Below are 71,321 nucleotides of genomic sequence, written 5' to 3' on the forward strand. Positions count from 1 at the left end.
AAAAAAACTGATCCATGTCAAACTTGGTATACCATAATATGAACAGCAAGAAGTAAAATTCCTATCAATATTGAAACTCAAGGGGAAGGAAATAGATTTATGGATGGAACTAAACATAGAGTATTTATGCACAAAAAAAAATCCAATTATTGGGGATCAATCAATATACTTCTAATTCCCTCTTTTCCTTATAAGTATGTTTTCCTTCGTTACGAGATATCGAAAGCGCTGATCAGAATCAGTGGCTTCCAGCAAACAGCTTAGTAAGAGTTAGACTCTCAAAGAAGAAGAATATAGTCTCTAATATCTTTCTAATCAACAAAGCTGCTACTGCTCCCCCTCCACAGCAAGTTGACCATCGCCTGCCACCGTGCGTTAAGGCTGTTCGCCCACAAGGAGGCTCTTAAGTGGGTGGTTAATTATTTACCTGTTCCCAAGTTTATACATAAAACTTAAATCCATTTTTAGCACCGTGCCAACTCTATTTTAGTTCATGTTGTGCATCTATAATTCAATGCCTCACCTTGTTTATTTTCTTAGTTTAATGCTTGTAACATGATCCAATGAATCCCTTTTTTTTTTGGCTTTACCTGATTCCATCTCTCCTTTCATTACTCAAGTTTCACTAGATCAAGCTGTCGCTAGAACTAATAATGTTGAACCCATGACTTGGAATCATATTACGACATGTTGATACATTCCAGCCCAAGAGTATCAGAGATCTCAGAGACAAAAATGTAGATTCGGATAATACTAACATTTATCATCACCCTGCTTTTGGGTAAAAATTGTTAATTACTGTCTACTTTCCAAGAGTTGTAGGCTGCATAAATATTATCAATAAATATCATCACTGATAACCAATTGGACGCATAACTGCTATTTCAAACATGTAATGCAAGCTCTGTGTCTCAAAAGAACAGTTGTTTTGGTCTCTGAGAATCAAAATAAAACAAAACAGGCTAAATACTTGTTGAATGACATGTAAGCCCTAAACTCGGATATTGTCCCTCAACTAGGTTTTGGAAGAAATCCAAGATCTTCAAGATTACTGAAAATGCTACATCTTGAACTTCAATTCTGTATTGGTTGGTAATATTTTGCCGCGGTGATTGAATATCATGAAGTCCAGGTTGGCTGGTAAGTAAACAATCCTGCATTTCGATATAGAATGACATCAGGATGAAAACCATGATGCGTGTTTGCTATATCTGTCTTATGTCAGCATAAGCGTGATCTGTATATGTGTGTGATGTGAGAAAAATAAATAAATTCACCTGCAATTGGCTATTTAGCCCTCATGAGAGAGGGAGAGGGGGGATAACTAAATAAATTCACCTACGATTGGCTATTTAGCCCTAACATAGAACTTATCGCAGGTTCACTGTATTACCTTTCTATAAAGGCTAACAGAAAAGTCTAATTTTTATCAAAACTGACTTCACTAAGCCCCATCAATTATCAAATTCTTAATAACAGTGTTATTGTAACAAAACAAAAAATCTCTTACAAAGAAGTTACTTCAAATGATGTATAGCTCTGTTATTTGAACGTGTCACTGACAGCCAGAACCTGACAAGTGACAGGTGCAGGTAGCTGTTATTGACGAGAAATAAAAAAGTGCCGCATCAGCAGCGTAACTTTATTTTTACAAGGTTTCTGTGGTACACATCAGCTATGTAACTTTTCTGTGTGAGACTTCTGCGTCACTGCAGCACTCCTCATTTAATAATTGCACAACCCGTTGATCAAGAGTAAAGAAAAGAAAGATGGATGTTAACGCTGAATTCATGGATGCAGTGTCGAAGTTGACTAAGATACTCCAGAGATAATGAATGTGGGTCATCGTCATTTAGGCATTTTTACATTTAACTGGAGGTTCCTACCAACAGTTATGCATTCACCCTTTCTCATGCATTTTTCTAGCTAGTGCATCTGAATAGGCTTCTTAATGCAGGTGCTAAAAAGGGAGAACTTTTAGGAAGCAATCAATTAAAAATATTTGAATCACTTGAGATCACAAGTTTGTAGTGGAAACATCATTTTTTTCTCAAACATTTGTGTAAATAAAAGCCCATGAAGGAAAAGGAATAAAAAATTATTGAGCCTAAGCATATTTAAAGCCCATCTTTTGTTTTGTGATTAGACCAACTCAAAATACTTTAGCATTAGTAATTTTCAATATGAACTTAACAATTTAGAGCCCTTTAATGATCAGCTTTATTAGTTACACAGCATAATCAAGAACAGAAATCCTCAATTTTGTAAATGACTTCCATAAAAATATTAGAGAGTGGATTTTTAACTTCAATGAAAATATTAGAGAGTGGATTTTGCGATAAGGCTCTGGCTCATACTGTACCCTGTTTTCTTTTCTAAACCAAAGTATTTTGTTTCTGTGTTGCTTAATTCCAAGCTATTGCATAACTTAAGAATCTATTACATTACATGTAAGTATACATAAGCATGTCAGGAAAGGAGAGATGTGGACTTTTCCCTACAAGCACAATATCGTAGCCCCTAATCTCACCCTAAGCAACCCTCTTCAGTAACCCATCAAGAAAGCTAGACCTCCCTGCTCCTCCAACTGCTCATTGAATGTTGTTCAACAGCTTACTTCCACTTTGTTTTTCTGTTTGCTCACCTTTTCTAATGGAACTACTTTTTCTTTTTCCCATCAAGCCACATATGAATGACAATGCCACAAGGTCTAAGTAATCTATCATACTATAAGGCCATGTTTTGTGAGGAAAAGCCCAATACAATAATGTGCACTGGTCACCTCTTTCCTACATTGAAGATGAATAGAAGTTATAAATTATTATTTAAGTTTCCATTGGAACTTCCTTCCATCAACTTTTTTTCATGGCCTGTTTTCATCAAAATGTCTCTTTGCAATCTGCAACTTGCAGAATTTTCCAGAGCCTTTCACAGTAGTTTCTGTTATATACACTATTATTGTGGACATGCACATGCATATGACTTTAAAAGAGTCAGAAATATTGAGAGAAAGCCGCTGTCAGTAATGTGAAACAAAATACAAGTTTTGCTGAGAAAGGAATCCTGGTACTCAAGAGAGTGTGTAGTGGGACGGTGGGCCCTCTATCCGGAAAAATATTAAAAAAGTGGAGTCCAAAATTGAGGTGGAGTCCAAAGTGAAGAGTTCCCAATATAATAGATGCTGGCATCTCCATCCAGTGCCTTATGACAATTGAGTGCCTAGGCATGCATGTCATTAGCTATTTAGAATATTTAGCGAAAATGAGATGGATGTTCAGGCTGGAATTTAAGACACCAAGCAACATGCCAAAAACACACCAGATCCAACCCATCCCACTTCAAACATAAATCAACTTGAGGCTTTTGTGTTTCACAGGGCTAAGAGGTGCAACTACAGATACAGAAATTCTTGGTCATCCGCTCACTTAAAACTTATTATTGCTTAGGATTTATATAAATCTAACTGCTATCCATTATCCATTAGCCACAGATTATAGGAAACAATATTCCCACTCCAACATCCAGAGTTGATAAGAATTGAGAAACAACATGGACTCAAGCACAAGACCATCAAAGCATACTGGGATTCTGCCCCTTGATGAATCTTATAATTATTTTATCAGAGAAACAATATCAAATCTGTAACAATTATGCATTAGTGGTTGCTGAAAACAAGTAATTGCTGGGCAACATCATAAATCAAAAGCAAAAATCCAGTTTTGAACAAATAGCAAACGCAAAATCAGCGCAATAATCTATAAGTAAAGATATAAGGGAATATACCTATTCTCATCCGAATCAGGGAGTATGGAGAGGAACTTCGCGGGCACGGCTAGCCCTGCCCACGTGCACAAAGCTAACCCCAGAAGCAGCTCCACCACAACCTTCGAAAACCAAACCAAGAATCCATAAACGCCAAAAATTTCATCATATGTAACAAAACCACGCATAAATGCCAAGAATTTGAAAGACGGAAAAAGGATTTTTAGCAAGAAAGTTGAAGAAAAACGGGGAGCGAGAGCGGTGGCCACACATTCATCGGAGGACCGGAGAACTCCTCCTCCACAATCTTCAGCATGCCTCTGTCTGCAGCAGAAATTGATAGAAAAGAGGAGATTAAGAACAAAAATCAATGGAGTGAAACCCTAATTGTATCGATCCACTCTCAGAAGAAGAATCGGAAGAGAAACGAGGAGTTGGACTTACATTGGATGGTGGAATAGGCAGCGTGGGCGAGAATAAGGCCGCCAAAAACCCCGACCACGAATCCAACTCCCATCTCTGCAGGCTCTTCGAATCTAGTAGCTCGCACAGAGAGAGAGAGAGAGAGAGAGAGAGATTTGGGGGAGAGACGGCGTTACGGATGGGCTTTGTTTGGCCTCAGGCCGGTCCGGTCGGTCGGAGCATCGGTTTTTTTTTCCTTCCGTGGTTTGGACCGAGACTGAGCCGTTGGGCGCAATGGGTTCGGATTGGACTCTGTCCAACCTGGGCTGCACCCTGAACTTTACGCAAATACTGAACATGATAACCTGACTTCTAAATCATGAGCTAATTGCAGATTGGTTACAAAATAGAACCAATTCGCAATATAAGTCTTCTAATTTGGGAAGATGAATGAGCCAAGATGTAAGTTCCATCATATACATATTTCATACTTCCTTATTTTTTTTAATATACAATGCTCCTACTCCTTTGCATCAATAAATAAACCTCTTTATACAAGACAGAATAACAAAATATAAAAGCACTTTTAATTTATCTTTCTATCTTTCTCCTCTCTATCTTGGTTACAAATTATAAATATTAAAATTAATAAGTCGGCATAATGCAACTTTTCATTATATTTTGATCGAGCTCCACTCGTTAAGAAAAGGGCGAATTATGGACTATGAACTACGAGAACTAAACCAAAGAAACCATGCCATACTTTTAGGCAAAGTACTACCGGTCGACTTTTGGACTTATTAACCATGCTCAAATTATATCAAAACTGCTGTTAGCTTATTTATTAAACTTATAGAAGATTATCCACTAAGACAGAGGCATCGCTTGGTTTTCTTTTCCATTGTTGTAATTCTGGAACTTAAATGCCTAGGGCACTCGTAGAAGAACTAGAACTGCAGGAACCGCAGGTTAGCATGCAAAGAAGCCTTTGAACCCTACTTTTGGGGCTGTCTTTGAGCAGGGAACCATGAAGCTTTGTTATCGGACTTGAAATTGGTTAATAGGGTCTAGAACTCTAGATGTGAGAATACATCCATATAAAGGTGGCCCTGTAATCTCGGATATCTGTAACCAAAGCAAAAGAGACGTTTTCCTTCCAATGAAGATCCATTCATCAATACAGGGCAGTGTTCTCATTTCTCAATGAGTTACCACAGCTCTGTAAGAAGAGCTCTTTGAGCTTATATTACCCAGAAGCTCCTAAATATCTTCTTAACCACCATTACATCACCCACCATCCTAAAACAGGATATCCTTGGTCGGCATGATAGATAGCAGTCACAGACATAAATCTACAAAATGGCAAACACCGACCGGCACCTAGCATTAATAATAAAAGATTAGGAAGCACAAATGAGAACATTTATGCAGCCAAACTTGGGCGAATATTTCCTTGCAACCTCAATAAATCTCAGCAGGGATAACCACAAGATGTTCTCATATCAAAATTTGCGGAAAAAAACCATTGAAGCCTGATTTGCTCATTTGTCAATACTTGATAAACTCAAACCCCCTTTGCAACTGCTTACTGTATCATTGCAGAGCAAACTAGAAATATTAGCTTGTAGACAGCACTAAACCAATAGTAATATAACATTGCATGTCATAAACATTAAAATGCACATTGAACTCTGTACATGTATACAATTTATAACAGAGATTATAGTTACTGAGATTATTAAGATATTATCATTATATACAACATATATAGCTTCAGAGGTAATTGAGCATCGCCTTGTCATGGCTCATCCAAATGTCTTTTCACTACTATAGCAAATGTAAAGGAATCCATCTTCATCTTTATAAGACTCGTACATCGTGTCCATGAGGCTTGCTGTAAAACAGATGTTGAAAAGCACATGTAAGCAATTCCGACCTCACAAAATGCATTAACAATATGTAACCAAGATAATAAGACAATCAAACTATACCAGTTTGAGGTAAGGTATTCTTAACAAACACAAAGAGTGCTTTCCCAGGACTAAGATGCAGTCTGCCACTTAGTATGTGAATAAATTGCCCAACTGACATGTCTCGGGGAACCAGATACCTGCAACGGGACAGTACAGGCAACATTCAGGCTAAGTTATCTGAAGAACAGCTTTCCTGCATGGAGTTGGTTAAGCAGAAGGTGAATGTCTAAATTCTATTATAAGTTGCTGGCATTGTCTATTATTTTCCTGGTTAGCCATAGCATTTGTTCTCTATATTAATGCAATAAATTCACTGATCCAATAAAAAATTACATGACGTAGAATCTTTCCACAAAGTCTCAAACAATTAGTAAACACATAGCTACATCTCCATATTACAGGTCCTAGGCATTTCATCATCATCCAAGAGTTTGTCTATAGAGTGTTTCATCCAAGAAAGTTTTCTCCCAAAGATATCTTGCTCAGTTGGTTCAATGAGCAAAATGGTTTGGATTTTGGGACAAGATATAATAAAAAAATGTAAACTGCTATTAACTTTTTATAAAGAAAACTGTCCCTCAAGTTAAAATTTAGGCTTTGTTCGGAAAGGAAACAAATTGACTTCACTGGGAGAAAACCAAAGCACATAAAGCGAAAAAAAGAATGTCATATTGCTTGGTAGAACCAGGTTTTCTAATATGGTGGATAACCATGCAATTGTGAACCGATACAATAAGATTCACCTTCAAACAGTATAAAATAAAAATTTTCCAATTCAACATATATCTTAAGAAATCAACAAACCAACAAAGAGCTTTCTAGTAAGGATTGCTGTGTTGGAATCTGGGCCCGAACCGGTTTCCGGCGGCACGGTTCGGTACGCCCCCGTGCCATTCCATGCCGGGCCCATGCTAACATAGTAGAGAGGGTGGGGGAGAGGGAGAATGAGAGAAAGGAAAAGAGAGAGAGAACAGGAAGAGAGGGAGGGAGAGAGAAGACCGGCGGAGTGCATCTCGACACAATAGAGAGAGTGGAAGAGAGGAAGAAAGGGAGAGAGGAAAAGAGAGAGGAGGGAGGGATGAAGAGGGAGAGGGAGGAAGGGAGAGAGAGAAAAGGAGGGCGGTGGGGGGCCATGGAGCTACACGGAGGGGCGGAGGAGGAGCTCCACCTCTGGTTTCCTTATTTCGTTTGAAATAGGGACGAAGAGGGAGAGGGAGGAAGGGGGAGAGAGAGAAGAGGGCGACGGAGGGCCAGGGAGCCACGTGGAGGGGCGAAGGAAGGGCTCCGCCTCTGATTTTTCTATTCATTTGAAATTGGGATCCCAAATAGGGCCTCTTTTTATTTTCAAAGTTTTGAAGGAAAGTCGGCAAACCCCTTGCCAAAAATTAAGTGAAGTCGGCAAGAAGTTTGCCAATTTCACTTAAAAAGTTCGAAAATAAAAAAAGGTCCCCTCTAGGACCCCTATCCGAAATAGAGGAATCGAAGGCGGAGCCCCTCCTTTGCCCCTCCGCGCAGCTCTCCAGTCCTCTGTGGCCCCCCGTCGGCCGGCAGCCACCCTCCCTCTCTTTCTTCCTCTCTCTCTCTCTCTCTCTCTCTCTCTTCCTTTCTTTCCTTCTCCCTCTCCCCCTCTGTCGCCGGTTTCTCGTTTTGGTAGCCGGAACTATTCTAGTCCGCCACCGGTACAACTCCGTATGCCCCGAACCAGGCAGTTCGCCATGCTTCCAAGCTAAATCCAGTCCGATAGGCAAGAACATATAGTGGAGGCCATTTGGAAAAAATCCCAAAAATCAATGGAGAATGTTAAGAGGAGTTTGAGCAAATTGTCAAAGAAGAAATATGGCCTTCAAGGTGTGAGATAATAATCAGATTTAACAAAATCTAAGAAGCTGGGACAGCATGCACACCAGCAAATTTAGATAAGCAAATAAATAGAATGGAGGTCTTGAATCTTTCATTGAGTGCAGTTGGCAAGGGCATAGCCCCCCAAGAGTGGAAGCTCTGAGACAGGTGATAACAAAGGACACTACTTGACTGCTACTGCAGGTACATGTCAAGAAATGATCAAAAAGGCTGTATTTGCTGAGATTTGGGAGATCTTCTCGTAATGCATTGCTACTTAAGTGGGGGATGCGCTGCAAATACTAGTTTGGCTCATTATTGTTGTGATAACGGCCTATACAGAAAGGAAATGCTTAAATAGTAATATGAAGCAGTAACGTGAACACAAGCCTTATATAAAGCAGCGACATGTACAATTCCCAAATTCACAGGACATACATCTTTCTAATTCTATCCCAAATAAACTGGGTTTACTGGTTAACTGGTCGATAACAAATTTCAATTTACAGATCTGAACGAAAACCAACTAACTAACATATAAAACAGAGACAATGCACAATTCCCAAAATCACAAAACGTACCCACTCCTTCTGACTCTATTCCAACCAAACTAGGTTTACTGGTTACTGGTAGTTCAAATTACAGATCTGAACCCAAACCAAGTAAAATAGCATATCAAATACCATGATAGAACTAAGAAAATTATAAAATTATACAACAGGTTAGCTAGGGCATGGTTAAATTATGCTGATCCACTTTCTTACTTTTTGGCATTAAAGTTTGATCCACTTGCCTTTTGTTGTTCTCTCAAAATCACTTATAAAAGGAAGGAAATAGTTGGGCCTCTCATATGAAACTTTTGCCATTTATTTTTCTCTTGCTTTCTCAGCAACCAAACCGAGCCTTAAAACCACCCTTGTGAGTACAAGCGGGCATTTGGTCTAGTGGTATGATTCTCGCTTAGGGTGCAAGAGGTCCCGAGTTCAATTCTCGGAATGCCCCAACTTTTTATCTTTTTAAGCTTGTCTTCCCCTCCACTGAAAGAGAGAGAAAAAAAAAGAGGATTCTTGGGACACAAAAACATTAAGCACCATAATAAGGACTAGTAAGGACTAAGATTCCATGGAAAAGACGAATTTATGCTTTGCAGGCCTGGCAGGGGCTAGCTGAAGTTTTGCATGATTTAAGAAATGCCTAGCCCTCATTCACCTGAGTGCCGAGAATGTGGTGAAACTAGATATTACAGTATTCTCACCACTGACCTGGACTTCAATTTAATTTTGTCATTTTTTTTTTTTTTTGCTAATAAAAAGGGATAGGGGGAGGAAGGGACAAGCCCATCCCCGCGTAGCAGCCCCCACTGGGCCCCCGCCCCGCCAGGAGAATGTTCGATGCGGGCAGAAATGGCCGTGTATTGGGCACCCCGACCGGTTTTACTCATACCCTCCCCACCCGTGGGCCCGGCTCAGCTACTCCTCTGAGCTCTGGCTCGAGTCCAACGTGTGAGTACGTCACACCCGGCACCACCCCGGCTACTAGTGGTTCAAGAGCGGTCCTACACCACAAGTCCAAGCAGTGGCCAAAGTAGTGAGCTCCGGTCCACAATTTAATCGTCGCCGCAGCGATTCGAACTTGGGACCTTGTGGTTAGAATTGCTGCCCAGTACCACTAGGCTACCACCTTGGTGGCAATTTTGTCATCTTTTGACTACTCAAAAACTCCTAATCTTGATATGCACCATAAAAATATTATAAATCACGCAGAAGCTTAAAATTACAGTTTTCCAGTAAAGTTCATGCCCTAGAAGGAAAAGCATAAACACATTTCCAGAACCAACTTATCTCCATATACATTGTTAAGAATCATGCAGTTCCCAATGGTTTACAGTCAGGGAGATTGATGCAGGAAAATATGAAAGCGAGAAACAGAAAAGATTGTTAATAAAAAAAATCCGAATGTGGAAACAGGAGGGAAACATGAATATGAGGTAGGAAAAATATATTAAAGAAAATGCACATGAAAATGTATAGAAACCATAGGGAACCTGGTGCGGACACCAGTGCCAGATTAGCCGGTCGCCACAGGATCCAACCAGCTCAGTAAATCCCAGCCAATTTAGCCAGCCTGATTTTATTTTAAATTGATTTATTTTAGTTGGGTTTATTTTATGTTGATTGGGTTTATTTGCATATTGTCATTTTAGGGCCTTTTTGGAATTTTTTTTATTTATAGGAGTTTATTTGTTATTTTGTGACCCTATATATATGGATCCATGCTCATGTTTAGGATTTGATGGATGAATGATGAATGAAAATTAGCCTCTTTGTCTTCTTCTTCCTCCTTTCTCTTCTTCTTCCTCCTCCCTTCTCTTCTTCCTCTCCTCTCCTTCTTCTCTCTTTCTCCCTCTTTTCTCCTACTATCCTGCATCAACTTTGGTATCAGAGCACCCAATTTTACCTTTGTTGCCAAAACCCTCTTCTTTTCTGGGCTGTTGTGGGTTAGGCTACGGAAAAACCCTTCTGCTGCCTCCTCCCTCTCTCTCGGATCTCACACCAGAAAAAGGGGAACAGCTCCTTCGTTGGTTGGCCCTTCCACGTCGCCGCGCCCGCACCCACCGCCGCCACCGTCCCTCAACCCCGCCACACCGCCGGCATCTGCCGACTCTTCGCCATGCCGCCGCTCTCCCTTCCAGCTGGGAGGTGCCCCCCCCCCCCCCCCCGAGTCTTCCTGTCTAAGTGGAAAAAAAAAAGGAAAACCCCGTTGCTGCCTCCCGTCGTCCAGATTTGAGGAGAGGAGGCCACTTCCCTCCGTCGCCACTGGCATTTTCCTCACCCGGGCGTCGCCGTGCTCCACGTGACACGTCGCCGCGAAAGCCGGAGCAACCGCCTCCAACCACCCACGAAGGAGACGATGAACATTAACGGGTATGATCCAAACCCACTAGAAAAAGAAAAGAAAAGAAAAGAAAAAGGAAAAAAAACCTGTTTCGTCTTCCTCCCTTGGTGGTCTCCCCTCCGCGACCACCCGCAGCGTCGTCCGCCCTCACCGTCGCCGTCCCCGCTGCTCCCGCCTCCGCCTTTGCCCACGCCGATCTGCCTTGCCGCGACCGCCCTCGCCACCGTCGCCACAGGACCACTGCCGCCGCCTCGCCTCATCGTTCCCCGGCCACTGCCAAGTCCGCCACTCCTCGCCGATCCGCCCCCTTCCGCTGCACCCGCCACCACCGCCTTCTTTTTCCTCCCACTCCTTCGGGCCCAACAGCTGCCGCCTCCCCCATTGCTTCCCCCCCCCCCAAACCCCCTTCCGCTTCCTTCCTCCCTCGGAAACTCCACGTCGCCGCCCGCCCTCCTTCCTCTTCCTCGATCGCTCCTCCCTTCCTCTCCATGTTCACTCAAGGGTTTCATCAGTAAAACCCTCTCCACACCACATCTGGCTCATTCCCCCCTCTTCCCTCTCTTTCTTCCTTCACAGGCTGACTCAATGCACCATCCCACCTGTCCTTCCTTTCGGGCCCAACAAGCCCGAAGACCCACAGGCCCATTTGGCCCCACCTTCTTTATTTCATAGGCCCGAGCCCAAACAGTTTAACCCATCCGGGCCCACCCACACCACAGGCCGTTCCTCTTTATTTTTCGGGCTCGACAGGCCCATTTTCACAGCAGGCCCGATGAGTTGCTACGCACATATCTAATTGGAGCCCTTTGACAAGTGTACTTGCTACGCCGTGCTTTTGGTCGTCGCCCTAACCCAGGTCAGGTTTCTTTCCTTACTGAAAATTCTATTTGCTTATCTAAATTTAGTATCAATTAACTCTTAAGTGCTCTATTGATACTGTTTTCTGAAAAAAAAATTAACACACTCACTCCAGACAACACCAAAACCCTAGTAGTGGCCTATTTTTGTTATTAATTGTAGGGCTACCTAATCTTTGGGAGTCTTTGAGGCTCTGTGCAGCCCTATAACACACTGAAACTAGTAGTATCTGACTGCAACTACTTGTCTGGATTTATTACGTAATTTTACGCTGATTTCAATTGCTAGAGTTAGCTTCCAATTATATTAAGCATATACGTTGCATTTTAAATATCATTTTCTTGCATTAGGTCTGCCTAGGAATCACCACTGTCTTAGCATTAGGGGGCCAAGCATTATTTAGCACCCTCGGTATATGCACCTTCATTGTGGTCGTGTTGTCTCCCAGTTCGAGTCCCAGCTGACCATGGATGACTGCATCAACACCCTAATAAAGGCAGTCGAAAACTTAACCACAGTGTCCACTCAGGCCCATGCCAGACTAACCTCAGCTGGGGCTAACCTTCAGAGGATTATGGGATCCAAAGAAGGTCGTGTCTCTCATTTGGAGGCCCAGAGATCGAAGATGAAACCCTAGACTATCTAGGGTCAGTCCGACAAGGTCAATTTGACACTAGTTCTTTCCCAGGCTATCCTCAAACCTTCCCTCGTCATAGAGGACAAGGTCCTTTTCCTAATGTCAATAGAGGTTATCGATACAACATAGAACCCAGAGGGCCCCGTGATCATAATGAGAATGTGCTTAAGAGCATTAGGGTTGAGGCACCCACCTTTGATGGTCGCCTTGACCCAAAGATTTTTTCAGACTGGCTACACGAAATGGACCACATCTTTGAGTGGTACAATTTGTCTGACAACAAAAAAGTCCGGTTTGCCAGAATGAAGCTCATTAGTCAAGCTAAGCTTTTTTGGCAAAACACTGAACAGCTTTTGGCTAGAAGACGTCAACCTGCCATAATTGATTGGACAGAAATGAAGGAAAGGCTTACAGAAAAATACCTACCCCTTAACTATCAAGACGATCTCCTTAACCAATGGAACACTAAGTCCACATTTATAAGGCGCTCGGACACACGGAGCACTTCCATGGGCCCTAATTCCTCAGGGTCCAAACCTTCTGTAGGGTACTCTACCCCTAGACTCCCTCCTGCCCCTATCCCAAGCCGAGACACTAAAGGCAAGAAAATCCTTGGTGAGCCTTCTAAAGCACATTCCAAATTTCAGTGCTATAAATGCCAAGGTTTTGGTCACGTTGCCTCCCAATGTGCTAACAAATCTCTCGTTATTGCTCAGCAAGAGCAGAAACGTGACATAGATGATTTGGAGGAGCAAGTCTATGAACCAAACCTCAATCACATTCAGTTGCACCCGCATTATACCTATATCAGTTGCACAGTCAGAGAGAGAGTTTGACCAGTCCACTATGACTGTAGTGCATGGTTACAAGGCTAAGAAATTTTCAGATTTCTTGTCCATGTCACCCCATATTAGGATTTCCGAGTCTGCACATGCACTAACACAGCACATCCATGAGTTGCGTCAAGAAATCCATAAGGGCATTCATGCACGTACTGCTCAATCTAAGGTGCAAACTAATTTCCACAGGCATACCAAAAATTTTCAAACTTGGGGTTACGTAATGATCCATCTTAAGGAATTGCAGTCTCTTAGTATTGGACCATTCAGGGTGTTGCACAAGGATGGCACTGACGCCTATGCCATTGACTTTCCATTTGATTTTGGTCATAGCCTTACTCTTAATATTAAAGATTTGGTTGCAATCCCTGATGACTCTTTTGCTACACTCTCCTGCGCCTGATGTTTATCCTATTAGTGATTTCATGCCATCTTCGTTTACTTTTCTCCTCCATCGAGCACAAAAAGAGTATATTGATTCTATTTTAGCCAAACAAATAGTTTTTACCAGTGATGGAGACATCCAGCATTTTCTGGTTCGTCGGCGAGGACGACCAAAGTCCGGTTACACTTGGATCCAGCGCAAGGAGATACCGCCAATTGATCCGGACTTGTTGGAGTACTACGGGGGCTTTACCGAGCCGCTTTCGTCAAGGACGACTTCTTTCCATCCGGGGAGAGTTGGTGCGGACACCAGTGCCAGGTCAGCCAGTCGCCATAGGATCCAACCAGCTCAATGGGTCCCAGCCAATTTAGCCAGCCTAATTTTATTTTGAATTGATTTATTTTAGTTGGGTTTATTTTATGTTGATTGGGTTTATTTGCATATTGTCATTTGGGTTTATTTGCATATTGTCATTTTAGGGCCTTTTTGGGATTGTTTTATTTGTAGGGGTTTATTTGTTATTTTGTGACCCTATATATATGGGTCCATGCTCATGTTTAGGATTTGATGGATGAATGATGAATGAAAATTAGCCTCCTCGTCGTCTTCTTCCTCCTCCTCCCTTCTCTTCTTCCTCCTTCCTCCTCCCTTCTCTTCTTCTTCCTCCTCCTTCCTCTTCTTCTGGTTCTCTTCTTCCTCTCCTCTTCTCTCTTTCTCCTCTTTTCTCCTACTGTCCTGCATCAGAACCACTTGGAAACTAATTTATGTGTACCGATAAAGAAACTTCTGTTTTGCTAGTATCTACCGTCTCTCTACAAGAAAAAAAATAAAAAGGATGTAATGTATGACACCATTTTGTCAAGCCCATTAACAATTTTTAATTCATGTTTTCTCCTTCTCCATATCCTTTGTTTCTGACCCGGCCTCCCCTGGCTCTTCCACCGTCCGGGCTCCCTCTCCTCCCTATGCTCCCCGGCGCAGGCCTACCACGCTTCGCGCCTGCGGCGTTTTCGCCATACGGACTTTGCCAGTAGTGCCATCCTCCCCGCAGGCTGTCTGTATGGGTGGGTTGTCCCTTGCTGCTACGTTCTGTTAGGCGCTATGAATTACAGAAAATTAAGTGGAGTTCATATGAGACTATCGGCTCGGCTAAGCGAAGACGAAGGAGAGCATCCGTGTAGCTAAGCAGATTGCTGGTATTAAATATAAAAGGGCGGGGGCGGGGGCAGGGGCAGGGGCAGGGGCGGCGGGCGGGGGCAATTAGGACTGACCTTATCATCGAATCTCACCGCCAAAAGAGGAAGAAAGAAGAGGTGCATGGTGGATGATATTGAAAGAAAGGCCTTTTAGATGTTTTAATGGGGTCGTGTGTGGCAGCTGGTATAGATGATGAAAGGCGGGCCGCTTGAACCGGGACCTATTCTCTTAATAGGCGGCAAGCAAAGCTGAATAGGAAAGGGGGCGATTGAAGAGTGCCTTTTTTAGTCATAAATCATATTTTTTCCTATCTAAGCTATTGAGGCCTCAAACTCAACCGCTTATAAATTCTTTGTGTAATACTCACTTGTAAAACCTTTCTCTGATCTCTCTCGAGAAAGTTGGAACCATCTCAATGGAAGATTTTTGAGCTGCCAACGGATCCACGAGATGATGAATGGGGTCCAAATCACTTGACTCCTGCCCCGCCTTCTTAACTCCATGGAGCCCTATGGAGTCAGGGGTACATAGGAGAAAGAGAGAAAGAGAGAAAAATCCTAAATGCAGCCGTTCCATTATTATACAATACCACTCGCTTAAGCCGAATCGCTTTCAATGTCAGCTGGATTGCCTAGTTGATTCTGAGTCTGATTTGCACTCGTAAGGCTTTCTTCCCCCTTGGGCTGGGCTCAACTCACTACTAGGAAGATAGAACATCTCAATTTCACGAGATTGACTTTTCTTAATTAATGAATAACTCTTTCTTCTTCGAGGTCGATTGGACTCTTTCGACGGAAGCAGTAGCTACGCACCAGGAGATCTCGGATGCCCCACCGAACGACTCGCATGAGTTGCCTATGTCAAACTCAGCATCGGCCTTAACCCAATTACGAGAACTTGAAATCCTGGAGGTCCCCACCGAAGGGAGCCTCTTCTTTTCTTCACCGGTGTCTTCATTCGGCAGAGCGTACGAGAGCTCTACTCGAGGCAAAACCCTCTCCCGAATAGGTGTGAATTGGTTGGTGCAGCATAGCATGAGCGGCTTAGTCTTTCGCTTATCATCTAGGGCTTAGGCCTCAAAACATTGGGTTGGAGTAGATGATTGGCAGGAGCAAGGGGCCAAAATGGTCTCCCCCCCCCCTCCTTGTCAGTTGTCACATCCCTTTCTTCAGCACTTACCGGTTGGGAATCTAGCTCCCAACTATTTCCTTCCTTTCCAATTTACGTTTTGGAGCTAGTTTGACAGTAGAATCACATAATTTCCCAATTCAGTTTCCCTGAAAACTCCAACCTAAGTGGAAATTGGTTCCTCAGTAACTAAGGCAGCACTGCTTATTCATAGATCTATCGTTATTACTGTTGAATAGTCTGATATCGGATATATTAGGGACTCTAGATGGTCTACAAAACTCGTGGGTTCATCCACCTAATACCAACATTTTGGGTAGGATATTAACATGGTCTTAAAGCCAGCTATCCCTCTTTCCTACCATGCCTCCACACTCCCACCTACTAATTCATGTGTCACCCCTCTAGTTCTGACCATCGGGCTCAACATGTGAAAGAAGGGCATTGAAGAATAGCCTTGCATCGGATATATTAGGAACTCTAGTTGGTCTCAAATACTCATGGGCCCATCCACTTAATAGCTTAAACTTCTAGGTTGGACTTTAACAATTATAACACAAAAGAGGAGCAGGAATAGAAGGGGATCTTACACTCTCATAAACAAACTTGAAATCAAAATTTGATGAATTTGTCTTATGTTGCTTCTCTACATATCAAATGAGAAGTCAACAGCAATACATGTACAGATCAGCTTTTCAGAAATTGAAAGGTACAAAGGCAAGAATCACAAAGAAGATACGAGTTGTATGAAAAAGATATGGTATATTATATAAACAATGAATAGGCACATATACCCCGAACATCAACTAATCTTAGATATTGATGAGCAAGATTCTACGTCCGCTTCTCTTTCCCAAAATGGTTATGTTCTAATAGTCCTACCTACAAAAGCAGTAATTCTTGCCAATATTCCACAATCAATAACAAAGTGACAGAGGAGCTAAACTATTTATTCATATCAATAATAGCAATTGACTGTAAACGGAAAAGCAGAATCAAAGTTGTTTTAAGGGGTACAATAGAGAAGATAAAAGGTCATACTTTCACCCAAATAAAAACAAAAAAGACAAAGTGACATGTCATCACCTGTCTCTCTCCATAAATTATCTACCCTCTTTCAGAAAAACTGTCACAAAACAAGTACCTAACCACCAGCCACACATACTTTGATATTTCATGTCACTCAACTGTTAATTCAGATCTTAATGTTAACAACCCTTCTGCCTCCCCTTTTTTTTCAAGAATAAAAAAGGAATATTGCCTATGAAACCAATTAAACTGCAATCAAAAGGTTCACCTTCAAAACCAGAATCAAGACAATCACATCCCTACATGCATCACTCCAATTTCACTTATCAAGGGGTATTCAAGCTCCCACACATGCACACAGAGGCACTCACATGAGAATGCAAACAAATTGAGAAGAATGAAGGAATACACAGACATCATCCAAAACACATGTATGCCATGAGATTTCCATTTATAATATGCATTTCCACTTTTCTTTTGTGGGGGTTACATCCTTGTGCAATGGGTGCAAACACGACAGAATAGGACTTAAGAATGCAAATTATCACTATGAAACAACAAAGGTTAGAATGGTATTGTCCTTTCTTGATCATCACCTATAATCAATGCCGAAGGCCTCCTTCAAGCTATAGTAATGGACTAGATATGCTACTTTCATTTCCCTCCTGCACTAATAGAAAAGTTTTCTTCTGTCGTTTTTACGATTCAAAGCCAGAGACGACGCCTTATCATCAAAAAGAAAACTACGCATATTGTCGTTGGCAAAATAAGAAAATGATTGAGGAGAGGTGTGGTAATTACACTTTCTTGCAACATTTAAGATTTGAGCGGACTCAAGTCCATCAAAAGGTAACACTGGAAGAATATCTGAGAAATGCATAAGACAAAAATTCTAAATAGAAAGTATAAACTGGTATGAAGCAAACTCAGAGTTCTACTTACTTTTTCTTTTCCATCTCTGGAAGATCACATCTTGTGAATCTTTCAACAATAACCTTAAAAAAAATAAATTACCAAAAGTAAAAATTAGTTCCAATAGCATAAAATAATTTTCATCTCAAAAAAATTCTAACTACTACAATCAAGAGATATGTATAAAGAATTCAGCCATATATCAGGTGGTAATTGCATATGATGCAGTTTGCATGCTGACAAGTTCCATTTCCAGCCAACATTCCTTATATTACTTAATTATATGTCTTTATCTTGGATGTTCTGCTCATAGTTGTTATAACTGAAAACAAGCAAGGGAAGTGCAAGCAGGAGAAGGCCAGGTAAGATGATTCATTAAAAAAAATATTTAGCCGTTTAGGAACACAAACAAAATTCAAGCAAACTTATAAAGTGCAAAAATCATGCAAGGACTAAAATTAGTGTGGTATGGTAAATTAAAATTGTGTGCAATGAATTAGATGAAATTTTTAAAAGCAATTCATGCTAGCAAAATCATGAGCTTCTTATAAATTTTAGTGAACTCTTCATGCAGTAGCTTCCCATGTCAAATCATATGTAAAACCATAATCCTTTCCGATCTTTGCCAGTCAAACTGAATATTTTCAGCCCTAACTCATTTCCCTTCCACAATTTTTTTTTTTTTGGCATGGTTCTTGAAAATAGTGTGTGTCCTTCTTCCATAACTTGCATCGTCATGTCTCAACCTGAGTTTCGCATAAACTGCTTAAAAAGTGCTGTCCCTCATACACCACGCCTCACATCCCTTGAAGTTTCTTTTGATTCTTTTTTCCAAAGGAGGGATTGGTCATCTCGATGCATAAGTTTTAATGAGATGAACCAAGATATCAGTTACTTCAGACGTATCCAAGGTGGGAAAGTTTGAAAACAACAGATATTTTCTGAGATCTCAGCCGATATGCTAGGACCAAGATATGAAAATCTCGGATGATATGTTAAATCCGAGATTAGAAACTATAGTTAGGCATTGATTTTGAAATTTATTGAAAGTCAATTTAAGACTTTGAGGGAGTAAAAAAGGTATTTGAAAAATCGGTTATCGTATCAGCTGGCATCCTAATATTTAAGTTTATACTTGCTACGGTAACAGGGGCCAAGCTTTTCTACATGTCATACTGGAGGATGCTGGACACTGATATAAACCGAGATCCTAGCCAAGATGCAAACCTTGCATCAACCCCCAAACTCCAAGCGATATTGAATTACTTGCACAAGTTGGCAACTTCAAGAATTAAAATGCCATTATAATTCTTTCAACAATTAGCACTACATATGACTGGAACTACTTACTGACACAAAAATATTCAAAACAAATTGAGTATAGACAGCCTAATGATATATAAAAGATAAGGAAAGTGTTTTGCACTGATCAGGTAATACAACAAAATACTAAATGAGTCACTAACTTATTCATGTAAGACTTGGACATGCTCACATAGTAACTATTGGACCAACAAAGAAATATTAAAGAAGAACTGAGCCTATCTCGACAAAAGTGAACTATGTGTCCTAGGGAATTTATGTCACATTCATTTCTTAGTCTCTTGGACAGGTGTACCAGCTGTTGTTGAGCATTGTAGCATCTTAATGGGCAAGTCATGCATGAATATGTGCATCCAGCATGCACTATATGCAACCATTTGGCACATCATGCACAAAACCGTGAGCTCCCAATGAATAGATAATTCAACAAAATCCTTGTTTATCTATGTTTCCAACGATGTCAATGTCTTCAAAAGAAAGAAGGCTTGGGCATCATAATAAATCTGCTACCGCAATTATTCTATATGAGAATCAACGAAAAGCTTCAACTTGGAATCTACCATGTTCAGATCCCTATATCACGTAACAAAAAGGAACACGTTAACCATATTTGATTACAACTCGACAAACAGATCAAAGATGCAGAGAACCATAGCTAGCAGAACCTCAGCACCAAATTCATCCAATTTCCTTCACGCATCAACAGTGCACGAAAGAATCTGTACTCCTATAAACATCAATTTCTGGAAACACGACCTCCCCTTTCTAGCCTCAGTCAACTTCTTCACTCATAAAAAAACGCAAGAAACGCTTTTCTTTTTAAAAGAAAACAACATATATATCATCCGTAGCATATCGACCCCATTCTATCATCAATTCGGCAAGGTCTAAGACCAATAAGAAAAAGGGGAAATCTAGATGTCACACACCGGTACTCGATCGGGGTACTTGGCAACAATGTCTCTCGATTCCTCCAGCCGCTCCTCTGCAACAGATAAGTCATCAGAAAAATAGGTGCATACCAAGAAAACTAAGGGAAGAAAGGCAAAAGAGGCGAAGAATAAGAAGATGATTCAAAGGATAATTGGGAGGAGATGACGAACCGAAGGAGAATTCTTCCTTGAAGGGCCTCATCTGCTTCTTGGGAAGATCGGAGACGAGAGGTCGGAATTAGGGGTGGGGTTAGGGTTTGCAATTGAAGGAACGGTTTATCGCCTGGAATTGGGGAAATTCGTAACTCCCTCTCTCACATCATCTATTATTCTCCGCGTTACTCAGTCGGAGGGCATTAAAATAATTAAAAAAACATTAACCGTCCAAATAAGCATCAACGGTCACCTAGAGTTACCAGTTTACCAGGGAGCCGGTCACCCAGAATGGCATTTGTTGTAATTTACGAGCAATGTAGGACTAACTCAGAAAAGGGGAAAGAGACCATTTTCCCGCCGTCCGATCCAGCGTCGACCCTCCACCTTGGATCTCTCTCAAGATTGTCAATTCTGTCGAGTTTTACTTGATAAAGCACTACTCAGCTGTGGGAATCCATGAGCTCGTGTGGGTTTCATCCTTAAAACTCCTTTCTCTGCCCATCCATGCGGCTTTATTAAGCTATTAGAAGTTGCAGTTGTTGCTTCGTGCATAGTTTGCACATCCACTAATACAAGCATCCAGCTTTCAACAACTTCACCATTAGTATGTCTTCAGCCGATGTTGCATACGGACTACAATTCTCTATTCAACAAATATGTGATATGCTTTCTAGGCCAAGCATGTATGTAGTGTAAGGGCCCACATTTTTCTGTTGGGCCTGGGCCGGCCCGCGAGCTACGGCACCGGCCCAACCCATGTGAAAAGAGAGGGAGACTTCCGAACATAGTCTTCTTCCTCCTCTGTTCCTACCCCGCCCCGCCCCGCTCCGCCTCGCCCCAAATCCATTGGGGAAGGAGGAAAATGGGAGATCAAATCCTATCTAATTTAAGACTAGTTTCGCTTATTAAATGATCCCTTTCCCTTTTCTTTGGGCATCAACCAAGAGTTCTTCCAATATAGACTTGAATTTCTAAGCTTGCACCCCACTGGCAACGCCGAGGCCAATGATCATGGGGCGGCGCCAACCATGGAGTGCCGTCGTCAAGCTTCTTCTTCTCTCTCCTCCTTCTTTCTCTTTCCTCTCTTGGTTTCTCTATACTGAACTCTCTCTCTACTGGATTTTCTCTCTCTATAGGCTTTCTTTCTCTACTAGAATTGTTTCTCGCTCTAGATTTTCTCTCTAGTTGGGATTTCTCTCTCCAGCTTGATTCGGAGAGATCATTGTTTTTGGAGGATTGCTAGATAGTCCTAGGATGCTAGGTGCTGGTGGATCCTTTAGATGATCAATAGAGGATTCTAGGTTGTCAGATACCCCGGATAGTTTTAATGTTGACTTGGTTCTGTAGGAGAACAATCTCTTGGACGAGAGGACGTTGAGCAGGGTTCTGTGCATCTTGCTTCATAGATCGTCGTATGAGCGGGTGATTAGTCTCCTTAAGTTTTTAGCAAAGAGGTAAGAATTCTTGTACACCGACCTGCATGATATAAATACTTTTATACCTATAAATGTATGATATGCTATGATCCAGATAAGTAAGAAGCAAAATCTTATATTAAATTATATTTTTCGTATGTGCTTGTGATTGGTATCATGATGGATGCATGTATGCACATAACCTACACTTGTATAATCAGATTTATGGATGTGGTGCTATATACTAACCTTGTTATTACTGGTTCGCCCTGTCACAGGCTGGAAACGTGACCATGGTTAGTCTAAAGCTAAAAATAAAAAGGGATTGATGTGTGGATGTAATTTTAATTAAATGAACATGGACTTTAGGTCGTCTCGTTATTATTGGTTTGCCCCATCACAGGCTCTAAATATAACACCATTGGTTTGCCCGTCATAAACTCTAAGTGTGACACTATTAGTTTGCCCGTTACAGGCTCTAAGTGTGACAGTATTGGTTTGTCCGTCACAGGCTCTAAATATGATACTATTGGTTTGTCCGTCATGGGCTGGAGATGTGACCGAGATGTTGGGGTATGTGGAGACCTTTGGTGATGAAGAGAATTGAAGGAGAATCAATTCTGCATAGTTCTGTCTGGCGGACTGTCAGAGTCGACTCGAGCTACAGTCGAGTCGACTCGGGAATAGTCGAGTCGACTCGAGGCCTGTCGAGTCGACCCGAGAGGAGAAAAGCCGCAAAAACTATGTTTCTGTCTGGACTGTCAGAGTCGGCTCGAGCTACAGTCGAGTCGACTCGAAGCATCGTCGAGTCGACTCGAGCCACAGTCGAGTCGACTCGAGATCGTGCCAGTTAAACTGGAAATTGTCCAGACGTGCCAGAGTCGACTCGAACTTCAGCCGAGTCGACTCGGGCTCGCGGGAAATCATACGGATGAGTTCTCTTTTGGTGTTTTGTTGGCGTTTCGACGGCTATGATCATCTGAAGGTCTTGAGACTATATATAGGACTCATGAGAGCCCTAGGGTAATAGAATTGGCCGTATATTTGAGAGAGACTCTTGTTTGTGAGGCTAGGATTCTAGAGAAGAAGAGGATTGGGATCCTACTTCTTGTGCAAAGGAAATTCTGTGTGAATCTCTTGTAGATCGATCGCTTGTGATCGTTCGGGTGTGTGCTATCTCTGTAATCAGTTCATCCTAATTGAGATTTGGAGCGGTGGAGGACGTAGGCTATTTGTAGCCGAACCTCGTTACATCTTTGTGTTTGCTTTGCTATTTTCTTCCTTCTCCTTTATTTGATCTTTGATAATCCGTTGCGGTGCTCAAGTGTTTTACCCTACTGATACCACGGGGTAATCTTTTGTCCTTCGTAGGCGGAGCGAAGAGGTGATCTTTGAGTCCGGAGTCGAGGGAGCGAGAGAGTGCTTATCCGTTCGTATCTCTCTTTGCTTGTCCGACGTCGGTGGCGGCGCCGGTGTGAGTGGGTTCCGGTGCGGGTCGCTGACAACAAGTGGTATCAGAGCTATTGGTTTTCTGCGATGGCGGATGAAGGAAAGGTGCGAATTGAGAAGTTCAATGGCACGAACTTCGAGTTTTGGAAGATGCAAATAGAGGATTACCTTTACCAGAAGGATCTCTATTTACCTCTTGGAGGTAGAGCAAAGAAATCAGAGAAGATGTCCGATGAAGACTGGGAGGTCCTCGATCGGAAGACGCTCGGCACCATTAGATTGTCACTTGCATCCCAAGTGGCATTCAACATCAAAAATGAGAAGACGACGATGGAGTTGATGGCAACATTGTCGCGGATGTACGAGAAACCCTCAGCATCAAACAAGGTATTTCTCATGAAGAGATTGTTTAATCTTCGTATGAAAAATGGCGGTAGCATAGCTGAATACCTCAACGAATTCAATGGACTCACGGCCCAGTTGGAGTCAGTGGAGATTAGTTTTGACGATGAGATTTGGGCATTGCTAATCCTCTCCGGATTGCCTGATAGCTGGGAGGGCCTGGTGATGGCGGTGAGCAACTCTTCGGCGACGGGGAAGTTGATCTTTGATGACGTTGTGGGAGTGCTTCTAAGTGAAGAAGCAAGAAGGAAATCTTCTGGAGCTACGGAGTCGTTTGGAAGTGTACTAAACACCTCTGACCGGGGAAGACAAAAGAAGGACGGTCGATTTCGAAGCGACTCGAAGTCGAGATCCAGCAGGTCTCGAGCACCTCAGAACAAGGGAGTGAAGTGCTGGAACTGCAGGAAGACGGGGCACTTTAGGAGGGACTGCAAATCTCCTAAAGGGAAGCAAGGCGATCACACCGAAGGAGTCAGCAAGGATCTGGCAAATCTTGCTGAAGACGGTGATATGGATGCCCTCGTTCTATCTTTATCTACCTGTGACAAGTCTTGGGTGATAGACTCGGGCGCGTCTTTCCATGCTACATCCCAACGGAAGCTTCTTGGAGGATATGAGAAGGGAGACTTCGGCAAAGTCTACCTAGGGGATGGAGAGCCTTGCACCATACAAGGAAGGGGAAGCGCGGAAGTAAAGTTGATTTCTGGATCTTCACTTGAGCTTGAGGACGTACGGCACGTGCCTCAACTGCAGAGGAATCTGATTTCTGTTGGACAGTTGGCGAGCCAGGGGTACAAGACTATTTTCACAGCTGATCAGTGGAAGATATCCAGGGGCTCGTTAACGGTGGCTAGTGGCAAGAAGGTTGGGACACTTTATGTCGCCAACGGCACGGAGAACTCTATTGGAGTTGCTGCAGCAGATGTGGACGCCAAGTTATGGTATTGCAGACTTGGGCACATGAGTTATCAGGGACTGGAGGTGATGCACCAGTTGGGAAAGCTGCAGGGTCTCAGGAGTGTTGAGATGGACTTTTGTGAGGATTGTGTTCTCGGAAAGCAGAAGCGTGTTTCATTCAACAAAGAAGAAAAACCTCGGAAGCAAGAAAAGCTAGATCTCGTGCACACGGACGTGTGGGGGCCTGCACCAGTTTCTTCCATTGGTGGATCTCAGTACTATGTTACTTTTATTGATGATGCTACCAGGAAGCTTTGGGTGTTCTTCTTGAAGCACAAGTCAGAGGTATTTGGGGTCTTCAGGAGATGGCAAGCGATGGTAGAACTCGAGACAGGAAGGAGGTTGAAATGCCTGAGATCGGACAACGGTGGTGAGTATTGTAACAGGGAGTTTGAGGACTACTGTGCAGATGCTGGGATCGTCAGGCAGAGGACAGTTCCAGGGACACCACAACAAAATGGAGTTGCTGAAAGGATGAACAGAACAATTAATGATCGTGCCAGGAGCATGAGGATACATGCTGGATTGCCACAGCAGTTTTGGGCGGAAGCAGTTAACACTGCTGCCTACTTGATCAACAGAGGGCCATCAAAGAAACTTGAATTTGGGATTTCTGAGGAAGCATGGACAGCGAAGAAGATTGATTTGGCGCACTTACGAGTATTCGGTTGTACCAGTTATGTCCATGTTGATTCCAGTGAAAGAAGCAAACTAGACGCCAAATCAAAGAAGTGCATTTTCGTTGGATACGGAGGTCAACTGTTTGGGTACCGGCTGTGGGATCCCGAACACAGGAAGATCATTCGTAGTAATGATGTGGTATTCAATGAGAAAATGCAGCAGAGCTATGAATTAGAAACAAAACCTGTTGAGCCGTGTTTTGTGGATCCTGAAGAGGAGTCTGCAAATTCTGATCAGAAGACTCTGTCAGAGCAAGAACCTGAAGCTTTGGCACCCCCTCCACAACTAAGAAGGTCCACTCGTAGTACTCATGGGAAGCCTCCTCAAAGGTATGATGGGACTCTTAGTTATTTGTTGCTCACAGATAATGGCGAACCTGAATGCTTCATGGAGGCATTGGAGGTTGATGCCAGGAAGGAGTGGGAGTTGGCCATGGATGATGAGATGAAGTCATTGGAGCAGAATCAAACATGGGATTTGGTGGATCTGCCCAAGGGGAAGAAAATATTGTCAAACAAATGGGTTTACAGGCTGAAGGAAGAGCAGGGTGGGAAGAAGCGGTACAAGGCCAGGCTGGTTGTAAAAGGATTTCAGCAGAGAGCAGGTATCGACTTCACAGAGATCTTTTCTCCTGTAGTCAAGATGAGTTCTATTCGAGCGGTGCTGAGCATGGTGGTAGTAGAGGATCTTCACTTAGAGCAGCTTGATGTGAAGACGGCCTTTCTCCACGGAGATCTCGATGAGGAGATATATATGCAGCAGCCGGAGGGATACATTGCAGCTGGCACGGGTGACTTAGTCTGCAAGCTAAAGAAAAGCCTCTATGGTTTGAAACAGGCACCCAGACAATGGTATCTCAAGTTCGATAGTTACATGCAGGAGATGTCAGGAGGATCACTGTTGCTACTTCCGGGACTTCGGTACATCTTACATTATCTTGCTATTGTATGTTGATGACATGTTAGTTGCAGGAGCTAGCATGCATGAGATTGCAAAATTGAAGCTGAAGCTATCAAGAAAATTTGCAATGAAGGATCTAGGAGCAGCGAAACAGATCCTTGGGATGCGGATCAGCAGAGATAGGTCTAAACATATCCTCAGACTATCTCAGGCGGAGTACATCAGCCGAGTACTCAGGAGATTCTGCATGGAGGGTGCCAAACCTGTTGGCACACCGCTGGGTGCCCATTTTAAGCTTTCAAAAGGGCAAAGTCCGAAGACGCGGGTGGAGGAGCTCAATATGTCAAAAATCCCGTATGCATCGGCAGTGGGGAGCTTGATGTACGCTATGGTGTGTACGAGACCAGACATTGCTCAAGCAGTGGGAGTTGTGAGTCGCTTTATGAGCTGCCCAGGCTTGGAGCATTGGCGCGCGGTCAAATGGATACTGAGGTATCTGAAAGGCACTGAGCACATGTCATTGTGCTATGGAGGTTCTGAGATCCGGTTACAGGGCTATGTGGACTCAGACATGGCAGGGGACTTGGACGGCAGGAGAAGCACGACAGGGTACTTGTTCACCTTGGGCAGTGGAGCCGTCAGTTGGATTTCCAGGTTGCAACCAGTTGTTGCATTGTCGACTACGGAGGCGGAGTATGTGGCAGCCACAGAGGCGTGCAAGGAACTAATATGGCTTCAAGGCTTGATGAAGGAGCTTGGGAAGGAACAGAAGGATTGCATGTTATATTCAGACAGTCAAAGTGCAATTCATCTGGCGAAGAATTCAGCTTTTCATTCAAGGACGAAGCATATTGACATACGGTACCACTTCGTGAGGTCATTGCTCGAGCAGGGACTCGTCAAGTTGGAGAAAATTCATACAAGTCAGAATCCTGCAGATATGTTGACGAAGGTCGTCACGGTGGAGAAGCTGAGGAGTTGTTCAGCTTCTGCTGGTCTTCACGCTTGAAGACGTTGAGGAGGCATCGTACCAATTTCACTAGGATGATCCATTTTCAGTGGGAGCACAGAGGAGAACCAAGTAACAAGAGGATATACCCAAGGTCTCCAAGTGGGAGATTGTTGGGGTATGTGGAGACCTTTGGTGATGAAGAGAATTGAAGGAGAATCAATTCTGCATAGTTCTGTCTGGCGGACTGTCAGAGTCGACTCGAGCTACAGTCGAGTCGACTCGGGAATAGTCGAGTCGACTCGAGGCCTGTCGAGTCAACCCGAGAGGAGAAAAGCCGCAAAAACCATGTTTTTGTCTGGACTGTCAGAGTCGGCTTGAGCTACAGTCGAGTCGACTCGAAGCATCGTCGAGTCGACTCGAGATCGTGCCAGTTAAACTGGAAATTGTCCAGACGTGCCAGAGTCGACTCGAACTTCAGCCGAGTCGACTCGGGCTCGTGGGAAATCATACGGATGAGTTCTCTTTTGGTGTTTTGTTGGCGTTTCGACGACTATGATCATCTGAAGGTCTTAAGACTATATATAGGACTCATGAGAGCCCTAGGGTAATAGAATTGGTCGTATATTTGAGAGAGACTCTTGTTTGTGAGGCTAGGGTTCTAGAGAAGAAGAGGATTGGGATCCTACTTCTTGTGCAAAGGGAATTCTGTGTGAATCTCTTGTAGATCGATCGCTTGTGATTGTTCGGGTGTGTACTATCTCTGTAATCAGTTCATCCTAATTGAGATTTGGAGCGGTGGAGGACGTAGGCTATTTGTAGCCGAACCTCGTTACATCTTTGTGTTTGCTTTGCTATTTTCTTCCTTCTCCTTTCTTGGATCTTTGATAATCCGTTGCGGTGCTCAAGTGTTTTACCCTACTGATACCACGGGGTAATCTTTTGCCCTTCGTAGGCGGAGCGAAGAGGTGATCCTTGAGTCCGGAGTCGAGGGAGCGAGAGAGTGCTTATCCGTTCGTATCTCTCTTTGCTTGTCCGACGTCGGTGGCAGCGCCGGTGTGAGTGGGTTCCGGTGCGGGTCGCTGACAACACGAGATTTGGCCCAAAGTCCGAAAGATAATCGATCTGGATCAAGTTAATAAGGAATGGAATGAAAGGCATTAAAAACACTAATGAAGATTTATGAGCTATCATATGCTATATCACTCTTAAGTGACTGGATTTTTATCAATGTTTGATGTACATACTTATATTGATTATTCGAGCCTTATTGGTAGCCGGTTTGTGATTTTATGATATGTGCATCGATTTTTTGCATATTTCAACTTATATTACTATGTTGGTGTGGATGTGTGAAAATTCTTACTAGGCTGTAAAGCTTACCACCCCTTTTTCTTTTTCTTTTACAGAGTCGCAGGATGTATAGTTCTATATGGGTTGGACACGGAGCGCGAATATCAGAGTTATTAGCTAGCTAGTTAGTTTATTTTGATGTCGATGGACATTGCAGGCTCTTATAATTGAATCAATTTGATTATTTGGATATGCTGGATTTTTTTATATGAATTAATTAATTAATTGTAGAGTTATCGAAGTTTTGTTCATCTTAGACCTTGCATGATTTTTAGGGCACTGCTTTAGGGCTCATGCGGCTGGTCGCATACTGGACCCGGGTGTTGGATTCGGGGCGTGACATACAGAGAGACCAATAAAGTTGTGGATTAGGTATTAGGTGACCTCGTATGTGGCTGACCACTCTAGGGGGCCTTATGAGTTGGTGAGGGAGAGCTGCTTAGAGCGCTCCATGACTTGTTATCTTTTGATTTTTTTAAATGTATTAATACTAGAGGTGCATGAATCATCCGTTGTAGTAAAAAAAAAAAAACAAATATGTGATATTGAAGCTATTTGGGATTCAATGTATAGTAAAAGTTAGCAGAGGTATGTTCATGAGGGACATACATAAATTGGATCCAGATCTCTGTGATAAACAATTGTGCAGGAGGGTGCTCTTTTCACACTTCTGAGCTGCTTAAATAGTTGTTAGATAAAAAGGGAGAGACAGCAAACACATCCACATCCAAATGTGGTTGTGAGTCGTCGATCCAAAAAAAGGCTGCTGATGGGGTAGGTGTATGATCCTGTGATGGTGATTGAGCTGGAGATGGTGCCTGTTCAAAGCCTTTCTAATCCTCATAATATGCAGTATAATCATGTTTGCTAAGCCATACACCAAGTGAGAATCTATGCAGAATCATGATAGCTGAGCCATATATGAAATGAACAATCTGGTTTAATGCAAGATTGCTACAACTTGATATATATTCTCTTAGGGATATTGCAAAACTTCATAAGAGCTCATTCATTATAATTCTTAATTCTATTTTGACAATGTTCGAGTGCTTATATACTCGACATTGTGCCATGTAGATTTTGTGAGATGCAATCTAGTCTATGAAGCTAATGCTATTGTTGAAAGAAAAAGGGGATATTATACTTCTCGAAAACGAAGGCAAAAAGAGAGAGGAGATATTGGACTTCGTAATATAGCATCTGATCAGTTGTAATAGCTGAGGTACCAAAAGGAAAGAAAGTTAAAACCTCATGCTGAGGCCCTTCACTCAATTATTCATGGCGGGGACCTCCAAATGAAGGAGATATTGTGTTTGTTCAGTTCCTAAAAGACACTTCATGCAGTAGCATTGACATTTCACCAGCCCATGATGGTTATTGGTGGGTGGCAGTTTCTCCATAAATGAATTCTTTTTCATGAGGCTGTGATCATTAAGTTATGAAGTTGAGCCTACAATCTGAGTTTATATGGCTAACTCAAAAGTCCATTAGGTGATTAATGCTAAAATTTTTCAAGTTACAATGACCAAGATAATCAAGTCTCAATCCCAATAGCATATTAAGTGCAACAATATCCAAATATTAGTCCCATGAAATAGTTTAAACCCACTTTGGATGCCGGCTTGCATTGGTTATCCGCTGATGACTCTTCGTACATTCCGTAAACTGACTTTTCTAGTTTTTACTTCGAGTAGATCAATCAAAGAGGTAAAATTATATAAAAGAAGTCACTTCACAAGACTCCACATACTATCTGTAAGTTTACAAAGGTGCAGATTATATAACCAGATATATATTCATCTCTTTCTTCAGAAATTAACTTCAAAAAAAAGTCCTTTTTGGGATGATTTATTTTAAATTTTTTTTGCATGAATATCCTTCCTAACACTACAAAATAATTGATATCTCCCGGCGCTATATTTCGTCTATACCGACGCTTTTAAGCGTCGGCGCAATTCTCACCCACGCTCCCCAAAGCGTGGCTCCGACGTCGGGCAGGTGGGCGTGGGTCCGGTTTTTGCCGACGCTAGGAGAAAGCGTCGGCAAAAACAGGACTTTTCCGACGCTAATGTAAGCGTCGGCGTTAGCAACCTATTTTTTAAAAAAAAATTAAAAAAGAAAGAGGGGAACCAGGGCATGGCGCTCGCCGGCCTGGAAGGAGAGCTGATGGAGGAGGAGGGGATCAAGAAGAAGAGCATGGGAAGAAGAACATACCCAGAGAACAGCAACCATGTCAGAGTCAGAGAGCGTCTCCTCCTTCTCCAAATCCAGCAGCACATCCACGAAGTCCCCATCCTCATTCAGAACACCTCTGTCGATCCTCCTCCTCCTGTGCTCCTCTACGATCTTTCCCACAAACACATTAACTCTTTCAACCAATCCCCTGCACCTCTTTCTCACTCCTTGGAGATCCATCCACCCCAACAGAGGCAAGTGGTCGCTCCAGTTGAATACCCCAAGAAGCTCATACCCTTCTTTCACCAGTCCTTCCAATTCCAGCCCTTCCCCCTTCCCAAAATCGAATATTTTTCCGAAAACGCTCATCATAACGTTGTTTAAAGACCCGAAATGCAGCACCCGCTTCACCTCCACCACTCCATCGGTCCTCATCAGAGCCTTTATCTCCTCCACCATCTGCGCCCCGATCGCAAGCCGGTTTCCGCCGAAGGCGGCGACTCTCCTGGGGCTGAACAAATGGGTGGCGGAGATTCTCCTCAGATTCCTCCAGTACTCGCCGAAGGGCGCGAAGCCCATGGCGCGGTGGAAGAGGAGCTCGTAACACCCCACGCCAAAGAGTAGCAGAAAGAAGAACGGAGAAGCCCAAAGGTGCAGTAGATAAAGAAAAGGGGAGAACGGGTGGGGTCTCCGATGTGGGATTAAAAGAAGAACGTCGGCGGATGGTGGCGTGGGCGGATGGAGCGGCAGAAAAAGGAGGGATCGGGGGAGCGGCTGGGTGAAGAAGGAGGGATCGGGGGAGTTGGGCCCCTTTTGGCCTCCGACGACGCTTTAAAGCGTCGTCGTCTCTAAGATCGGGACAGCGCCTGGCTGAAGGAGGGATCGGGGGATTGGGCCCCTTTTGGCCTCCGACGACGCTTTAAAGCGTCGTCGTATCTTTTGGCCTCCGACGACACTTTAAAGCGTCGTCGTCTCTAAATTTCACCCGACACTATCAAAAAGCGTCGTCGAGTTTCGACCCCCGCTCGGAATTCGCCGACGCTTTTTGATAGCGTCGGCGGGGAAGAGTCGGCAAAACAATAATTTTTTGTAGTGTAAATTGATATTTGCATATATACTTTCGTAAAATACTTGTTTTGTTATTCTACTTATTTTTTATCCTTATTTTTGCATATATACCTATGCCATCTAACACCATTAAAAAATTAATAATTTTAAATTAAAATAATTAAAATATTTTTAATAGGTAGACGTAAAAAAGAAATATTTATAAGGCGATCAAAAAAAGTGATGTCAAAATTCTATTTTATTTTTAATTAAAATAAATATAGTTTTCAGTAACGGTATTAGAAGAATCGTTATATTAGAGATATTTGCGCACAAATAGTATGTTATGAAGAAATAGAAATAAATATAAATTTTAAAAGAGTATTCATGCAAATTTAAATTTTTTAGAAAAGTATTCATGCAAAAAAAAAAAATATTTTATCTTCTAAAGAGAAAAGAAAAAAAAATCGCAAAGATATTAGATTTTTCTTACTTGTCTTTAAATAGCAAGCAGAACACGTCTTTTATTTATTCATATCCACGCACACAACACGCAGCATCCGAAACCCATTGCAAACGCAAGCAACACACGTCCGAGGGCGGGGAATCGCATCAACTAGTCGCCACCTCCGAGGGGTGACCAGATCCCATCCCAACGTATCCGAGACCCCCGCTATTCACCACGCTGCAATTCGTTCTTATCTCCCCCTGGGTCCCGGTCAACACCTGGATCTGCCCCATCTTCACCATCGCCAGCGCGAACTTGGAAGCCCACGCCGTCAGGTTATTCGCGTTATTGTTCACCGCGGCGCTCAGATTGGCCTGGGTCACCAAGGCCTGGTCCGAGGTCAGGAGGCCTAGGGTGAGCTGCACCCCGGTGTAGTACATGTTGTCTAAAACCGCGGGGGTGATGATATCCAGCGACGTCGTGATCGGCGTGAACCGGGTGCTGTTGGCGGGGCATTTGGCCTTGAGGAGATCCGCGTACGCCGAACTCAGCGTGGGGTCCACATCGCTGGTGTTGCTGAAGTTGTAGATCCGGTTGAGGAAGGAGGCGCAGTGGGATATGCCGATGCTGTGGGCCCCGCTGAGGGTGACCATCTCGTCGGCGGTGAGGCTCTTGTTGGCGAAGCTGTTGATTAGCTGCGTGGCGTTGAAGGTCGGCGCCGGGATGTTGGCGAGCGCCTCGCTGGCGAGGGAGACCGTGCCGTCGCGGCGGCCGGAGGGGACCTGGTAGGTGATGTTGCCGGTGAGGTTGGCGCTGTCGCGGGCCGCGAAGGCGAGGATGTCGGCGCAGGAGACGGTCTGCGGGCACGCCGCCTCCACGGCGGACTTGGCGGCGTCGATGACTTCGAAGCCGCGGAGGCTGGGGTTGTTCGGGGCTGCATCCCTTTCGGCTGTGTTATTCGCAGTTGAGTTTAGGAGGACGGAAGCATCACAGCCCTGCAAGTGCATTCTAAATAGTTAAATTTCTTTTGTCGCAATTTAGGAGTTGGAAGCTTTTGAATACAATTATGACCAAGAAAATTTACTAATTAAATACTTCTTTTCCTTCTCCTTAAAACAGTCCAATGGAATAGAACCATAACCATCTCCTAGCCAATGTCTTTGACAGTAATAATCTTGTAAGCCACCTATTCTAGGCACTAGATAATGCCTACTCACAAACAAGTGACTTGTGGATATACGCAGTTGAAGATAATTGATCAGTAGCCTAGAAAATGGGAAGTTAAAAGAAAATCTGTATCTGATTGGCTCGAAAGCTGGCCCTTGTTCAACTACCAGTATTGAATCATTTTCAGTAAGCGGTGTGAAGTGGAACCAATGTCTTTGATGGTAATAATCTTGTAAGCCACCTATTCTGGGCACTAAATAATGCCTAATAACAAACAAGTGACTTGTGGATATACACAGTTGAAGATAGTTGATCAGTAGCCTAGAAAATGGGAAGTTAAAAGAAAATCTGCATCTAATTGGCTCGAAAGCTGGCCCTTGCTCAACTGCCAATATTGAATCATTTCCAGTGAGCCGTGTGAAGCGGGACCATGTATATTCTTCGGGTTTCTTACCAACAGAAGAGTCTGATGTTGATGCATCTTCTTCATCAATTCAACTGCTATTTGAACATTGTGCTGTTCCTATTGAAAGGACAGCTCTCTACAAGACTGGAGCTAGCTACTAGTTCCGCTACTACAGCTCTTCTAAAATAAAAAAAATTACAGAACTAATGGACAACACTAGTATGTTTTTTAATTTTTTTTTAAAGTAATATAGAACACTAATACTCAATAGGAGGATCATATAACAGCTATGTATACATGATTTATGTGTTACACGAGCACTAATGACACAAATTGCTCATTAGAAAAGGATCCCTAAAGATCCAATGTTTACTCAATTGGCTGGGACAGATATCCTTTTTGTGTTTTTATATATTTTATTTTACCAAAAAAAATGTTTACTCAACCTAATACTTTCAATATTATGCAGACTAAATCTCATAAAAAACAAAAAAGAGACTATATTGCGTGTTAGAAGAGCTTCTGAGAGAACATATCTTTCTGAGGAATTCTTGAGAGAGGATGTCACTGGACTAATTTAGACATTTTAACCTTAGGTTACACCAAATGGCAGCCACATCGATCTTGCAAAGTATGCTTTCTTTCATCTTTTATTTACCAAAGAGGTTCATGGACTTGTTCAAGGCACCAACCTTTGCTAATAGATTCGAATAATCAAGTAATATTCCACTGCAGCAAACCCATTCCATTACTGCTGCTTATGTAAATTAAAAGCTTATATTTTGTCATGTAGGGGAAATTAAACAAGTCAATTATGTCGGCCCTCCTGGAATCAGGTTGTTATCAAATCGATATCTAGTTATGGCTGTCACAATTTTTTCAGAAGCCGTGAGCTGGGATTCCGGGAATATCACTGTCGATGGCTGTAGCTACAGTGAAATTAAATTAAAGTCGAGACAAAGAGAGCAGAGGAAGGCCACTCTCCGTGCCAATGAGTGGAAGAGCAATAAAAAAAATGTCACACTTGTGAGCCCGAACTTCCAAGTCACACAAGCAGTGCCCTTGACTTCAGGCTGATGCAATTTCGTTTTATGATTTAGGTGTGACCTGTGGGTCATTGTGTCGTTTCCTCTCTCTTTTTTTTGCTACAGTTTTGTAGTTTCCTCTTGGCCTTGCATGAAAGTAATTTGATACCGACTAACAGACCTTCTGTTTTTATCTCTTTTTTTGTAAAAATTGGCAATCAAAGTAAACCTCCTGCCATTATCTTCTTTTTGAAGGCACACATATATACTTTAATACATACTTTATTAAAGCCTGCTGTAACAATGCAAAACAAATTCTTTATTACTCTCCTCCTTTATTCTGCCAATTATTATGATTCTTGCATACGTATTTTCTATTCAAGTTGGAGACTAATCCTATCCTTTGGTCTAAAAGGAAAAGACTGCTTTGTATTATAAATTCAGATTCTTATCTGATCCACCGTCCGACCATCAGTCTAATTTAAACATATTATTGTACATTTGAATGATAACAAACCAATCCTTCTTTGTGGTCCTTGAGTCAATGTAACTTTTAGAGAGAGAGAGAGAGAGAGAGAGAGAGAGAGAGAATAAGAAGCAGAGCAATGATTTTTTTTTTATTAAAGAAAGGTAAAGTGTATCAATCAAATTGGTTTGCTTTATATTTCAAACGTACTGTTTTGAATTAATAATGAACCAATCATCCTTTGCTACTTTGAGTCCTCGAGTCAATGCACTATTTCGAAAGGAGATAACAAGTGCAGTAATAAAAGGAAGAGCATCTATCAATTTGGCCTATTTTATCTTTCGAGACATATATTTTTTTGCATGCATCTGCAAATCTTTTTTTTTTTAAGTAATATCCAGGATTTGAACTCTGGACATCCTCCAAAGATGCCAACCAAGCTAATAGTTGGTAGGATATGTGAGCAATTTTGTTATGGAAAAACTTGGCATGGCATTCAACTTATTAAAAGGAAACTGCTAATGCACCTAAAAAAGAAAAAGAGAAATGCTAAAGGCACTCTTCTCTTGGTGTTAAACTCTCTCTCTCTCTCTCTCTCTCTCTCTCTCTCTCTCTCTCTCTATATATATATATATATATATATATATATATAAAATCAGTTTTCCTTACGGTGCCATCCTACGTACATATGTTTACATCATAGTATATGGCCATCATTATACAGTAGACAAACTCATTTTTTGATCAAAGAAGATGAGTTTATCTGCAACTAACGTGGGGAATGGTCTGTGAAGTAGCTATCTTCCTTCACAATTTATACCTATATTTAGTGGCTTATAAATGCTTGTCTTATATATCACGTGACCAGATTCAAGAATGGCCAGCTTCCCATCCACTAATACTCATGACCTTATCTTCTTTCATTGAAGAACCATGGGCACACCCCCTAACATCTCTAGCAACCAGGTCCCACCAGAGAGAATGGTAGACCCGTGAACTCCTCAAGATAAAGAAAGAAAGAAACAGAAGTGAAGATTCACAGCTTAAATGACTACAGTTTTTCAAGAACATGCATGTTTGTGTGGGGTGTTGGTGTGTACATGTGCGTGCGTGCGTGTGTCCATGCGTGCGTGTTAGTTTCATGGCCTTAAGATGATACTTGGCCCGGTCTTTTTAAACATATTATGTAGAGTAGAGAACCACTTACCCTCACAAAGCAGTCATGGAAGTGCATGCGAATGAGACCAGGGGCAATGCCTGAATTGTTGGCAAAAGCAGCAGCAACGGCCTGCTGCACCAGCGACTCCGCGGTTGGGCAGCTCTGGTTGTAGAACCCAATTTGTAGTTGGCCATGAACTTCTGCCAGAAGAGCAAGGAAGGCCAAGAAGAAGAGCTTCACTGGAGGGGACATGGTGGCCTTTCTTGCTGGAGATCTTTGGGTGCAAGAGGAAAGGGAGGGTTATTTATAGGAGAAACTTGGGAAAGGAAACTGGGGCCCATTCTTGTCACAAAATTTCATTAATGCCACGTGGTTGCGTGTGTGTTTGTGTGTGCATGTTTTTTTTGGGGGTCAGAGGTTACGCCTTGCTTCTGAATTTTCGCAGAGGAATGCTAAAAAGTAGTAAGTGGTCCAAGGATGCTAGGCTTTATCTAAGACCGTTCCTATCCCACAGTCTAATAAGGTAAAGGTTTTATCCCATTAAGATAATGAGGTAAAGCATCATTATCACCGCTTTGGATTGTTCATGGGAAATATAAAAATTGAGAGCCATAAGGTTCGGGAGCAGTTGGACAGCTCACATCAGTGGAGTAATGCTTAAATGAGGATTTCAAATTATTCTGATATATTGCTCATTTTGAAAAATTATTGATTGTATGAGTTCAGTAAATAAAGATTGCTGTGATAATCTATACAGACGTATGTTTAGTCTCACATCGGTTATATACTAGGTAGATCTTGGATATTTATATAGAACCAAAAAATCCAAATAATACCATTTGACTACTTTTTTTTTGGATGAGGTCCTGTATTATTACAATTGGTTTTCACAAATTAATCTTAAAATTAATAAAAGTAATTCACGGGTGTGCTATGATTCTATATGTGCATAGACACTGTTATCATGCATCCATGTTCAAGCATATCAATTATGTAGGACTATGCAATTTGATATTAGTGTTCCTTCTAGAAACTGCCCCTATCACCCTAAAATTTTAATTACGTCTCTAGTTGTTGAAAACACAACGCAAAAAAACACACCACAGGAAAAGTTGGCTATCCTAACATTTACATGCCGACACTAGGTAGAAGTATTGGTAATTTTGGCTCCAGCGCTAATTTTGCTAATGCTTTTAAATTGTATCGGCATGTATGATATTACGATGATGCTTATTACACTACAAGAAACTTGAATATTAGCGACGCTTTTTTTGGCTATTAGCGACGCTTTTAAGCGTCGGTAGAAACCATCCCGACGCTTTACAAAGCGTCGGTAAAGTGTCGCCTATGCTACAATGGAAAAAACATTTTCCGACGCTTTCAAAAGCGTCGCTAATTACAATTTAGCGACGCTTTTAAGCGTCGCTCTTTCACGACGCTTTAAAGCATCGCTCTTTACCGACGCTTTAAAGCGTCGCTAATTACCATTTGCCAAAAAATTACCATTGGCCTGCATCTTCTCCTCCATTCCATGGTGCTGATAGAACACAAAGAGAAATATACACAACCTTCCCGATCGGTACCTTCATTCCATCCATGCAGAGTGGTTGGGTTTGGTTATATAAACAGTTTTTTTTTCAGATTCGCCGATGTGGGATTAAAATGAGGTGGTTTTTTGGCTTCCGACGACGCCTTTAACGACGCTTAAAAGCGTCGTTATTTAACAACGCTAAAAAGTGTCGTTAAAAGCGTCGTCAATTACATATTAACTTTGACGACGCTTTTAAGCGTCATCATTAGCCGACGCTTTTAAAAAGCGTCGGCAAATGTTGACGGGGGAAAAATTTTTGCCGACGCTTGGAATAAGCGTCGGCAAATAAGAGTCGGAAATTTACTTTTTTGGCGTAGTGTTAGCATCGTCAGAGGCCAAAGAGAGAGAGAAATAATTAGATGACGCTTTAGAAAGCGTCGTTGGAAACCAATTGTACCCCCATCCGGTTCCCCCTAACGACCCTTTAGAAAGCATCGGCCCCACCTTCCTGACACTCAATGATGCTTATAAACGTCGGCAAAGCTTCGGTTTTTATCGATGCTTTTTTAAAGATCGGCAAAAAAAATTTCCACTCTCACCTAGCCGACGCTTTTGAAAGCATCGGCCCCAAAATTACCGACGCTTATAAGCGTCCGTACAGGCTCTAAAAAGCGTCGTAAAAGGCTATTTTTTTGCAGTGACATTTCAATAATATTTTATTATTTATTAGCAAAAAAATAAAACAAATTCCCAAACTTTAATAATCTATATTTTTTGATCGAAAACTAATGCAAGCATGAGCTCCCTTTTCTCCCATTTATTATCCTTAATTTCCTCTTTCATCAATCCACACACTATAAAAGGGCGATCCATATCTTAATTTGCACCAATACCTACATTCTTATTTACATAGGTACAATTTCTTGAATCTTCTATTTTTTCTTTCGGGACAAGCGGCCTCTCGTAATAATATATGCTGATATAAGCAGTAAGCAAAGAGATGCCAAGGATACAACGTTTGAGCACTTCCACAGGACATTTCCTATATTATATTTATTTGAAATTGAAATGATATATTGAACAAATATCGTTTTTGCGAGACAAAGTCCATGCAACAATTGAAGAGTTTGTAGGTCAAAAGTTATAAGTTTAAAAGTAGAAAGTCAAAACCAACAGGCCTTAAAGTGGCATCACCGTTTTCTGGAAATTTAGTAATGAGAGGAAGACCAAAACATTGCTTGCATTCATCACCTATAGACAAATATCTTCCCCCATCCCCACATTTCAAATAGCAACTAAGAAAAACGAGTGTAAACTAAATGCATGCATGCAAGACTGTCTGTCGGCAGGAAGATCTTTGCATGAAAGATATCTTCCCAACTGCTACTTATTCTTTAAATTGGCCCTTCAAACAAGATTTGAAACCTAAACACAAACCTCCTAAGTCTCATCCAATCGTGTCCATTTTCTAGGAGTTTTGAAATTAGTTAGGGAACAAACGAGAAGTTCCAAAGCTGACGGAAAGGTAAAGTAACCATGGAACTTGGCTGGCCCGCAGTACTACTTGGTGTTCTTCTAGAGGTGGCATCCTTCTCCATCTCCTCTTAACTTTCTTCATTTCACACCAAATTTTGACCCGTCAAACCCAAAGTTCGTGGTGGGCTCGTGCTTGAAGGAAGTTTCACATGGGACTTGAGGTACTAAAGGATGTTAGTGGAGATATTAAAGAGGCCTTATATTTCCTTGATCATATATATATGGAGATTAGAGAGAGTTCAAAACAAGGTAACGATATGATTTTTCTTTGTTTTGCATGGATGATCTAATTTAGATTTGATTGATACGGATAACCATTTGTCGACTAATTTGATCACTTTGGATGGGCTGGAGGAGGCGGTGGAACTGTGTAAATAGTACGACTTTATGGTACCTTGTTAATAATGATAGTACTTGTTCATTGTACCTAGAACGTGCCTTTCGAACTTTTAGAGAAAAAGCACAACTTAATGGTGCCATTTTACATCATTCCTGTTGAAAGTGGAAGGTCCTTGTTTCCAAGAGCTGAAAATGAATGTTTCTTCTCCTCTTTTTTTTTTTTTCCCCATATTTTGTTTTTTTTTCTCTCCTCTCCCTCTTGTTTTACGTTTTTTTTTGTGACACTCTGTATAGAGCTCTATGTCTAAATACAATGTATGGTCTTGGCTTCTGTTCCTTCTTAAATATTAGAGATATATATATATATATATATATATATTGAGTTTAGGCTACAATATTTTTGAGAATATTTGACTTCAAATACTTTCTAGTGAAAATCAATAATAGATTTCTCAAAATCGAATCTAAATTGTTGATCATGATCTTTATTGTATCATATTCCTAGAGACTAAAAATTATTGATTTTGAAGCTTATGCATCAAACTAGGACAAGATAGATAGTAGATTATAGCTAATAAGCAAAATTATATCATAGACTATAAAATTTATAAAACTACATTATTGATCTGGATATAAAATTTTTAAGATATATATATAGATGCTTTTATACTATAGGTCAAACCAAAATATGGTATCACGTACACTATTAAAATCTTTATTTTGTATCCATTTGATGCCGAGGGAAACAATATCAAAAATGCATAATTTTTTATCTTTAGGCATTTTCTACAACATAGATTATAATCAATTGTGTAGATCTTTTAATCGCACAGGTTAACTAGGAAGTATTCGAGATCAAATGCTGTCATTAGCATTTTAATTTTTTTTTTGTTTTTTATACTAGTTTGTGTTTTTGACTAGTTGTTGATTGAATAGTATTTTAGGCGGTTAGGAGGGGCACAATTTCCCTATTTAGACAATAATTTTTCGTCGATCTTGACATGGGGCATGCATATTTGATAGCGTACCGCTGATATCGATTGAAGTAACATTAATGTATTAAAAATATCAAATTTTTTTCGATAGATATTCTTGATTTTATACGCAACCATTATGTACTTTCCACTATTTTCAATGTCTGATGTGCCCCACATGGCTTATTGGTCCCATCACAACAATTAATGAAGTTTAACACATTAGTTCATCATGGTGCAATTACGCAAATTTGATATCCTAGATTGTATTATAAAGTTGAACCTCAAAACTCCTCGATCTGATCTCGATGTATCCATCAGGCCGATCAATGATCTTTTGTCTCAATTCATAGTCATCAGCATCTGACTTGGTCGAAAAGTTAAATCTTAAGAGACAGCCCATGCAAGTATGGGTTACTTTTGCGTCAGGAAGTTAACTTTAGGCGTCCCAATGTAATCCAAACTAAAGCATGGTTTTGCGTGTTTCATATACTTTTGAAAAAAGGACCATTAGTGGCTCTTGAAATTTCCCACATTGCGTAGAGAGTTGGTTAATGAGATAATGATGCATGGTTTATGATAACACTGACGAGGACTGCCACTCTTATCTAATTTATAAGTGGAATTGCCCCCGCATTGCTTACAGAGTTGGTTAATGAGATAACTATTGTTTATGTTATAGTAGGGAGTGTAAATGGCTTCCTTGAAAACTTGTTGATAAGGTTGATGCTGCTCCAGGATGAGTCCGCCAAAAAATTTAGGTACACTAACCCCATATCCATTCCACTAGCAGGCCTCGACGGGAGTGATCATACTGACATCCAATAAAGTTGCTTTGGATTTCTGGATAGATTTTTTCTAGATTGCACAATGGAAAGAAGAGTTTTGATAGGAGCAGGACGCCATTTGTGGCAGATTTTTAGCATTGCAGATGGTAAAAGTGGTCGCCTTTACCTTTTTATTTTACTGCAATGCACGTGATTCCATGATGCTTTATTGAAGTTTTAAAACTCTTAGATTACTTTTTCTAATGATCATTCTCTGCTATCTAGAACTTATATCGAGAGGCTCTATCAAACTGTTTAGAGATTCAAAATTGTCAATTGAATGGTCGTCAATAAGAAGATCCTAAGTTGTCTCAGAGTCTGTTCATGGTCCTGGTCTAAGTAGTAGACAGATTTGTAATCCTTTTGGAACTAAATTAACAACAGAGCCATGGTGATTTTTTTACGAGGGCGGCTGGGGTCTTCTTCGTCCCTGAGTCCGGCAGAAAGGAGGACTCCTTGAGGGTAGTTCGAGTTCGAATTGAACTTGGAGATCTTGCCTATTTAATCTCTTCCTCTTTTTCTGATTTCTGCCACCAAAATCACTGAAAATCACCGCTGATTTCAAGTCTTGTTCTCTGAGTTCTTCTCTTGATTCCTCGCCGGAAACCTCGCTGGAAGCTTCGCCGGACCGAGATGAGAGCTCTTTCCCTTCTTCTCTTTCTTTTTCTGGTTTTAGAGTTGCTTCTATGTTGAATTAAGATGGCAAATCACCAGGCCTTCATCCAAAAATAGAGTACTCTGTCCCAGCCCCTTTTCTTCCTCATTTATCTTTGTCGGCCGTCGGAATTCGGCCAGTTTTGCCGCCGTCAAGGACCCCTGAACGTGTGGCTGTTGATCGGTGGAATCGGCCATGACACAGGCCAAGATCGACATCCCTTGCTTTTCTTTTTCTTTCTCTCTTCTTCTTCCTTGGTTTACCGGCCACCACCGACGATGGCTTGCTGCTCCGAGCCGTCACCGTTGCCAACACCGGAGATTATTGTAGGTCGCTGTCCACCGGCTCTCTCATGGCCCAATTTGACGAGGAGAGGGAGAGAGAGAGAGTCTGCCCTATTTTGAGATGAAGAAGAAAGCTTCTCTCGTCTCTCTCTACTCTTCTCTCTCTCTATTCTCTCTCTACCTAGATGTTTCTCTCTCTTATTTCTCTCTCTTATTTCTCTCTCTACCTGGAGTGTTTCTCTCTCTTATTTTTTTTCTTCTCATGGTTCTATGGACCAGCAGGAGGGTCCCAGTGTTCTTATTGTAGATCCGGGTTGAACCCCAGTAGAGGATTATGGATCAGTATCGTTCCGACCACTCGTCGCGCTAGCCATACCCTGACCATTGCCAAGTACCATTGGACTCTATCATCATGAATCTCTATTATGTTACCTGTACCACGGTCTAATTGTTGTTTCATGATTTAACTGATTGGACTGGCCAGAGTAGACCAACTTGGATCGTCGGATGCTGCTACATAGTCGACTTTGGCCGTCTTGCACCCGATTGTTGTCAGCCACCATTGGACCCATAATTGATAACTCCTGATATATTTTTTTGATTTGATATATATTTTTTGATCAGATGAATTGGATTATATTATGCTGATCGATTCGAATAATTGGGCATTGTGATCTAGTTGGCCTCGTATATCTTTCCATATGAATCTATTATCATGGTCGGTCCTGATTTTGCAAGGAGATACGATCATCCGGGCAAGAAAAAGCCCAATAAAATCTTATACTCTAGTTTCTCTCTCTTTCTTTTGGTACTTTCTCTCTCTTCCTTTTGGTACTTTCTCTCTCTACCTCGATTTGAAGAGATCATTGGTTGAGAGGGCTATTGAATAGTTCTGGATTGCTATGTGATGGTGGACCCTTCAGTAGAGGGTTCTTGGTTGTCGAATACCTCAGATAATTTTTGATATTGATTTGGTTATGTAGGAGAACAAATTTTTTGGACAAGAGGTCATTGAGCAGGGTTCTGCGCACCCCAGTTCGTAGTTTGCAGTGTGGGCAGTTGATTAGTCTATTTGGGATTATTAGCAAAGAGGTAAAAATCCTTGTATACCGATCTGCATGATATAGATGTTTTTGTACCTATATGTATGATATGCTCTGATTTAGATAAGTAAGAAGCAAAATAGTTTCATGATAGTTTTAGTATTAAATCGTATTTTGATCATATTTGCTTGTGATCGATAGTATGATTGATGTATATATGAGCATAAATTATACTTGCATAATCGGACTAATGGATGTGTTGCTTTGGACTAATTATGTTATATTGGTTGCCCTGTCACGAGCCAAAAATATGACCATGATTAGTCTAAAGATAGAAATAAAAGAAATTGATGTGTGGATATGAACTTGATTAAATGAACAAGGACTTTGGGCTTATCTTGTTGCTGGTTGTCCCGTCATAGGCTGAAAATATGATACTATTGATTGTCCCATCACAGGTAGAAAATGTGATACTAATGATTGCTCCATCACAGGTTGAAAATGTGAAACTACTGATTGCTCCGTCATAGGCTGAAAATGCGATACGATTGATTTTCCCGTTATAAGCTGAAAATGTGAAACTACTGGTTGCCCCATCACAGGATGGAAATGCGATACTATCGATTGCCCCATCACGGGCCGAAAACATGACCGGAATTTAGCCCAAAGTTAAAAAGATAATTGATCCGAATCAAGTTAAAAAGAAATGGAAAGAAAAGTATTGAAAATATTAATAAAGATTTATGAGATATCGTATGATATATCACTTTTGAGTAGATGGATTTCTATTGATATTTGATATTCATATTTATACTGATTATTCAAGCATTATTGATAGCCAGTTTGTGATTTCATGATGCATGCAACATTTTCTTGCAGTTTTCAAATCTATATTATTATTGTGTTGGTGTAGATGTGTGAAATTCTTACTAGGCTGTAAAGCTCACCACCTCTTTTTCTTTCTCTTTCAGTGTTGCAGGTTGCATAGTATATGACTATAGTTGAGATCACAGTTGGAGGGCTTTGCTCCAGGGAGTGTGCGGCCGTGTCGCGTGCCAGACTCGGGTGCTGGGTTCAAGGTGTGACAGAGTGGTATCAGAGCTTAGCTTAAGATCAGTAAGGATTGTAACAAGAGTTATATCAGAGCTTAAGTTTAAGATCATTGAGGATTATGAAAGAAAAAAACTATCAGAGCTTAGGTTTAAGATCATTGGTGATTATGAAAAAAACTATTAGAGGTTAGGTTTAAGATCATTGGAGGTTATGACAGGAAATCTATCAGAGCCTACGTTTATAATCACTAGGGATTGTGATAGAAATGTATCGGATCTTGATGTTATGATCATTCCAGACATAACAAAAAATAGCAGAAATAAATTCTTTGGAGCTATCTATTTTTGTTCAAGTTGACAGTTGTGGACCTTAGAGGTAGCAATCGGGTCGGGTCGGATATAAACGGGTCAGGTCAGATGCAGGTCGGGTCAGAAAATCATAAATCTGAATCCGACCTGTTTATTAAATAGGTTGAAAATTACAACCTGAACCCGACTTGTTTATTAAACAGGTAACCTGATCCGACCCGTTTAACCTATTTAATAAAAAGAAATAAAGATTAATAAGGCAAAGAGGTCTCACTCAAATCGAAGGGCTAGGGGAGTTGGAGGAAGCGAGATCGACGACGTAGGGATCTTTACAGTGGCGGATATCCGGGATGGCGTCCGCGGAAGAGTTGGTGGTGGTGGAATTGGGCGTGAGCCGAAGGAGCCGAGCCACGAAGAGCGGCCTTGTTGCGGTCCTTGAAGGGGCCGAGGGAGGAACCCACGAAGGAGGTGGCCTCGTCCTCGACGACTGCTCGAGATGCGATCTTTATTCACGGACATGCTCGAGATCCGTGGCAGGAGGGGATCAGATATCGGATCCGAGCAAGAACAGGAAGGAGAGAAGCGGATCGGAGAAGAATAAGAAGAAGAATACCTTCGGGATGGAGAGGAGGGGCTGGGAGGAGCAGTCGCAAATGCAAGGGGAGCAGCCGGAGGAGCAGCCGAGGGCTTCGGCGAGGTGCCAATATAGAGGGGGTCCGACTTTGTATCCGGCAAGTCCCAGCCCCATCAACAAGAGGACGGCCCTCACCAATCCAGGGCTCACTCCCCTCGATGACACCCCCGAGCCTCCCGCCATTAGCAACCAATCTACCTTGTCGCTCTCTCTCTCTAAGGGTTTCGTTTTTGCTGCTAATGGGGACGGAGAAGTTGGGTTGATGAACCGAGCGCCGCTAATGGGAGCATCGCAGGCAGCTGATTGTGCCCTACCCAACCCATATAATATTCAACAATATAGAGGGGTCCGACTATATATATATATATATATTCTATAACATTTTGGGCCTTTGGCCTCACTTCTTTATGGGCCATATTACCATATATTAAATGGATTAAACGGGTTAAATAGGTTAGACATCTAAAACCTGTATCCGACCCAATTAATAAATAGGTTAAACGGGTCAACCTGTTTACGACCCAAACTTATTTAGGTTAAACCTAAACCTGTTTATGGCGGGTCGAACACAGGTCGAGTTGGCGGGTCGGGCCATATTTTGCCACCCTTAGTTGTGGTTGTAATTTTTTTCATTTGAGGTCTACGACCTCCCACATACAAAAAATAATGTTTATTTCACTAATTTCTTCATATTAGTCTGCACAATTTTTATATTTGTGTATTAATTTCTCAAAACTTTGCCACAATATCATGGACAATTCGTTGCATCTCATCAATTTGATCAACAACATATTTGTAATCTACCAAATAGTGGATCAGCCATCACATTCAAAATCATCCCATGAAGTATATAGTCATCTTCGTGCCAATTCAATTGTTCTACTGTGCAGCCCTAACTATTTTTTTGAGAAGACGGTCCTAACGAAGAGCAATATCGACCATTGGAACCATGCTGTGCATATTATTATTCTCCGCCAAAATGTTATCTCGATTATGAACCAAGTTTGCATCTGGATATGGAACTTGAAGAATATAGGCCACTCGATTAATGGTAAGATAATAGTGTATCTTCAATATCCATCATTAAAAAGATGCTCCTTCAATCTGTTGAAGTTTCCGTGTGTCAGCGAAAAACTTCACCCGTTAAGCTGTCATTGAAAAGTACTGTCTTTAGATTGTTATGGGATTGATAAAGAAATCAAAATAACAAATAGGCAAGGTGCATTAAAGATACGGTCTTAAAGATAGTATTTTCTCTGCCAAGATCGTAATCCAAAAATTTACATGCAGCTACTCGGAAAATCTGCCTCTAGGATAGGATGCCCGACTCTAATCTTTGACAGCCAAGAGAGTACGAACAAAGCACAACAAAACAAGAAAGAACGAATACATTTTACCTTTTTCTATTTTGCCAGGTTTACACAACAACACAAAAGGTTATTATGCAAGAGACATATCCCTTCGTATGACACCATTTTGGCGGGGAGAAACAAATCAAAGTTCTTTTTAGATTGTTGAGTATAGAAGGCCAGCAGTTATTAACTTCTAGGCATGATAACCACCAATAAAAACCTGCCCAAAAGGTAAAGAACAGCATGAGAAAAAGATGCCTGCGGCTGCGGATACCTTGGTTCCACGAATGAGGCATCTACTAAGGAAGATGCCCATTACCCTTCTTTTATTTTATTCTTTTTAGAGAATACTACAACACATAGGAAGGGGTGGCGCGATTGCCCCGAAGTGTTTGGCGATGATCTCTGATCGATCGTGCTGCCACAACCCCGTGCAGGGGTCGGTGAGAATGAGAGAGAGAAGGTTATGTATTTTAAAAAAAAATCTTGTAGAGCGAAGATAGATTCCGCGGCCATTGGTGACAGACAGCATCCAGACCGAACTTCTTTCAGGAAGATCCGAGGAGAGATGGCTGAGATTATTGTTGCTCATGTGGTGTCTCAGCTTGCCAAGCTTCTTATCCAGGAAGCTGTTTCCTTGGGTGGTGTGCGTGATCAGATCGAATGGGTGAAAACACAACTCCAGCTATTGCAAGGTTTCCTCAAAGATGCAGATTCCAGAAGGAAGAGAGGAGATGCAACAATGGAGAGCTGGATAAGTGGGATAAGAGGTGTAGCCTATGAAATGGAAGACGTTATAGACGCCATCAAGTACATGCGCGAGAGCCGACACCAAAGGAGAGGCTGATGGGGGTCAAGCTTGACATGGAGAGGGCATATGATAGGATGAGGTGGGATTTTGTACAGCAGTCATTGCAGGGGTTTGGATTTCCCGAGGCATGGATCAGATGGATCATGGGGTGCATTAGAGGCCCTTCCTTTGCCATTTTGGTAAATGGAACGCCATCACGGTACTTTGTGTCCTCTGGTGGGCTGCGTCAGGGTTGTCCTCTCTCCCCATTACTGTTTATTATATGTGCAGATGCGCTTTCCAGGACCTTGCGGCATGCAGTGACCACCCAGGAGCTGGAGGTTTATAGGCCTGTGCCGGATGCCTCCCCGATATCCCATCTACTATTTGCCGATGATTGTCTTCTGCTAGTCCGTGCGACTAGACAGGCTGCAGGGATTATTTGGACGATCTTGCGGGATTATTGCTCTATGTCAGGTCAACGGGTTAATTTATCTAAATCAGCAATTTGTTTTAGCCCGAAGACCAAACCTGATGTGAAGACAGCTATACTGGAGATTCTGGGGGTGGGAGAGCAGGAGGGCACGTTAAGGTATTTGGGAGTCCCTATCTCTGGGCAGCGTCTGCGTAGCAGTGATTGTACCCCTCTTGAGATCAGCATCCGGCATAGGCTGGAGGGGTGGCAGATACACTCTCTCTCCATGATGGGCAGGATTATATTGGTACGGTCAGTTCTTTCCTCGATCCCGATTTATTTATTATCTAACTCTCTTATACCGGCAGCTACAGTTAGGAATATTGAGCAGATCTTCAGGGATTTTATTTGGGGAAGGACTGGAGGCAGAAGGGGTATCCATCTTATGGCTTGGGAGGTTGTATGTCAGCCGACGAGATATGGTGGCTTGGGTGTGCAGTCCTTGATGGCGAGGCGTGAGGTTCTAGCTGCACGACACGCTGCTAGAGTGGTGTTGGAGCCTGATGGCATGTGGTCTTCACTTATGAGGGCCAAGTATGGCGATCCAGTGCCGGGTGCCCGGTCGGGGCGACGCCACTCACCGATATGGAGGGAGATTTGTGCTAGAGCAGGGTTGGTGCTCCCGGCGATTAGATGGGCCATTGGTGATGGTCGATCTATTGATGTGTTGGAGGACCGGTGGGTGACGGAGCAGCCTATGAGTAGACTTCCGATTACAGTGGACACATCGAGGTTAGCCGGTCTCAGGGTCAGTGACTTGATGGAGCCGGAGGGGGACCACTGGAGGATGGAGCTGATCAGGGAGGCTTTCGGGGAGCAGTTGACGGAGAGGATCCTGGCCCTACCTATTTTTGCCCAGGGAGGGGCGGACAGATTAGTCTGGATGCCGACAGGGCGATCGCAGGTGCGAGCCAGGGATATCCATACTTTTTTGAGCCGAGAGCCAGTACGACAGATAGAGGGAGGTTGGATCTGGAGGATGCGGATTCACCCGCGTGTGGCGCTCTTCATCTGGAAGGTAGCGTGGGGCTGCCTACCGACCAGGAGCTTACTGGCGCGGCGAGGGGTGCGGATCACTCAGTGCTGTCATGAGTGTACGGAGACTGAGGAGACGATGGATCATGTTCTTTTGCTGTGCCCCAGAGCTAGGGGCATTTGGAGTCGATCGCCCACACTGTTACCCCATTCAGTCGAGTCGACACAGGACTTGATTCATTGGTTGAGAGCGGCTTTACGGCGGCCTAGCACAGTTGAGGCCGGGATCCAGGGGGCATATTTGGCTCATTCTATCTGGCTGGATAGGAATGCCGGCATTTTTGAGGGCAGGCGGTTTTCCCCGCAGATGGTGGTGGACAGAGCCATGCGTCTTGCTAGGGAGGTTTCTTCCGCTGCTGTTATTTTTCCTTCTGAGATGGCCAGGGACACCTGGGGTACTCTTTCTGCTGTCACAGCGCCCAGGTTCGCCCTAGTCTCTTGGGTACCCCCACCCCTTGGTCATCTCAAAGTGAATTTTGATGGTAGTAGGTCGGCTGATGGGGTGTCAGGAGGAGTTGGCTTTGTTATCAGAGACCATCTCGGCAGCTTGATAACAGCTGGTGGACGCCGCGCGCCGGAATTTACCGTAGTTGGTGCGGAGCTACGGGCTGCCTGTGAGGGGATATCCTATGCGAGGCGGGTACTACGTGCTGAGCACATTTGCCTTGAGGGAGATTCCTCTGTGGTGATAGAGTGGATTCGGGGAGTGGACAGATATGGAGATGATCATCCTCTCATCCGTGAGATTCGGAGATTGGCTCGGGAGGCGAGAGTCTTCCAGGCTTCACATGTTTTTCGGGAGGCGAACAGTGCAGCAGACTGGGTCGCCTCCTTTGCCGCTCGGCACTCCGGAGAGGTCATCTGGACTTCGTCAGGAGATATTCCCTCTACGTTGTACTCGTTACTTTATTTTGATATGGCTAGATGTACTCAATTTAGAGCTATATGAATTGCCGTTTTCACCAAAAAAAAAAAAAAAAAAAAAAAGAGAGGCTGCATGGGCTCCATTTCAAGGTACTCTCACAAACCTTGTGAATTGATCACCCACCGTAAAATTAGTTCCAGAATTGAGCAGATAAAGATCAAGATCCAGAGTATTTCCGATAGCAGAGATAGATATGGCATTGCTAATCTAGGTGAAAGTAGTGGAGTGGACGACAGTTTGCAAGCACTGAGACAATTCCCTCCTCATTTCTACGACGACACTGATGTCGTAGGCTTTGAGGATGATAAAGAAAAAATAGTGAAACAATTAGTTGATCCGGAGAACAAAAACTGCAGTGTAGTTTCTATAGTGGGTATGGGTGGGCTTGGCAAGACCACCCTCGCAAGAAAACTACATAATGACCCAGCGATTAGAGAACATTTTGACACCTTTGCTTGGATTTCAGTTTCTCAGAAGTACCGAGTTATTGAGCTACTGAAGGATATCATGAAAAAGGTGATGGGACTCACAAAGAAGAAACAAAGAAATACAAGAATTACACTAGAAGAGTTAGAGCAGATGGGTGAAGAAGAAGTGAGAGAGCAGCTCCGTAACTTCCTAAGAGACAAAAGGCATTTGGTCGTGATGGATGATGTATGGAGTGTTGATGTTTGGAGACAAATGCATCACATCTTTTCTAATGGAAACAACGGGAGCAGAATACTGTTTACTACCCGTAAAATTGAAGTTGCAAGACATGCCGAGCCATGGATTCCTCCACATGAACTGCAGCTTTTGAACGACGCACAGAGTTTGGAACTCTTCCGTAGGAAGGCATTTCCACCAAATCAAGATGTCCCGACTGGGCTGGAGGCATTGGCCCAGAAGCTTGCAAAGAGGTGTGGTGGACTTCCTCTTGCACTTGTGGTGTTAGGGGGCCTTCTGTCGAGGAAAGATCGTAGCTACGACACCTGGTTGAGAGTAGCTCGGAGCATGAAATGGGAATCTAGTGGAGATGGGCAGGAATGCCTCCGTATATTGGGTTTGAGTTACGATGACTTGCCATATCCGTTAAAACCATGTTTCTTGTACATCGCTGCGTTCCCAGAGGACTCAACTATCTCCGCTTCCAAATTGGTTAGGTTGTGGATCGCCGAAGGTCTCATACCACAAGAGCAGACACAGACGATGGAAGACACCGCAAGGGACTGGCTGGATGAGTTGGTGCAGAGGTGCATGATCCAGGTTGTGGAGAGAAGCATGGCTCATGGGCGGGTTGAGAGCATACGCATCCATGATATGCTGCGCGACTTTGGCCTATCAGAAGCCAGAAAGGATGGATTTCTTCATATTTGCAGCAGCGACGACAAGGCAGTATCTGATGGTATATCGTGTCATCGTGCGGCTTTCCACAGTCGTATAAATGACGAGGTTGTTGTTTTCTCACCACATCTCCGCACTCTGCTGGGCTTCAATTTAGTTTTGAAAGACAGTACTGCTGCGGAAAAATTTTTGAATGGATTAAACTTAGTAAGGGTGCTGGAGTTGGAGGGTGCAAGAGATTTGAAGGAGTTACCAAAATAGATCGGCAGCATGATTCATCTACGATACCTGGGATTGAGAAACACTGGTTTGAAGAGACTGCCATCCTCCATCCGGCATCTCCTAAATCTGCAGACTCTGGATGTCAGAGACACAAACATTTATTGGCTTCCGAAATCATTTTGGAAAATCCGGACGCTGAGACACGTCTATATTAATATACTTGCATTTCTAAACGCCCCAATAAGTGGTGATCACAACAACTTGCAGACTCTGCAAATTGCAAACTATGTACGTAGTATAAATGTCATCAGTCTTTTCAGCCATATTCTAGCCATAAGATTTATCAAAAATTGGGTTACTACACCTGGCTTTACTGAGGAGGCAATGGACAGAACATGCAGCAGAATGCTTGGAAAGTCGCTCGGAAAAGCAATCGAGAAAATGGACAGCCTCGTCTCCTTGACACTAGAATTTTCTCTTATCCCTGGGGACATCCCTTTCGCTCATGCACCAAACTTGCACCACCTCCGTTCGTTGAATTTGTTTGGGCGATTGTTACTCAGACCACAGCAGCAGCTCCCAAACAGCAATCAGTTCCCACCAAACCTCACCAAGCTCATATTATCTTACTCTGAGTTTGAGCAAGACCCAATGCAAGTTCTGGAGAATCTGCCGAACCTCAGACTTCTTGCCCTAAAAAGAAATGCATACGTGGGGAGGAGCATGTCGTGTTCTTCTGCTGGTGGCTTTCCTCGACTGCGGCACTTGATATTAACGACCCTCTATTATTTAGAGGAGTGGAGCGTGGAGGCTGGGGCGATGCCCAGCCTCACCCACTTAACCATCGATTGGTGCACGAAATTGAATATGCTTCCCGAGGGATTGCAGCACATGACCACACTTCGGGAGCTGAAGCTGATTGCTATGCCTCGTGAGTTCAATGACAGGGTCAGAGATGAGGATGGGTACAAGGTCCGACACATTGACTCCATTACTTTTGAAAATGAGCGTCATTGATATGATATCACCCATACCTGAAAGTCACTCCCTCTCTCCTCCATTTTCTCCCCCTGTGTTGCGTGTTGTTTCAATATCTCGAGGATTCTACTAATGGAATAAACCTCTTGCATGATAGAATACACTCAAAGCTTGTAATTGTAGCAATTCACATGTTTGACATATTTCAATGCAGAGTGTTATGATTTGCAGAGCTTTATAAAATCTTAATAGCTCAAAATGGCATTCTAAGCAATTATGGTGAATAGGACATTTTATTTCTTTCTGACCTTTGAATGTCCAAATTGCTGAAATTCTGGTTGAGTTGCAGCACTTTTGATGCAGAAGTTAAGAAACTGATTCTAAAAAAATTCTTTCCCTTCTCTAGCTCAAGAAAACAGAGCATTAAACTCAATGAAGTACTGCTGATCTTACTGGAGATTGATCTTTACTATTTTTGGTTGTTTTTTGTCAAATAAGAACAGTTTGATGACAGGGGCAATAACTCAATCCGTATGCACTAAAACGCGGATAAGACCATTAATAAACCTGGAAATTACATATAAAATATCATGCTGCACACTCTAGATTTATCAGCTCCTCTGGCAAGTGTCACAGAAAACTACAAAACTGAAGTTGTTCTTTGTTGTCTTCCTTGTTTAAAGCTTCCATTCAGCATCACATTAATTGCACGTGTGATAGCTCATTTGGTGGGCTTGTGATCCGTTGAAACAAATGCTTTGATGTGAGTTCCTATCATAAACATCTCGAAAGAATAGCGTTCATGCGGCAGACACTAAAATGGGTTTTAAAACATGGCTGCATTTCTTAGACCCAATTTCAGACATAAGCAGTTCTTGTAACTGCTATTTAACCATTACTGCCTGCCAAAAGGCTTTTGATGGAAGGTGGGACTGTATCATTAACCTTCCTGAGCCATAATATTTGTTTCGTTTCTCCTTGCCATATGAGAAAAACTGTCATCCAGTTCACAAAAGAAATTTAATGAATACGAAGGAAGGAGTCGACCAAGAACACTTCGGAAAGGAAAAAAACAAAAATGGAGAAAATCAGGATATGTACTTGGAACAACCGGTGACGATCAATGTCATTACTGCTGGCTGTGATCCTATGTCTTCTTTGAAATCAAGAACCTCAAGGATCCAGACAATTGGCCCCTCTCTCTCCGTCTTGATTTTTTCTTTTTTAATTTTTGATTGAAGTGCTCTGTTAAACAGGAGCTAAATCTCTCTCTGGACTGAATTCTTTGATTTTTGTTCTTGCTTATTGTTGTAGCCTATGGACAAATTACAGGCTGTTGGGTTTAGTTTCAAGGGAAGAAAGAGAAAGCAATGCAAGCAGAAGAAGAACTAGCAAAAAAAAAGTGAAGAAGAGAGTTATTTGATGTTCAACAATTTCTTTTTCTATTTTAAACCCAATTTTCAAGTTAAAAAATTCTAGTTTCTCCAAGCCCTTTTTTAGAAAATGAAATGACAGTGAAACATAAAAAATCCAAACTTTCCTTATTCAACTTTTGCCAAACTATGATCATATTGACACAAATTTACTCGATAGAGAACTTCTATAAGAAACATAGATTATGGCATAACCAGTTTATTTTCTAACCGGCTAAAATTCAAACTTCTTGTTTTAGGGACTTTTAAAAGACTCTGAGAATCTTCCCAAATTTTAACCTTTAAAAAATCTGAAAATGTGTTAAAATTGTGTATGGGTGTTAAGGAGTTTAGGATTTGAACATATAGGTGGTATAGAAATGTAATTAATATCTGTTTTTGATAAATGCATGTAATGGTATTGTTCCTCAGTCACGATGCTTTATTTTGTTGTGAAAACTTATCCTATGGATTTTTGTAGGTCTCTATGAGTCACTGATGGAAGAGATGAATGCCATGGATTCCAATTTGGATGCCAAGTACTTCCAAAATGCCATGGACACAATATCAAAGATCTTTTAGAAACGTATATTCCTCCGGGGGGTCGATTAGGACGTGGGCATAAGAGTCTTTATGACACAATCAATAGTTCGATTCATTTTCAATTAGGTCTTGCTCTAGCCTCTTTAGGGGTTATTACTTTCTTAGTAGCTCAACACATATACTCTTTACCTACTTATGCATTCATAGCACAAGACTTTACTTGCAGAATAAAGCTGTGGTAGAAAATGTTCATTACGTTCCTACTAGTGAACTCTATAAACTACATATGCTCAAGAAATCCTCTTAATACTCAGTATAATCTGATGATATGCCTTGCATATTTCTTCAACCGTTGGTACTAGTTCTATTTCTCTTTGCTCAGTTGATGCCTAAAGAGGAATGATTGCTTATGTAAATAAGCGTCAAAAAACAGATTTTGCTAATACAGGCCCAATTATTCCTTGATTTTGCTAATTTTGTTGTTTGGAATCCTTGCTTATAAATAATCATTGTCAGGTGGAGGTGGAAGCACGTGAGATTCATGGACCCAAGCTGGCCACTGTCTTCAGAAACTGGATGCTTATGTTTTAGTGCTCTCCACTCTGTAGGTAAGAAAAATGAAACTGTCCCACTAAATTCGCGCCCGCATGCACGCGCAGGCACGCAGAGAGAGAGAGAGAGAGAGAGAGCTGCATAAAGCTAAAGTAATCATTAATGAACTCTATTAACTTCAATTGGACATTTGTCAAAGGTGCTGTTGAGTGAATTGAAGCATGCCATTGCCAGTTCAGCTGTTTCCTCCTACTTGATATCTTTTGCTGTCTTTTGCAGCAGAGAGAATTTTGTGGAGCAGCGTTCTAAGAAAACCGACTGTTGGACAGTGGCTGTGAAGAAACAGAGCAAGGGAGTGGAAGGCTATCCCTTCAGCACTTGATGGCAGAAGAGCTTCTGGCTTTGGGCCTAAATAACTACGGTTTTGTGATAATTTGTCCAGTGTTCAGTTTCTGATGCGATCAGACAAGGGCAAGTAAATTAGAGAAAAGATGAGGAAAAGGAACATTTGAGACTAGCCTGAGAATACTTTAGAAAGAAGCTTGCCTGATAGCCTTTTAGAAGTTAAACAACAATTGCCTTGCCTTTTTACATGGTTGCAGTCACTCATAGTTGTCTGTTTCTTTTGATAAACAAATTATAAATTAGCTCAAAACAAATCATTTCATGAATCGGTTCGTTCTCTTGCCTTTTTCTGGGGAAAAATTCTAGAATTCGAAATATATCTTAATTAAATTACACACGAATCAATAAAAATAAATTTTGTCATCTTATTTCAAGCAAATGCAATTTATTGAGAGAAAGGCAAAGGCTAGGAGTTGTAAGGCAAAAGATTGCGATGGAAGGGACAAGCAACAAGCGCTTACACCTAAAATGGTATAAATTAGTTTATTTTCTACAGTTGCAGAAGCTTTTCCAACTATGTTGCAACCTGTAACTTTTCCTGCACAGAATTTAGCTAACGACCTCCAATCTAATGAACAGCGACACGTATTCAGCTCATTATACACTACTGCTTAAGCAAAAGTTAAAAAGATAATTTACAGGATCAACTTTGATGCAATACAAAATACAAGTTTTACTGATCCCCTAGGAAATCAATGGCTAGTTATGCAATTAAGAGTTACGGCATGTTTTGTAACTCATCAAACTCTATTTAAGCAAAAGCTGTGTCACGCCCCGAACCCAGCACTCGGGTCCGGTACGCGACCGGCCGCATGAGCCCTAGAACAGTGCCCTAAAGATCATGCAAGGCCTATGATTAACAAAAATTTCAATAAATCCACAAGAAATTTATAATTCAAATAGACAAATCCGATATGTTCAAATAAACAAATTAGATCAATTACAAGATCTTCAAATGTTCATCAACATCAAAGAAGGATAAACAAACAAACTAACTAATGACTCTGGTACTTGCACTCTACGCCCATCCCATCCAAATCTATGCATCCTGCAACTCTGATAAAGAAAAAAAAAAGAAGAGGGGGTGAGCTTTACAGCCCAGTAAGAACCCCTACACATCCACACCAACACAATAATAATATAGATTTGAAAACCACAAGAAATTAATGCACATGTCATAAAATCATAAACCGGCTATCAACAAGCTCAAATAGTCAATATAAATATGTACGTAAAACATCAATGAAAGTCCAGCCACACAAGAATGATATAGCATATGATAGCTCATAAATCTTCATTACTGTTTTCAATGCTCTTTCTTTTCATTCTCTATTAACTTGATCCGGATCAATTATCTTTCTGACTTTGGGCTACATCCCGGTCACGTTTCCGGCCCGTGACGGGGCAATCGATAGTATCACATTTTCGGCCTGTGACGGGGCAATCAATGGTATCACATTTCCAGCCTGTGATGGGGCAATCGATAATATCACATTTCCAGCCTGTGATGGGGCAATCAATAATAACGAGATAAGCCCAAAGTCGCTATTCATTTAATCAATTCACAAACACACATCCATTCCCTTTTTCCACTTTATTTCCGGCCTAGACTAACCATGGACACGTTTCTGGCCCGTGACAGGGCAATCAATATAACATGGTTAGTCCATACCACCACATCCATAAATTCAATTATGCAGGTATAAGTTATACACATACATGCATCCATCATACTACCAATCACAAGCCAACACGATCAAAATATAATTTAATATAAAACTATTTTTGATTCGTCTGGATCATAGCATATCATACATATCTAAGCATAAAAATATTATATCATGCAGGATTGGCGTACAAGGATCCTTACCCTTTGTTGAAAGCTCAGACAACCAGTCACCCGCCCTCACAGTGATCTATGAACTGGAATGTGTAGGACTCCGCTCAGCGTTCTCTCGTCCAATAGGTTGTTCTCCTATAGAAGCAAGACGATATTAAAAGTTACCCAAGATATCTGACTACCCTAAGCTCTCAATAGATCCTCTCAAGGATCTACAAGTATCTAGTATCCCAAGACTAACCAACAATCCATGATCTTTCTGAATTAAATTAGAGAGAAAACAGACTAATAAGAGGCAGCAACTAGAGGGAGAAGATAAATAACAAAGGAGAGAGAGAGTCGGCTCTCTCTCTCTCTCTTCCCCTCTTTCTCCCTCTCTTCCTTCTTCCCGTAAATAAAACAACAAAGAAGAGAGAGAGAGTTGGTTCTCTCCCTCTCTCCCTCTTCCTTCCTCCTTCCCGACGGAAAGGAGGAGAATGCTTGGCAGCCGGTGGCCTATGGCCGGTGACGCCCCATGGTGGTGCCATGCCCGGCGACGGCCGGCCGGAATGGAAGGGAAGAACACGCCCGGCGACAGCCGACCGGAACGGAAGGGAAGAAGGCCGACAGAGGCTCGGCTTTCCCCATCAGTCCGGCGGCTTCCCGACCACATCCCCAAGGAAATAACGGCCAAAGATGATGGAAGAGGAGGAGAAGATGCTCACCTTGCCTCCGGCGAGGTCCTCCCGACCGGATCGACGGCAACCGCGTCGATTCCTCCCGCGGCAAGGTAAAACCCAATCTCTTTCTCTCTTTTTTTTTTGTTGTGTGTGTGTGGACGGCTCTCGAAAAATGCCCTAGAAAGAGGAGGATGTCTCGGCCCGATTGCTAGGGTTTTTATCACCCTAAAAAGCTGCGGATTCGGGAGGCTTCTCCTTTCCGGTGGATTCGGGAGGAGGGGGAGGATTTTCCGGAATAGGGGAGGGAGAAACTCCCTCCCCCTTTCATGTGTTGGGCCGTCCTTTCTCAGAGGCCGGCCCAACCCAATGTGGGCCTTCACATTCCCCCCCCCCCGCCCTTAAAAAAAAATTTCGTCCTCAAAATTGACATACCTGAGGTTTGAAAAAGCTGCGGATACTTGACTATCATCTCTTCTTCGAGCTCCCAAGTAGCCTCTCTTTCTGTATGATTATTTCATTGTACCTTCACAAAAGGAATGGTTCGATATCGTAGTACCTGATCTTTTCTGTCCACAATTCGTACCGAGAACTCCTCATAGGTCAAATCCTCCTGAAGACGTAATGGCTCATATGCTACTACATGACTCGGATCTGGTATATATTTCTTCAACATTGACACATGAAAAACATTGTGCACACTGGATAAAGCCGGTGGTAAAGCCAATCGATACGCCACCTCCCCAACCTTGTCCAAAATCTCAAACGGCCCAACATACCTAGTGCTCAATTTGCCACGAACCCCAAATCTCATCACACCTTTTGTAGGTGACACTCTCAAGAAAACATGATCTCCAATTTAAAATTTCAGTTCTCTCCTTCTATTATCAGCATAACTCTTTTGGCGACTCTGAGCTGTACGGAGTCGTTCTCTGATTACTTGCACCTTATCAACAGTCTGTTGTACTATCTCTGGGCCTAATAATTTTCTCTCGCCCACGTCATCCCAACAAATAGGAGATCGGCACTTCCGGCCATACAACGCCTCAAAAGGAGCCATTTGTATACTTGCTTGATAGCTATTATTGTAAGCAAACTCTACTAGTGATAAGTGGCCATCCCACGCTCCTCCTAGATCCATGACACAGGCTCTCAACATGTCTTCCAAGATCTGGATGGTTCTTTCTGACTGTCCATCGGTTTGGGGGTGGAAAGCTGTGCTAAAGCTCAATTTGGTTCCAAGAGCCTTATGAAGACTCTTCCAAAACTGTGATACAAATCTACTGTCTCTGTCTGACACAATGGTAACTGGGACCTCATACAACTTCACAATATGCTCTATATATAGGCCTGCCAATCTCTCTAAGGAGAAACCAACTCTGAAAGGCAAAAAGTGTGCTGATTTAGTTAGCCGGTCAACAATTACCCACACGGCATCATTACCTCGTAGGGTTTTTGGCAAGTTAGTCACAAAGTCCATGGTGATATGCTCCCACTTCCATTGAGGAATAAGTAGAGACTGTAACGGTCCCGCAGGTCTCTGATGTTCTGCTTTTATCTGTTGACATACTAAACACTGAGCTACAAATTGAGCAATATCCTTTTTCATACCACTCCACCAAAAATGTTTCTTTAAATTCTGATACATCTTTGTGCCTCCTGGATGCATTGTATAAGCTGAGCTATGAGCCTCCTCTAAAATTTCATTCCTTAATTCTGGAACTTTAGGGACGCACAATCTGCTACCGAATCTTAAGGAACCATCCTCATGCACATGAAATTCACTTTGGACACCAGATTCTACTATTTCCCTTACCCTCTGTAATTCTGAATTCTCTTTTTGAGATGACTTAATTCTCTCAATCAAGGTAGGCTGCACCATAAGATTAGCAAGTCGTACTTGAGAATCATGCAGTCGTATTTCAATTTCATATCTCTCCAAGTCCAACAAAATGTTTCTTTGTGTAGTGATCAGAGCCGCTAATTTACTTGAAGATTTCCTGCTTAGAGCATCAGCCACAACATTTGCTTTTCCCGGATGGTAATTAATAGTTAAGTCATAATCCTTTAATAGTTCTAGCCATCTCCTTTGCCTCAAATTCAGCTCCTTTTGAGTATAGATATACTTCAAACTTTTGTGGTCCGTAAAAATTTCACAATGTTCACCATATAAATAGTGCCTCCATATTTTTAAAGCAAAGATCACAGCTGCTAACTCCAAATCATGTGTAGGGTAATTCAACTCATATGGTTTCAACTGTCTAGAAGCATAGGCTATCACCTTTTCATTCTGCATAAGAACACAGCCGAGGCCCTTGCGTGATGCATCACTATAGATGCTGAAGCCTCCTGATCCAGATGGAAGGGCCAATATCGGAGCTGTCACCAATCGTCTTTTCAACTCCTGAAAACTCTGCTCACAATCCTCCTTCCATTCAAATTTTACTTGCTTTTGGGTTAGGCGAGATAGAGGCATGGCAATACGAGAGAATCCCTCAACGAATCTCCGATAGTATCCCGCCATTCCTAAAAAGCTGCGCACCTCGGACACATTAGTAGGTCTACTCCAATCAACTACTGCCTCTACTTTCTTTGGATCGACAGAGATGCCATCCTTAGAGATCACGTGCCCGAGAAAGGTGATACTGTTTAACCTGAACTCATATTTCTGTAACTTGCCATAAAGCTTGTTTTCTCTAAGAGTTTGTAACACTATCCTCAAATGCTCCTCATGCTCTTGTGGACTTTTTGAATAGACTAGAATGTCATCAATAAATACTACCACAAATTGATCCAGGTAGGGTTTGAACACCCGATTCATAAGATCCATAAAGGCTGCTGGTGCATTTGTTAACCCGAAGGGCATAACCAAAAACTCATAGTGTCCATATCTAGTTCTGAATGCTGTCTTTGGTATGTCTTCAGCCTTTATTCTCAACTGGTGGTATCCGGAGCGTAGATCAAGTTTTGAGAAGATTTGTGCCCCTTGCAGCTGATCGAACAAATCATCAATTCTCGGTAAAGGGTATTTATTCCGCACTGTTACTCCATTTATTTCTCGATAATCTATGCAAAGCCGGAAACTGCCATATTTCTTTTTCACAAATAGTACAGGAGCACCCCAAGGAGAAACACTAGGCCTGATGAAACCCTTGTCCAACAGCTCCTGTAGTTGTTCCTTTAGCACTTTTAATTCAGCTGGAGCCATCTGGTATGGGGCCTTAGAAATCGGTCCAGTGCCAGGAATCAAATCAATGGAGAATTCAACCTCTCTATCAGGAGGTAATCCTGGCAAATCCTCTGAAAAGACATCAGAAAATTCCCTCACAATAGGAATGTCTTCTAGTTTGAGTTCTTCCAGCTGGGTGCCCATTACCATGGCTAAGAATCCTTCATCACCTTTCCGAAGGAGTCGCTTGGCCTGTATGGCTGAAATTACTTTTGGCGGAGGTAACATCCTGTTGCCATTAAAAGTAAACTCTGGCTGACCAGAAATTTGAAATTTTACTGTTTTCTCGAAGCAGTCAACAGTGGCATGATATGCTGCCAACCAGTCCATCCCAAGTATCATGTCGAAATCCTTCATCCCTAGGACTAGTAAATCTACTTTCATTTCCCTACCTTCAATATTCAAGATACAATCTTTGCAAACAGAGTTAACTAAGATTATATCTCCATTAGCGATGGAGACACACAGTTCAGTCTCTAGTGGCAAAGAAATCAATGTACTATTTATTCCAACAAAATCAGCAGATACAAAAGAATGAGTAGCTCCAGGATCAATCAAAATATAGGCATTCGTGGATGAGATTTCAATTGTACCTGTCACCACGGTGTTACAGGCGTCGACATCGTGTTGTGTAAGAGCATAGACTCGCCCCTGGGTTCTAGGCCTCTGCTGTCCTCCTCGTTGTTGTTCATTCTGAGTTGCTTGGTTGGTTGGAGCTCCCTGAATAGGCTGAGATGCCTGTCGAGTTTGTTGCTCTCTGCGATTAGGATAAGTGTCTGCCCTATGGCCCTGTTGGCCACATGAAAAACAATTCCCATTAAACCAGTGACAGTCTCTTCGATAGTGGGGGCCACCACATCTATAGCATTTTACAGTATCCTTGTGCTGAGTTTTATCATTCACAGTAGTTTGTTTCTTGGGCTTGGATTCAGTATTTCTGCCCTGCTTATTTTGTAGCTCAGCTTGTCTGTTCCTCTTTTTCAAAATTCTTTCCCTCTCTTCTTGAGTGTCATTTAAGCCCCTCTCAATTACCAAAGCTTTGTTAACCACATCCTTGTAGGAAGAAAGCTCGAAGGTAGACACCTGTTGTCTGATTCGGGCTCTAAGTCCACTTTCAAACTTCTCAGCTCGTTCTCTTTCATTCTCCACCTGTCCTGGGGTATACCTGGCTAGTTCCCCAAACTTTGCAGCATACTCTGCGACCGTCATATTCCCTTGCTCTAACCGGGTAAACTCTCGAAATTTCTGCCGTCTCACGCTTTGGGGAATATACTTGTCACGGAAAAGCTCCTTAAATCCTTCCCAAGTCAAAGATGTAGCATTCTGTCCCATCTTTCCTCTTTCCACATTCCACCAAATATCCGCTTCTCCCAGCAGCATAAATGTAGCAAAAGTAACCCTATCCTCATCAGGGCATCTCAGAGCATTGAAAACCTTTTCCATTTCATTCAGCCAAGTCTCAGCCTCTAAAGGGTCAGAAGTGCCTTTAAAAGCTGAAGGTGCAAACTTTTTGAATTCTACCAAACTAACATGATGCTCCTGCCGACTCGTAGCCCCCTGTAGGTACTGAGGAGTCACCTGCTGCTGCTGATGTTGTAACTGTTGCTGCATAAATTGTTGCTGCTGTTCCATGAAGCGTTGTTGCATCTCCATCATTCTCATCATGTCTGAACGGGAAGTAGCTTGTTGTTGCATCATTGTTTGCATCATCTGAGAAGCACTCAGTGGTTTATTAGGCTGAATTCCAGGCTCACCCGAGGTTCCTGTCCTTGGAGTTTCTAGGGTTCCCACTTCCAAAGCACTACCAATAGGGTTGACGTGGTGTTCCTGCGGGTGCATACTCCTGGTCGGCGAGGGTGGAGCACCTTCTTGTTGTTCGGAGGGCGTCCAAGCAGCAGAGCCATCGGCAAAGTGAGTCGGCCTCCTATTACGCCCACGTCCACTCCCTCGTGCCATACCAACCTACACAAGTTACTTTTAACATTTAAAGATTGCAAAGAAAATGTATCTATGGGGTACTTTAGTAAGTCATTTAATATTCTTCTCCCACTCAGTCTCACCTGAACCTAAACCCTAGGATACCTTAACCTTAAGCTCTGATACCACTCTGTCACGCCCCGAACCCAGCACCCGGGTCCGGTACGCGACCGGCCGCATGAGCCCTAGAGCAGTGCCCTAAAGATCATGCAAGGCCTATGATTAACAAAAATTTCAATAAATCCACAAGAAATTTATAATTCAAATAGACAAATCCGATATGTCCAAATAAACAAATTAGATCAATTACAAGATCTTCAAATGTTCATCAACATCAAAGAAGGATAAACAAACTAACTAACTAATGACTCTGGTACTTGCACTCTGCGCCCATCCCATCCAAATCTATGCATCCTGCAACTCTGATAAAGAAAAAAAAAGAAGAGGGGGTGAGCTTTACAGCCCAGTAAGAACCCCTACACATCCACACCAACACAATAATAATATAGACTTGAAAACTACAAGAAATTAATGCACATGTCATAAAATCATAAACCGGCTATCAACAAGCTCAAATAGTCAATATAAATATGTACGTAAAACATCAATGAAAGTCCAGCCACACAAGAATGATATAGCATATGATAGCTCATAAATCTTCATTACTGTTTTCAATGCTCTTTCTTTTCATTCTCTATTAACTTGATCCGGATCAATTATCTTTTCGACTTTGGGCTACATCCCGGTCACGTTTCCGGCCCGTGACGGGGCAATCGATAGTATCACATTTCCGGCCTGTGACGGGGCAATCAATGGTATCACATTTCCAGCCTGTGATGGGGCAATCGATAATATCACATTTCCAGCCTGTGATGGGGCAATCAATAATAACGAGATAAGCCCAAAGTCCCTGTTCATTTAATCAATTCACAAACACACATCCATTCCCTTTTTCCACTTTATTTTCGGCCTAGACTAACCATGGACACGTTTCCGGCCCGTGAAAGGGCAATCAATATAACATGGTTAGTCCATACCACCACATCCATAAATTCAATTATGCAGGTATAAGTTATACACATACATGCATCCATCATACTACCAATCACAAGCCAACACGATCAAAATATAATTTAATATAAAACTATTTTTGATTCGTCTGGATCATAGCATATCATACATATCTAAGCATAAAAATATTATATCATGCAGGATTGGCGTACAAGGATCCTTACCCTTTGTTGAAAGCTCAGACAACCAGTCACCCGCCCTCACGGCGATCTATGAACCGAAATGTGTAGGACTCCGCTCAGCATTCTCTCGTCCAATAGGTTGTTCTCCTACAGAAGCAAGACAATATTAAAAGTTACCCAAGATATCTGACTACCCTAAGCTCTCAATAGATCCTCTCAATGATCTACAAGTATCTAGTATCCCAAGACTAACCAACAATCCATGATCTTCCTGAATTAAATTAGAGAGAAAACAGACTAATAAGAGGCAGCAACTAGAGGGAGAAGATAAATAACAAAGGAGAGAGAGAGTCTCTCTCTCTCTCTTTCTCTCTCTCTCTCTTCCCCTCTTTCTCCCTCTCTTCCTTCTTCCCGTAAATAAAACAACAAAGAAGAGAGAGAGAGTTGGTTCTCTCCCTCTCTCCCTCTTCCTTCCTCCTTCCCGACGGAAAGGAGGAGAATGCTTGGCAGCCGGCGGCCTATGGCCGGTGACGCCCCATGGTGGTGCCATGCCCGGCGACGGCCGGCCGGAACGGAAGGGAAGAACACGCTCGGCGACAGCCGATCGGAACGGAAGGGAAGAAGGCCGACAAAGGCTTGGCTTTCCCCATCAGTCCGGCGGCTTCCCGACCACATCCCCAAGGAAATAACGGCCAAAGATGATGGAAGCGGAGGAGAAGATGCTCACCTTGCCTCCGGCGAGGTCCTCCCGACCGGATCGACGGCAACCCCGTCGATTCCTCCCGTGGCAAGGTAAAACCCAATCTCTTTCTCTCTTTTTTTTTTTGTGTGTGTGGACGGCTCTCGACGGATGCCCTAGAAAGAGGAGGAGGTCTCGGCCCGATTGCTAGGGTTTTTATCACCCTAAGCTTCTCCTTTCCGGTGGATTCGGGAGGAGGGGGAGGATTTTCCGGAACAGGGGAGGGAGAAACTCCCTCCCCCTTTCATGTGTTGGGCCGTCCTTTCTTAGAGGCCGGCCCAACCCAACGTGGGCCTTCACAAGCTGAAAACCTAGATAATCATACATGAATACAGGAAATAATTTTTATTAATATTCTACACAAACAACAGCAGAACATCAGATTGATGAGTTTGAACACAAACAGGAAAAAAGATAAAGACAAAATTCACCTTCCTTCACTCCAATCCATCCCTGCATCACATGCTGGTTGCATTGAGATCTGTGCAGGCAGATGAATGATGGCATTTGGAGTATGGATATATATGTGTGGTGGGCGATCCATCAGTGGATTCTCAGAAGGTGAATCCTTCTGCGTGAAAAAAATACAACCCCTATGAAGTAGAGAGAAGGTAAAAAGATGTTTGAAAACATAAAGAAAGGGAAAAGCACCATGTCGTGGGTCAAAAAAAAATTTATTTTGAAAAAAAAAATTCTCAGAAACAAAAATGAGAGCATCATGTGTGCATTGCATACACGCCATGCAAGTGCACGCATGGTCGCTGAAACACGTTAGCATGGGCTCCATTTATCGTGCATTCGCCCTAGTTATTGGCCCACTGTAATTAGGGGTGGCAAAATATGACCCGACCCGCCAACTCGACCGGTGTTCGACCCGCCATAAACAGGTTTGGGTTTGGCCTAAACAGGTTCGGATCGTAAACAGGTCGACCCGTTTAACCTGTTTATTAATTGGGTCGGATACGGGTTTTAGATGTCTGATCCGTTTAAACCGTTTAACCCGTTTAACTGTTGGGCAGGTTAAACAGGTCTAAATAGGTTAAACAGGTTAAATGGGTTCAACAGGTTAAACGGGTCTAAATAGGTTAAACGGGTCTAAACAGGTCGGGTTGGGCAGGTTAAACAGGTTGGGTTGGACAGGTTAAACAGGTCTAAACAGGTTAAACGGGTCAGGTTGGGCAAACAGGTTAAACAGGTCGGGTCGGGTTGGGTAAACAGGTTACCTGTTTATTAAACAGGTTAAACGGGTCGGGTCGGATTACCTGTTTAATAAACAGGTCAGGTTCAGGTTTGTAATTCCTGACCCGTTTAATAAACAGGTCGGGTTCAGATTTATAGTTTTCTGACCCGACCTGTATTTGACCCGACCTGTTTATGCCTGACCCGACTCGATTGCCATCCCTAACTGTAATATACCTCGGCCATTGATAGTGTGCACAACCACAGTGGTGCATATAGTACCTGCTATAATTTTTTGCTGACATAAGGCAAAAAAATTATTTTTTTCCCACAAAAGAAGAAAGGCAGAAAAAGAAAAACAAGAATATGAGTAAACTATTTTTGTATATTTAAGTTTTGCTTGGATGATATTTATTCATAAAAGACGGATTTTGGGGTAAATTCCATGCCTTATAAAAAACGTGCTCTAAATATAAAATAATAGTTACAAGCTTTCAATGAAAATCTTAAATCCTTGATGCAACTCGTAGTAAAGTCCACTGGGTTCAGATTTCTGTGAATCTGAAAGCGGCTTCCGCCCAAAGGCTGAGCCATTTACTCCGTGCAACCGTTAAGCAAGTTTTTTGGCCGCTCAAAATAATTCTGCAACTGCTCTCCCATTCCGACTAACCGAAATTTCTTACACCAATTTGATGGGGTAGAGTTCGATTCAAGCTTTTTCCAATAATCATTTATCCAATTTGCTTATAGTATCTATGAGCAAATGATGACGATCATCATCACTTGCTTATGGTATCTAAATGTTATTCTTTCGTGGGAAAAAGAATAAAAAGTTAGAAGAAATGTTCTTGCTATTGATTTTCTCCTTTTTTTTTTTCTTTTTTTTTTTTGGTAGAAAACGGCATTCAAATTGCTCTTACAATTGATTTTCTCTTTTGAATCTGCCATTCCGCATCCTATCTAATGTATGCTCGGACTGCAGACAAACTATGATTCGAGGAGGAGGATGACAACTGGGGATAAAGTGTATCATAGGCTTGGTGTATCTGACGTAGGCTGGGCCTCATGCCGTGTTTCTTCTTGTATACGAGTTCGTGACAACTTCGGAACAGCATCTTAAACTTTGGGATAAAGTTCGTCTGCAGTTCCTTGGCAAGGAGGGCTTCCAAAGTTAAATCTTAGGATTCCATGGCTAGCTATTGCGAGCCATGGAAATGGAATCCTCTTTCTTGAAAGATTTATCTTTGGAAGCCCCCCTTGCTAAGGCACTTCTGGTGAACTTTATCCCCAAGGTGAGAGGTTGTTCCCAAAGGTGAGATGCTGTCCTGAAGTTGAATTTTAATTAATAAATTTTGGGGAAGGTTTCTCACTTCCTGCATGCTTGCCTCAAAAAAGGAAAATTCCATGGCCATTGCTCAAGGAAAGCACCAGATTTTTTTTATTATTATGTTTGATGACGGAAAGCATCAGCTCTTGCTCCGGAGAGATTAAGGCCTCTTCCTCTTCCTCTTGGCTCCTCCATTTGACCGTATTGTCTGGAACCTTATTCCTGTGAGTAAGAGAGAGGGAAGGAGAGATGGCTGAGTCTGTGGTTTCCAATGTCATGTCTCAGCTTGCCGACCTCCTCGTACAAGAAGCTGCTTTCGTGCGTGGTGTGCGTGATCGGATCGAATGGGTGAAAACACAACTCCAGCTACTGCAAGGTTTCCTCGAAGATGCAGACTCCAGAAGGAAGAGAGGAGATGCAAGAATGGAGAGCTGGATAAGGCAGATGAGAGGTGTAGCATATGAAATAGAAGACGTCATAGGCAGCATCAAGTACATGGGCGAGAGGCGACACCAAAGGAGAGGCTTCATGGGCTCCATTTCAAGGTACTCTCACAAACCTTGTGAATTGATTACCCTACATAAAATTGGTTCTGAAATCGGAAAAATAGTGAAGAAGATCGATGGTATCACTGAGAGCAGAGCCACATATCGCATTGCTAATCTAGGTGAAAGTAGTGCAGTAGGCGAAAGTAGTGCCGTAGATGAAAGTTGGCAATCACTCAGAGAATCCTCTCCTCGCTCTGATGATGATGACATTGATGTTATAGGCTTCGAGAATGATCAGAAAGAATTAGTGAGTCGATTGCTTGATGGGAATGAGAAAGCACGACGTGTAATTTCTATAGTGGGTATGGGTGGGCTAGGCAAGACCACCCTGGCAAGAAAAGTGTATAAAGAAATTACAAAACATTTCGATACCTTTGCTTGGGTTTCAGTTTCTCAGAGCTACCGAGGTATTGAGCTCGTCAAGGACATCATGGAAAAAGTAATGAGAATCAAAAAGAAGAAAGAAGACTTAGAGCAGATGGGTGAAAAAGAAGTGAGAGAGAAGCTCTGTGATTTCCTAAGAGACGGCAAGTATTTGGTCGTGATGGATGATGTATGGAGTGTTGATGTTTGGAGAGAAATGCATCCATTCTTTCCTAATGGAAACAACGGTAGCAGAATACTGCTTACTACACGTAACATTGAGGTTGCAAGACATGCCGAGCCATGGATTCCTCCACATGAACTGCACCTTTTAGACGACACGGAGAGCTGGAATCTCTTCCGTAGGAAGGCATTTCCACCAAAACAAGATGTCCCAACTGATTTGGAGGCATTGGCCCAGAAGCTTGCAAAGAAGTGTGGTGGACTTCCTCTTGCACTGGTGGTGTTAGGGGCCCTTCTGTCAAAGGAAGATCGCAGCTACCATGAGTGGTCGAGAGTAGCTCAGACTTGCCACCAAATATTGGGTTTAAGTTACCATGACTTGCCGTCTCGGTTAAAACCATGTTTTCTATACATTGCTGCGTTTCCAGCGGACTCTATTATCTCTGTTTCCAAATTAGTTAGGTTGTGGGTCGCCGAAGGTTTCATGCTGCAAGAGAAGCGACAGACAATGGAAGACACCGCATGGGATTGGTTGGATGAGTTGGTGCAGAGGTGCATGATCCAAGTTGTCCGGAGAAGCAAGGCTCGTGGGCGGGTTAGCCACATACGCATCCATGATCTGTTGCGTGACTTTGGCCTTGAAGAAGCCAAAAAGGATGAATTTCTTCAAGTTTGCAGCAGTGACAACATGGCAGTATCTGATAGTATATCAAGTCATCGTGCAGCTTTCTATCGTATAAATGAGGAGGCTGTTGTTTTCTCACGGCAACTCCGGACTTTGCTGGGCTTCAGTTTAATTTTGACTAATGAGGGAAGATTTTTGAATGGGTTAAACTTATTAAGGGTGCTGGATCTGGAGGGCGCAAGAGATCTTGAGGAGTTACCGAAACAGATCGGCAGCATGATTCATCTACAATACCTGGGATTGAGAGGAACTGGTTTGACAAGACTGCCATCCTCCATCCGACATCTCCTGAATCTGCAGACTATGGATGTGAGAGAGACCCAAATTTTATGGATTCCGAAATCATTTTGGAAAATCCGGACGCTGAGGCATGTCTATATTAATATAAATATGTTTCTAAGTGCACCGATAAGTGGTGATCACAAGAACTTGCAGACTCTGCAAATCGAGAAGTTTGAATTTGGTCTGGATGCTATGGATATGGTCTGTTTACTAGGCATAAGATTCATCAAAAAATGGGTTACTACACCAGGCTTTACTAGGGAGGCGATTTACAAAGCATGTTGTAGAACTTATGGAGAATCACTCAGAAAAGCACTCGAGAAAATGGGCAGTCTCCTCTCCTTGAATCTGAAATTTTCTCCAATCCCTGGGGACGTCCTTTTTGCTCGGGCACCAAACCTGCACCAGCTCCGTTCATTGAAGCTGGATGGAAAGTTGGTACTCGAACAACAGGAGCAGCTCCCAGACTGCAGTCAATTCCTACCAAACCTTACCAAGCTCAAATTAAGCATAACCCAATTGAAGCAAGACCCAATGCCGGTGCTGGAGAAGCTTCCGAGCCTCAGTTTTCTTGAAGTGGAAATAAATGCATTCGTAGGGAAGAGCATGTTGTGTTCTGCAGGTGGCTTTCCTCGACTGCAACACTTGATATTAGAAAGTCTCCCCAATTTAGAGGAATGGAGAGTGGAGGCTGGGGCGATGCTCAGCCTTACCCACTTAACTATTTGGAACTGCAAAAAGTTGAAGATGCTTCCTGAGGGATTGCAGCATGTGACCACACTTCGAGAACTGAAGTTGAATCTCATGCCCCGTGAGTTCAATGACAGGGTCAGATGTAAGGTCCGACACATCCCCTCCATTATTTTCGAAGATGAGTGACCATGATATAATATCACCAGTACCTGTAAGTCGTTCCCTCTCTCCTCTATTTCCTCTTTTATTTGCATCCCATGAGATCCTACTAATGAAATAAATTTCTTGCATGATTGAATACGCTTAAAGCTTGTAATTGTAGCACGCTACATGTTTGACATAATATCATGCGGAATATTCTAATTTATTTCTCTCTAATCTTCGAACGTTCTAATTGCTAAAATTCTTATTCTAAAATTTCTTCCCTTATCTAGCTTAAGAAAACAGAGCATTGAACTCAACCAAGTACTTCTAACCTTACTGGAGATTGATCTTCACTATTTTTAGTTGTTTTTTGTAAAATACAAATAGTTGGATGACAGGATGTGATAACTCCATCCACCTCTTACAACACCTCATGCATTAAGATATTGATAACACCATTCATAAACCTCGGACCGGCCAAGAACAGTTAGAAAAAGTAGAAAGTAAACATTGAAAAACTCAAAATATGTACTCTAAACATCAGGGAAAAATGATTGTTATTACGGTCGCTGTGATACTATGACTCCTTTAACGTGATCTCTTTTATTTAGTCAAAAGGTGGTAAGCCACCAATCCAACAATTGATTGTTGTTACTATGTTTCTTCTGCTTACATAAATGACACAGCAACATGCACTAATTCTCTCGTCGCTTTCATTTTTTAGAGCTCCAATCATGACTTTATCTACCTAGATTTGTTAAAAAATTGAATTCATTGGTAGAGAAAATCAAAAATTTGGAATATTCTATTCAATGTAGACA

General features: G+C 42.3%; 4 protein-coding genes, 1 non-coding gene and 2 pseudogenes across 5 annotated transcripts in view; 3 read left to right on the forward strand and 4 right to left on the reverse strand.

Annotated features, from left to right (window-relative positions):
- Positions 1-854: 854 nt before the first annotated feature.
- Positions 855-4,556, reverse strand: LOC103721593 (membrane magnesium transporter-like protein). Its single transcript, XM_008811860.6, has 4 exons — positions 4,207-4,556; positions 4,034-4,086; positions 3,784-3,884; positions 855-1,154 (listed from the first exon to the last, which is right to left on the reverse strand). Exons 1-4 carry the CDS (start codon positions 4,277-4,279, stop codon positions 1,061-1,063), a joined length of 321 nt encoding a protein of 106 aa, XP_008810082.3. The 5' UTR covers positions 4,280-4,556; the 3' UTR covers positions 855-1,060.
- A 1,243-nt stretch (positions 4,557-5,799) lies between these two features.
- On the reverse strand, positions 5,800-20,441 carry LOC103720158 (autophagy-related protein 8i-like). The gene is made up of 5 exons (XM_039119244.3): positions 20,283-20,441; positions 20,109-20,164; positions 17,887-17,939; positions 6,156-6,274; positions 5,800-6,058 (listed from the first exon to the last, which is right to left on the reverse strand). Exons 1-5 carry the CDS (start codon positions 20,311-20,313, stop codon positions 5,970-5,972), a joined length of 348 nt encoding a protein of 115 aa, XP_038975172.1. The 5' UTR covers positions 20,314-20,441; the 3' UTR covers positions 5,800-5,969.
- TRNAP-AGG (transfer RNA proline (anticodon AGG)) lies at positions 8,907-8,978 on the forward strand. Its single transcript has one exon. It is a non-coding gene; the product is annotated as a tRNA-Pro (tRNA).
- A 10,041-nt stretch (positions 20,442-30,482) lies between the features above and the next one.
- LOC149768445 (cytochrome P450 78A5 pseudogene) lies at positions 30,483-31,127 on the reverse strand (annotated as a pseudogene).
- Positions 31,128-32,078: 951 nt separating this feature from the next.
- Positions 32,079-36,554, reverse strand: LOC120107746 (peroxidase 5-like). Its single transcript, XM_039121173.3, has 2 exons — positions 36,315-36,554; positions 32,079-33,038 (listed from the first exon to the last, which is right to left on the reverse strand). Exons 1-2 carry the CDS (start codon positions 36,516-36,518, stop codon positions 32,208-32,210), a joined length of 1,035 nt encoding a protein of 344 aa, XP_038977101.2. The 5' UTR covers positions 36,519-36,554; the 3' UTR covers positions 32,079-32,207.
- Positions 36,555-47,312: 10,758 nt separating this feature from the next.
- On the forward strand, positions 47,313-52,589 carry LOC148714959 (putative disease resistance protein At1g50180; annotated as a pseudogene).
- Positions 52,590-67,618: 15,029 nt separating this feature from the next.
- Positions 67,619-71,321, forward strand: part of LOC108511827 (putative disease resistance RPP8-like protein 2) — a 4,345-nt gene continuing 642 nt past the window's right edge. Inside the window, exon 1 of the mRNA XM_088717103.2 lies at positions 67,619-70,567. Within this exon, the coding sequence (XP_088573229.2) occupies positions 67,852-70,542 (2,691 nt within the window). The 5' untranslated portion in view covers positions 67,619-67,851 and the 3' untranslated portion in view covers positions 70,543-70,567. The remainder of the gene's footprint in view (positions 70,568-71,321) is intronic.

Source organism: Phoenix dactylifera, chromosome 2, assembly GCF_051530095.1.
Source record: "Phoenix dactylifera cultivar Ajwa chromosome 2, Ajwa_hap1_PhDact_Kaust_v1.1, whole genome shotgun sequence".
Taxonomy (NCBI): domain Eukaryota; kingdom Viridiplantae; phylum Streptophyta; class Magnoliopsida; order Arecales; family Arecaceae; genus Phoenix; species Phoenix dactylifera.

What these genes read in the sequence shown, in the direction of transcription:
- LOC103721593 (XM_008811860.6), bottom strand. Translation starts at nt 4,279, where the DNA reads ATGGGAGTTGGATTCGTGGTCGGGGTTTTTGGCGGCCTTATTCTCGCC. An exon ending in TCTCCGGTCCTCCGATGAAT is followed by an intron (nt 3,885 to 4,033) that starts GTGTGGCCACCG and finishes TGGTTTTCGAAG; the next exon opens with GTTGTGGTGGAGCTGCTTCT. An exon ending in CCTGATTCGGATGAGAATAG is followed by an intron (nt 1,155 to 3,783) that starts GTATATTCCCTT and finishes ATCGAAATGCAG; the next exon opens with GATTGTTTACTTACCAGCCA.
- LOC103720158 (XM_039119244.3), bottom strand. Translation starts at nt 20,313, where the DNA reads ATGAGGCCCTTCAAGGAAGAATTCTCCTTCG. An exon ending in CCAGAGATGGAAAAGAAAAA is followed by an intron (nt 6,275 to 17,886) that starts GTAAGTAGAACT and finishes GTCCCGTTGCAG; the next exon opens with GTATCTGGTTCCCCGAGACA. An exon ending in GAATACCTTACCTCAAACTG is followed by an intron (nt 6,059 to 6,155) that starts GTATAGTTTGAT and finishes TCTGTTTTACAG; the next exon opens with CAAGCCTCATGGACACGATG.
- LOC120107746 (XM_039121173.3), bottom strand. Translation starts at nt 36,518, where the DNA reads ATGTCCCCTCCAGTGAAGCTCTTCTTCTTGGCCTTCCTTGCTCTTCTG. An exon ending in TCCATGACTGCTTTGTGAGG is followed by an intron (nt 33,039 to 36,314) that starts GTAAGTGGTTCT and finishes ATGCACTTGCAG; the next exon opens with GGCTGTGATGCTTCCGTCCT.